This window comes from Leptidea sinapis, chromosome 33 (assembly GCF_905404315.1).
Source record: "Leptidea sinapis chromosome 33, ilLepSina1.1, whole genome shotgun sequence".
NCBI classification, from domain to species: Eukaryota; Metazoa; Arthropoda; class Insecta; order Lepidoptera; family Pieridae; genus Leptidea; species Leptidea sinapis.
The window spans coordinates 14,331-86,419 of NC_066297.1; positions in this window are offsets into that span (position 1 = coordinate 14,331).

Consider the following 72,089-nt stretch of genomic DNA (forward strand, 5'->3'; position numbering starts at 1 on the left):
GATTTGAAAAATGATCACAAAATCGTTCTCTGCACACTCGAGAACCTCAGATACGATACCCATAATGTAGTTATCATAATTTTGAGCGGCGTCCATCTTGGATTTCAAAAATGATCACAAAATTGTTTTCTGCACCCTCGAGAACCTCGGACACGATATCCATATTGCTAAAATCGTAATTTTTTCGCGGCGGCCATCTTGGATTTGAAAAATGATCATTAAATCGTTCTCTGCATCCTCGAGAACCTCGGATACGATACCCATAATGTAGTTATCATAATTTTGAGCTGCGGCCATCTCGGATTTAAAAATGATCCCAAAATTGTTTTCTGCACCCTCGAGAACCTCGGACACGATATCCATATTGCTGAAAACATAATGGTTTGCGGCAGCCCTCTTGGATTTCTAAAATGATCACAGAATTCTTCTCTGCACCCTCGAGAACCTCGGACAAGATATCCATATTGCTAAAAATATAATTTTGTGCGGCGGCCATCTTGGATTAGAAAAATGATCACAAAGTCATTCTCAGCACCCTCGAGAACCTCAGATACGATACCCATAGTTTTGTGATCATAATCTTGCACGGCGGCCATCTTGGATTTGAAAAAGGATCACCAAATCGTTCTCTGCACCCTCGAACACCTTGGACACGATATCCATATTGCTAAAATCATAATTTTGTGCGGCGGCCATCTTGGATTTGAAAAATGATCACCAAATCGTTCTCTGCACCCTCGAGAACCTCGGATACGGTACCCATAATCTAGTTATCATACTTTTGAGCGGCGGCCATCTCGGATTTAAAAATAATCCCAAATTGTTTTCTGCACCCTCGAGAACCTCGGATACGATACCCATATTTTTGTGATCATAATCTTGCACGGCGGCCCTCTTGGATTTGAAAAATGATCATAAAATCGTTCTCAGCACCCTCGAGAACCTCGGATACGATACCCATAGTTTTGTGATCATAATCTTGCACGGCGGCCATCTTGGATTTGAAAAAGGATCACCAAATCGTTCTCTGCACCCTCGAACACCTTGGACACGATATCCATATTGCTAAAATCATAATTTTGTGCGGCGGCCATCTTGGATTTGAAAAATGATCACCAAATCGTTCTCTGCACCCTCGAGAACCTCGGATACGGTACCCATAATCTAGTTATCATACTTTTGAGCGGCGGCCATCTCGGATTTAAAAATAATCCCAAATTGTTTTCTGCACCCTCGAGAACCTCGGATACGATACCCATATTTTTGTGATCATAATCTTGCACGGCGGCCATCTTGGATTTGAAAAAGGATCACATAATCGTTCTCAGCACCCTGGAGAACCTCAGATATGATACTTAAAATGTTTTTATCATACATTTGAGTGGCGGCCATTTTGGATTTGAAAAATGATAACAAAATCGTTCTCTGCACTCTCGGGAACCTCGGATACGATACCCATAATCTAGTTATCATACTTTTGAGCAGCGGCCATCTCGGATTTACAAATGATCCCAAAATTGTTTTCTGCACCCTCGAGAACCTCGGACACGATATCCATATTGCTGAAAACGTTATGGTTTGCGGCAGCCCTCTCGTATTTCTAAAATAATCGCAGAATTCTTCTCTGCACCCTCGAGAATCTCAGACACGATATCCATATTGCTGAAAACATAATTTGTGCGGCGGCCATCTTGGATTAGAAAAATGATCACAAAATCGTTCTCAGCACCCTTGAGAACCTCGGATACGATATCCATAATATAAATATCATACTTTTGAGCGGCGGCCATCTTGGATTTGAAAAATGATAACAAAATCGTTCTCTGCACTCTCGAGAACCTCGGATACGATACCAATAATGTAGTTATCATAATTTTGAGCGGCGGCCATCTTGGATTTCAGAAATGATCACAAAATCGTTCTGTGCACTCTCGAGAGTCTCGGATACGATACTCATATTTTTGTGATCATAAACTTGCACGGCGGCCATCTCGGATTTAAAAATGATCCCAAAATTGTTTTCTGCACCCTCGAGAACCTTGGACACGATATCCATATTGCTAAAATCATAATTTTGTGCGGCAGCCATCTTGGATTTGAAAAATGTTCACCAAATCGTTCTCTGCACCCTCGAGAACCTCGGATACGATACCCATAATGTAGTTATCATACTTTTGAGCGGCGGCCATCTTGGATTTGAAAACTGATCACAAAATCGTTCTCTGCACCCTCGAGAACCTCGGATACGATACATACAATCTAGTTATCATACTTTTGAGCGGCGGCCATCTTGGATGTTAAAATGATCCCAAAATTGTTTTCTGCACCCTCGAGAACCTCGGACACGATATCAGTATTGCTCAAAACATAATTTTGTTCGGCTGCCATCTTGGATTAGAAAAATGGTCACAAAATCATTCTCAGCACCCTCGAGAACCTCGGATACGATACCCATAATGTAGTTATCATACTTTTGAGCGGCGGCCATCTTGGATTTCAAAATCGTTCTCAGCACCCTCGAAAACCTCGGATACGATACCCATATTGAAGTTATCATACTTTAAACGGCGGCAATTTTCGATTTGAAAAATGATCACAAAATCGTTCTCTGCACACTCGAGAACCTCAGATACGATACCCATAATGTAGTTATCATAATTTTGAGCGGCGTCCATCTTGGATTTCAAAAATGATCACAAAATTGTTTTCTGCACCCTCGAGAACCTCGGACACGATATCCATATTGCTAAAATCGTAATTTTTTCGCGGCGGCCATCTTGGATTTGAAAAATGATCATTAAATCGTTCTCTGCATCCTCGAGAACCTCGGATACGATACCCATAATGTAGTTATCATAATTTTGAGCGGCGGCCATCTCGGATTTAAAAATGATCCCAAAATTGTTTTCTGCACCCTCGAGAACCTCGGACACGATATCCATATTGCTGAAAACATAATGGTTTGCGGCAGCCCTCTTGGATTTCTAAAATGATCACAGAATTCTTCTCTGCACCCTCGAGAACCTCGGACAAGATATCCATATTGCTAAAAATATAATTTTGTGCGGCGGCCATCTTGGATTAGAAAAATGATCACAAAGTCATTCTCAGCACCCTCGAGAACCTCAGATACGATACCCATAGTTTTGTGATCATAATCTTGCACGGCGGCCATCTTGGATTTGAAAAAGGATCACCAAATCGTTCTCTGCACCCTCGAACACCTTGGACACGATATCCATATTGCTAAAATCATAATTTTGTGCGGCGGCCATCTTGGATTTGAAAAATGATCACAAAATCGTTCTCTGCACCCTCGAGAACCTCGGATACGATACCCATAATCTAGTTATCATACTTTTGCGCGGCGGCCATCTCGGATTTAAAAATAATCCCAAATTGTTTTCTGCACCCTCGAGAACCTCGGATACGATACCCATATTTTTGTGATCATAATCTTGCACGGCGGCCCTCTTGGATTTGAAAAATGATCATAAAATCGTTCTCAGCACCCTCGAGAACCTCGGATACGATACCCATAATGTAGCTATCATAATTTTGAGCGGCGGCCATCTTGGATTTGAAAAATGATCACAAAATCGTTCTCTGCAACCTCGAAAATCTCTGATACGATACCCATAATGTTGTTATTATTATTTTGAGCGGCGGCCATCTCGGATTTAAAAATGATCCCAAAATTTTTTTTGTTTTCTGCACCCTCGAGATCCTCGGACACGATATCCAAATTCATAAAATCATAATTTTGTGCGGCGGTCATCTTGGATTTGAAAAATAATCACCAAATCGTTCTCTGCACACTTGAGAACCTCGGATACGATACCCATAATGTAGTTTTCACAATTTTGAGCGGCGGCCATCTTGGATTTAAATATTATCCCAAAATTGTTTTCTGCAACCTCAAGAACCTCGGATACGATACCCATATTTTTGTGATAATAATCTTGCACGGCGGCCATCTTGGATTTGAAAAATGATCACAAAATCGTACTCTGCACTCTCAAGAATCTCGGATACGATACCCATATTTTTGTGATCATAATCTTGGATTTGAAAAATGGTCATAAAATCGTTCTGAGCACCCTCGAGAACCTCGGATACGATACCCATAATGTAGTTATCATAATTTTGAGCGGCGGCCATCTTGGATTTAAAAATGATCCCAAGTTGTTTTCTGCAACCTCGAGAACCTCGGATACGATACCCATATTTTTGTGATCATAATCTTGCACGGCGGCCATCTTGGATTTGAAAAATGATCACAAAATCATTCTCAGCACCCTCGAGAACCTCGGATACGATACCCATAATCTAGTTATCATACTTTTGAGCTGCGGCCATCTCGGATTTAAAAATGATCCCAAAATTGTTTTCTGCACCCTCGAGAACCTCGGACACGATATCCATATTGCTGAAAACATAATGGTTTGCGGCAGCCCTCTTGGATTTCTAAAATGATCGCAGAATTCTTCTCTGCACCCTCGAGAACCTCGGACAAGATATCCATATTGCTAAAAATATAATTTTGTGCGGCGGCAATCTTGGATTTGAAAAATGATCACCAAATCGTTCTCTGCACCCTCGAGAACCTCGGATACGATACCCATAATCTAGATATCATACTTTTGAGCGGCGGCCATCTCGGATTTAAAAATGTTCCCAAAATTGTTTTCTGCACCCTCGAGAACCACGGATACGATACCCATAATGTAGTTATCATAATTTTGAGCGGCGGCCATCTTGGATTTCAGAAATAATCACAAAATCGTTCTGTGCACTCTCGAGAACCTCGGATACGATATCCATAATATAGTTATCATACTTTTGAGCGGCGGCCATCTTGCATTTGAAAAATGATCCCAAAATCGTTCTCTGCACATGCAAGAACCTGGGATACGATACCCATAATGTAGTTATCATAATTTTGAGCGGCGGCCATCTTGGATTTCAAAAATGATCACAAAATCGTTCTGTGCACTCTTGAGAACCTCGGATACGATACCCATAATCTAGTTATCAAACCACTAAACGGCGGCCATCTCGGATTTAAAAATGATCCCAAAATTGTTTTCTGCACCCCCGAGAACCTCGGATACGATACCCATAATCTAGTTATCATACTTTTGAGCGGCGGCCATCTTGGATTTACAAATGATCCCAAAATTGTTTTCTGCACCCTCGAGAACCTCGGTCACGATATCCATATTGCTGAAAACGTTATGGTTTGCGGCAGCCCTCTCGTATTTCTAAAATAATCTCATAATTCTTCTCTGCACCCTCGAGAACCTCAGACACGATATCCATATTGCTGAAAACATAGTTTTGTGCGGCGGCCATCTTGGATTAGAAAAATGATCACAAAATCGTTCTCAGCACCCTTGAGTACCTCGGATACGATATCCATAATATAGTTATCATACTTTTGAGCGGCGGCAATCTTGGATTTGAAAAATGATCACAAAATCGTTCTCTGCACACTCAAGAACCTGGGATACGATACCCATAATGTAGTTATCATAATTTTGAGCGGCGGCCATCTTGGATTTCAAAAATGATCACAAAATCGTTCTGTGCACTCTTGAGAACCTCGGATACGATACCCATATTTTTGTGATCATAATCTTGCACGGCAGCCATCTCGGATTTAAAAATGATCCCAAAATTGTTTTCTGCACCCTCGAGAACCTCGGACACGATATCCATATTGCTAAAATCATAATTTTGTGCGGCGGCCATCTTGGATTTGAAAAATGATCACCAAATCATTCTCTGCATCCTCGAGAACCTCGGATACGATACCCATGATGTAGTTATCATACTTTTGAGCGGGGGCCATCTTGGATTTAAAAAATGATCACCAAATCATTCTCTGCACCCTCGAGAACCTCGGATACGATACCCATAATGTAGTTATCATACTTTTAAGCGGCGGCTATTTTCGATTTGAAAACTGAGCACAAAATCGTTCTCTGCACACTCGAGAACCTCGGATACGATACCCATAATGTAATGATCATAATTTTTAGCGGCGGCCATCTTGGATTTCAAAAATGATCACAAAATCGTTCTGTGCACTCTTGAGAACCTCGGATACGATACCCATATTTTTGTGATCATAATCTTGCACGGCAGCCATCTCGGATTTAAAAATGATCCCAAAATTGTTTTCTGCACTCTCGAGAACCTTGGACACGATATCCATATTGCTAAAATCATAATTTTGTGCGGCGGCCATCTTGGATTTGAAAAATGATCACCAAATCGTTCTCTGCACCCTCGAGAACCTCGTATACGGTACCCATAATCTAGTTATCATACTTTTGAGCGGCGGCCATCTCGGATTTAAAAATAATCCCAAATTGTTTTCTGCACCCTCGAGAACCTCGGATACGATACCCATATTTTTGTTATCATAATCTTGCACGGCGGTCCTCTTGGATTTGAAAAATGATCACAAAATCGTTCTCAGCACCCTCGAGAACCTCGGATACGATACCCATAATGTAGCTATCATAATTTGGAGCGGCGGCCATCTTGGATTTGAAAAATGATCACAAAATCGTTTTCTGCACCCTTGAGAACCACGGACACGATATCCATATTGCTGAAAACATAATTTTGTGCGGCGGCCATCTTGGATTTGAAAACTGATCACAAAATCGTTCTCAGCACCCTCGAGAACCTCAGATACGATACCCATATTTTTGTGATCATAATCTTGCACGGCGGCCATCTTGGATTCGAAAAAGGATCACATAATCGTTCTCAGCACCCTGGAGAACCTCGGATATGATACTTAAAATGTTTTTATCATACATTTGAGTGGCGGCCATTTTGGATTTGAAAAATGATAACAAAATCGTTCTCTGCACTCTCGGGAACCTCGGATACGATACCCATAATCTAGTTATCATACTTTTGAGCAGCGGCCATCTCGGATTTACAAATGATCCCAAAATTGTTTTCTGCACCCTCGAGAACCTCGGACACGATATCCATATTGCTGAAAACGTTATGGTTTGCGGCAGCCCTCTCGTATTTCTAAAATAATCGCAGAATTCTTCTCTGCACCCTCGAGAATCTCAGACACGATATCCATATTGCTGAAAACATAATTTGTGCGGCGGCCATCTTGGATTAGAAAAATGATCACAAAATCGTTCTCAGCACCCTTGAGAACCTCGGATACGATATCCATAATATAAATATCATACTTTTGAGCGGCGGCCATCTTGGATTTGAAAAATGATAACAAAATCGTTCTCTGCACTCTCGAGAACCTCGGATACGATACCAATAATGTAGTTATCATAATTTTGAGCGGCGGCCATCTTGGATTTCAGAATTGATCACAAAATCGTTCTGTGCACTCTCGAGAGTCTCGGATACGATACTCATATTTTTGTGATCATAAACTTGCACGGCGGCCATCTCGGATTTAAAAATGATCCCAAAATTGTTTTCTGCACCCTCGAGAACCTTGGACACGATATCCATATTGCTGAAATCATAATTTTGTGCGGCAGCCATCTTGGATTTGAAAAATGTTCACCAAATCGTTCTCTGCACCCTCGAGAACCTCGGATACGATACCCATAATGTAGTTATCATACTTTTGAGCGGCGGCCATCTTGGATTTGAAAACTGATCACCAAATCGTTCTCTGCATCCTCGAGAACCTCGGATACGATACATACAATCTAGTTATCATACTTTTGAGCGGCGGCCATCTTGGATTTTAAAATGATCCCAAAATTGTTTTCTGCACCCTCGAGAACCTCGGACACGATATCAGTATTGCTCAAAACATAATTTTGTTCGGCTGCCATCTTGGATTAGAAAAATGGTCACAAAATCATTCTCAGCACCCTCGAGAACCTCGGATACGAAACCCATAATGTAGTTATCATACTTTTGAGCGGCGGCCATCTTGGATTTCAAAATCGTTCTCAGCACCCTCGAAAACCTCGGATACAATACCCATATTGAAGTTATCATACTTTAAACGGCGGCAATTTTCGATTTGAAAAATGATCACAAAATCGTTCTCTGCACACTCGAGAACCTCAGATACGATACCCATAATGTAGTTATCATAATTTTGAGCGGCGTCCATCTTGGATTTCAAAAATGATCACAAAATTGTTTTCTGCACCCTCGAGAACCTCGGACACGATATCCATATTGCTAAAATCGTAATTTTTTCGCGGCGGCCATCTTGGATTTGAAAAATAATCATTAAATCGTTCTCTGCATCCTCGAGAACCTCGGATACGATACCCATAATGTAGTTATCATAATTTTGAGCTGCGGCCATCTCGGATTTAAAAATGATCCCAAAATTGTTTTCTGCACCCTCGAGAACCTCGGACACGATATCCATATTGCTGAAAACATAATGGTTTGCGGCAGCCCTCTTGGATTTCTAAAATGATCACAGAATTCTTCTCTGCACCCTCGAGAACCTCGGACAAGATATCCATATTGCTAAAAATATAATTTTGTGCGGCGGCCATCTTGGATTAGAAAAATGATCACAAAGTCATTCTCAGCACCCTCGAGAACCTCAGATACGATACCCATAGTTTTGTGATCATAATCTTGCACGGCGGCCATCTTGGATTTGAAAAAGGATCACCAAATCGTTCTCTGCACCCTCGAACACCTTGGACACGATATCCATATTGCTAAAATCATAATTTTGTGCGGCGGCCATCTTGGATTTGAAAAATGATCACCAAATCGTTCTCTGCACCCTCGAGAACCTCGGATACGGTACCCATAATCTAGTTATCATACTTTTGAGCGGCGGCCATCTCGGATTTAAAAATAATCCCAAATTGTTTTCTGCACCCTCGAGAACCTCGGATACGATACCCATATTTTTGTGATCATAATCTTGCACGGCGGCCCCCTTGGATTTGAAAAATGATCATAAAATCGTTCTCAGCACCCTCGAGAACCTCGGATACGATACCCATAATGTAGCTATCATAATTTTGAGCGGCGGCCATCTTGGATTTGAAAAATGATCACAAAATCGTTCTCTGCAACCTCGAAAATCTCTGATACGATACCCATAATGTTGTTATTATTATTTTGAGCGGCGGCCATCTCGGATTTAAAAATGATCCCAAAATTTTTTTTGTTTTCTGCACCCTCGAGATCCTCGGACACGATATCCAAATTCATAAAATCATAATTTTGTGCGGCGGTCATCTTGGATTTGAAAAATAATCACCAAATCGTTCTCTGCACACTTGAGAACCTCGGATACGATACCCATAATGTAGTTTTCACAATTTTGAGCGGCGGCCATCTTGGATTTAAATATTATCCCAAAATTGTTTTCTGCAACCTCAAGAACCTCGGATACGATACCCATATTTTTGTGATAATAATCTTGCACGGCGGCCATCTTGGATTTGAAAAATGATCACAAAATCGTACTCTGCACTCTCAAGAATCTCGGATACGATACCCATATTTTTGTGATCATAATCTTGGATTTGAAAAATGGTCATAAAATCGTTCTGAGCACCCTCGAGAACCTCGGATACGATACCCATAATGTAGTTATCATAATTTTGAGCGGCGGCCATCTTGGATTTAAAAATGATCCCAAGTTGTTTTCTGCAACCTCGAGAACCTCGGATACGATACCCATATTTTTGTGATCATAATCTTGCACGGCGGCCATCTTGGATTTGAAAAATGATCACAAAATCATTCTCAGCACCCTCGAGAACCTCGGATACGATACCCATAATCTAGTTATCATACTTTTGAGCTGCGGCCATCTCGGATTTAAAAATGATCCCAAAATTGTTTTCTGCACCCTCGAGAACCTCGGACACGATATCCATATTGCTGAAAACATAATGGTTTGCGGCAGCCCTCTTGGATTTCTAAAATGATCGCAGAATTCTTCTCTGCACCCTCGAGAACCTCGGACAAGATATCCATATTGCTAAAAATATAATTTTGTGCGGCGGCAATCTTGGATTTGAAAAATGATCACCAAATCGTTCTCTGCACCCTCGAGAACCTCGGATACGATACCCATAATCTATATATCATACTTTTGAGCGGCGGCCATCTCGGATTTAAAAATGTTCCCAAAATTGTTTTCTGCACCCTCGAGAACCACGGATACGATACCCATAATGTAGTTATCATAATTTTGAGCGGCGGCCATCTTGGATTTCAGAAATAATCACAAAATCGTTCTGTGCACTCTCGAGAACCTCGGATACGATATCCATAATATAGTTATCATACTTTTGAGCGGCGGCCATCTTGCATTTGAAAAATGATCGCAAAATTGTTTTCTGCACCCTCGAGAACCTTGGACACGATATCCATATCGCTGAAATCATAATTTTGTGCGGCAGCCATCTTGGATTTGAAAAATGATCACCAAATCGATCTCTGCACCCTCGAGAACCTCGGATACGATACCCATAATCTAGTTATCATACTTTTGAGCTGCGGCCATCTCGGATTTAAAAATGATCCCAAAATTGTTTTCTGCACCCTCGAGAACCTCGGACACGATATCCATATTGCTGACAACGTTATGGTTTGCGGCAGCCCTCTCGTATTTCTAAAATAATCGCAGAATTCTTCTCTGCACCCTCGAGAACCTCAGACACGATATCTAATGTAGTTATCATAATTTTGAGTGGCGGCCATCTTGGATTTAAATATTATCCCAAAATTGTTTTCTGCAACCTCAAGAACCTCGGATACGATACCCATATTTTTGTGATCATAATCTTGCACGGCGGCCATCTTGGATTTGAAAAATTATCACAAAATCTTTCTCAGCACCCTCGAAAAACTCGGATACGATACCCATAATGTAGTTATCATACTTCTGAGCGGCGGCCATCTTGGATTTGAAAACTGATCACAAAATCGTTCTCTGCACCCTCGAGAACCTCGGATACGATACCCATAATCTAGTTATCATACTTTTGAGCGGCGGCCATCTCGGATTTTAAAATGATCCCAAAATTGTTTTCTGCACCCTCGAGAACCTCGGACACGATATCAGTATTGCTCAAAACATAATTTTGTTCGGCTGCCATCTTGGATTAGAAAAATGGTCACAAAATCATTCTCAGCACCCTCGAGAACCTCGGATACGATACCCATAATCTAGTTATCATACTTTTGAGCTGCGGCCATCTCGGATTTAAAAATGATCCCAAAATTGTTTTCTGCACCCTCGAGAACCTCGGACACGATATCCATATTGCTGAAAACATAATGGTTTGCGGCAGCCCTCTTGGATTTCTAAAATGATCACAGAATTCTTCTCTGCACCCTCGAGAACCTCGGACAAGATATCCATATTGCTAAAAATATAATTTTGTGCGGCGGCAATCTTGGATTTGAAAAATGATCACCAAATCGTTCTCTGTACCCTCGAACACCTTGGACACGATATCCATATTGCTAAAATCATAATTTTGTGCGGCGGCCATCTTAGATTTGAAAAATTATCACCAAATCATTCTCTGCACCCTCGAGAACCTCGGGTACGATACCCATAATCTAGTTATCATACTTTTGAGCGGCGGCCATCTCGGATTTACAAATGATCCCAAAATTGTTTTCTGCACCCTCGAGAACCTCGGTCACGATATCCATATTGCTGAAAACGTTATGGTTTGCGGCAGCCCTCTCGTATTTCTAAAATAATCTCATAATTCTTCTCTGCACCCTCGAGAACCTCAGACACGATATCCATATTGCTGAAAACATAATTTTGTGCAGCGGCCATCTTGGATTAGAAAAATGATCACAAAATCGTTCTCAGCAACCTTGAGAACCTCGGATACGATATCCATAATATAGTTATCATACTTTTGAGCGGCGGCCATCTTGCATTTGAAAAATGATCCCAAAATTGTTTTCTGCACCCTCGAGAACCTCGGACACGATATCCATATTGCTAAAATCATAATTTTGTGCGGCGGCCATCTTGGATTAGAAAAATGATCACAAAATCGTTCTCAGCACCCTTGAGAACCTCGGATACGATATCCATAATATAAATATCATACTTTTGAGCGGCGGCCATCTTGGATTCGAAAAATGATCACAAAATCGTTCTCTGCACACTCAAGAATCTCGGATACGATACCCATATTTTTGTGATCATAATCTTGCACGGCAGCCCTCTTGGATTTGAAAAATGATCACAAAATCGATCTCAGCAACCTGGAGAACCTCGGATACGATACCCATAATGTATTTATCATACATTTGAGCGGCGGCCATCTTGGATTTGAAAAATGATAACAAAATCGTTCTCTGCACTCTCGAGAACCTCGGATACGATACCCATAATCTAGTTATCATACTTTTAAGCGACGTCTTTTTTCGATTTGAAAACTGAGCACAAAATCGTTCTCTGCACACTCGAGAACCTCGGATACGATACCCATAATGTAGTGATCATAATTTTGGGCGGCGGCCATCTTGGATTTCAAAAATGATCACAAAATCGTTCTGTGCACTCTTGAGAACCTCGGATACGATACCCATATTTTTGTGATCATAATCTTGCACGGCGGCCATCTCGGATTTAAAAATGATCCCAAAATTGTTTTCTGCACTCTCGAGAACCTTGGACACGATATCCATATTGCTAAAATCATAATTTTGTGCGGCGGCCATCTTGGATTTGAAATAGGATCACCAAATCGTTCTCTGCACCCTCGAGAACCTCGGATACGGTACCGATAATCTAGTTATCATACTTTTGAGCGGCGGCCATCTCGGATTTAAAAATAATCCCAAATTGTTTTCTGCACTCTCGAGAACCTCGGATACTATACCCATATTTTTGTGATCATAATCTTGCACGGCGGTCCTCTTGGATTTGTAAAATGATCACAAAATCGTTCTCAGCACCCTCGAGTATCTCGGATACGTTACCCATAATGTAGCTATCATAATTTTGAGCGGCGGCCATCTTGGATTTGAAAAATGATCACAAAATCGTTCTCTGCAACCTCGAAAATCTCTGATACGATACCCATAATGTTGTTATTATTATTTTGAGCGGCGGCCATCTCGGATTTACAAATGATCCCAAAATTGTTTTCTGCACCCTCGAGAACCTCGGACACGATATCCATATTGCTAAAATCATAATTTTGTGCGGCGGCCATCTTGGATTAGAAAAATGATCACAAAATCGTTCTCAGCACCCTTGAGAACCTCGGATACGATATCCATAATATAAATATCATACTTTTGAGCGGCGGCCATCTTGGATTCGAAAAATGATCACAAAATCGTTCTCTGCACACTCAAGAATCTCGGATACGATACCCATATTTTTGTGATCATAATCTTGCACGGCAGCCCTCTTGGATTTGAAAAATGATCACAAAATCGATCTCAGCAACCTGGAGAACCTCGGATACGATACCCATAATGTATTTATCATACATTTGAGCGGCGGCCATCTTGGATTTGAAAAATGATAACAAAATCGTTCTCTGCACTCTCGAGAACCTCGGATACGATACCCATAATCTAGTTATCATACTTTTGAGCGGCGGCCATCTCGGATTTACAAATGATCCCAAAATTGTTTTCTGCACCCTCGAGAACCTCGGACACGATATCCATATTGCTAAAATCATAATTTTGTGCGGCGGCCATCTTGGATTAGAAAAATGATCACAAAATCGTTCTCAGCACCCTTGAGAACCTCGGATACGATATCCATAATATAAATATCATACTTTTGAGCGGCGGCCATCTTGGATTCGAAAAATGATCACAAAATCGTTCTCTGCACACTCAAGAATCTCGGATACGATACCCATATTTTTGTGATCATAATCTTGCACGGCAGCCCTCTTGGATTTGAAAAATGATCACAAAATCGATCTCAGCAACCTGGAGAACCTCGGATACGATACCCATAATGTATTTATCATACATTTGAGCGGCGGCCATCTTGGATTTGAAAAATGATAACAAAATCGTTCTCTGCACTCTCGAGAACCTCGGATACGATACCCATAATCTAGTTATCATACTTTTAAGCGACGTCTTTTTTCGATTTGAAAACTGAGCACAAAATCGTTCTCTGCACACTCGAGAACCTCGGATACGATACCCATAATGTAGTGATCATAATTATGGGCGGCGGCCATCTTGGATTTCAAAAATGATCACAAAATCGTTCTGTGCACTCTTGAGAACCTCGGATACGATACCCATATTTTTGTGATCATAATCTTGCACGGCGGCCATCTCGGATTTAAAAATGATCCCAAAATTGTTTTCTGCACTCTCGAGAACCTTGGAAACGATATCCATATTGCTAAAATCATAATTTTGTGCGGCGGCCATCTTGGATTTGAAAAATGATCACCAAGTCATTCTCTGCATCCTCGAGAACCTCGGATACGATACCCATAATGTAGTTATCATACTTTTGAGAGGGGGCCATCTTGGATTTCAAAAATGATCACAAAAACCTTCTCAGCGCCCTCGAGAACCTCGGATGCGATACCCATAATGTAGTTATCATACTTTTAAGCGGCGGCTATTTTCGATTTGAAAAATGAGCACAAAATCGTTCTCTGCACACTCCAGAACCTCGGATACGATACCCATAATGTAGTTATCATTATTTTGAGCGGCGGCCATCTTGGATTTCAAAAATGATCACAAAATCGTTCTGTGCACTCTCGAGAACCTCGGATACGATACCCATATTTTTGTGATCATAATCTTGCACGGCAGCCATCTCGGATTTAAAATGATCCCAAAATTGTTTTCTGCACCCTCGAGAATCTCCGACACGATATCCATATTGCTAAAATCATAATTTTGTGCGGCGGCCATCTTGGATTTGAAAAATTATCACCAAATCATTCTCTGCACCCTCGAGAACCTCGGGTACGATACCCATAATCTAGTTATCATACTTTTGAGCGGCGGCCATCTCGGATTTACAAATGATCCCAAAATTGTTTTCTGCACCCTCGAGAACCTCGGTCACGATATCCATATTGCTGAAAACGTTATGGTTTGCGGCAGCCCTCTCGTATTTCTAAAATAATCTCATAATTCTTCTCTGCACCCTCGAGAACCTCAGACACGATATCCATATTGCTGAAAACATAATTTTGTGCAGCGGCCATCTTGGATTAGAAAAATGATCACAAAATCGTTCTCAGCAACCTTGAGAACCTCGGATACGATATCCATAATATAGTTATCATACTTTTGAGCGGCGGCCATCTTGCATTTGAAAAATGATCACAAAATCGTTCTCTGCACACTCAAGAACCTCGGATACGATATCCATAATGTAGTTATCATAATTTTGAGCGGCGGCCATCTTGGATTTCAAAAATGATCACAAAATCGTTCTGTGCACTCTCGAGAACCTCGGATACGATACCCATATTTTTGTGATCATAATCTTGCACGGCAGCCATCTCGGATTTAAAAATGATCCCAAAATTGTTTTCTGCACCCTCGAGAACCTCGGACACGATATCCATATTGCTAAATTCGTAATTTTTTCGCGGCGGCCATCTTGGATTTGAAAAATGATCACTAAATCGTTCTCTGCACCCTCGAGAACCTCGGATACGATACCCATAATGTAGTTATCATTATTTTGAGCGGCGGCCATCTTGGATTTCAAAAATGATCACAAAATCGTTCTGTGCACTCTCGAGAACCTCGGATACGATACCCATATTTTTGTGATCATAATCTTGCACGGCAGCCATCTCGGATTTAAAATGATCCCAAAATTGTTTTCTGCACCCTCGTGAACCTCGGACACGATATCCATATTGCTAAAATCATAATTTTGTGCGGCGGCCATCTTGGATTTGAAAAATTATCACCAAATCATTCTCTGCACCCTCGAGAACCTCGGGTACGATACCCATAATCTAGTTATCATACTTTTGAGCGGCGGCCATCTCGGATTTACAAATGATCCCAAAATTGTTTTCTGCACCCTCGAGAACCTCGGTCACGATATCCATATTGCTGAAAACGTTATGGTTTGCGGCAGCCCTCTCGTATTTCTAAAATAATCTCATAATTCTTCTCTGCACCCTCGAGAACCTCAGACACGATATCCATATTGCTGAAAACATAATTTTGTGCAGCGGCCATCTTGGATTAGAAAAATGATCACAAAATCGTTCTCAGCAACCTTGAGAACCTCGGATACGATATCCATAATATAGTTATCATACTTTTGAGCGGCGGCCATCTTGCATTTGAAAAATGATCACAAAATCGTTCTCTGCACACTCAAGAACCTCGGATACGATATCCATAATGTAGTTATCATAATTTTGAGCGGCGGCCATCTTGGATTTCAAAAATGATCACAAAATCGTTCTGTGCACTCTCGAGAACCTCGGATACGATACCCATATTTTTGTGATCATAATCTTGCACGGCAGCCATCTCGGATTTAAAAATGATCCCAAAATTGTTTTCTGCACTCTCGAGAACCTTGGACACGATATCCATATTGCTAAAAACATAGTTTTGTGCGGCGGCCATCTTGGATTTGAAAAATGATAACCAAATCGTTTTCAGCACCCTCGAGAACCTAGGATACGATACCCATAATCTCGTTATCATACTTTTGAGCGGCGGCCATCTCGGATTTAAAAATGATCCCAAAATTGTTTTCTGCACCCTCGAGAGCCTCGGACACGATATCTATATTGCTCAAAACATAATTTTGTTCGGCTGCCATCTTGGATTAGAAAAATAATCAGAAAATCATTCTCAGCACCCACGAGAACCTCGGATACGATACCCATAATGTAGTTATCATAATTTTGAGCGGCGGCCATCTCGGATTTACAAATGATCCCAAAATTGTTTTCTGCACCCTCGAGAACCTCGGTCACGATATCCATATTGCTGAAAACGTTATGGTTTGCGGCAGCCCTCTCGTATTTCTAAAATAATCTCATAATTCTTCTCTGCACCCTCGAGAACCTCAGACACGATATCCATATTGCTGAAAACATAATTTTGTGCAGCGGCCATCTTGGATTAGAAAAATGATCACAAAATCGTTCTCAGCAACCTTGAGAACCTCGGATACGATATCCATAATATAGTTATCATACTTTTGAGCGGCGGCCATCTTGCATTTGAAAAATGATCACAAAATCGTTCTCTGCACACTCAAGAACCTCGGATACGATATCCATAATGTAGTTATCATAATTTTGAGCGGCGGCCATCTTGGATTTCAAAAATGATCACAAAATCGTTCTGTGCACTCTCGAGAACCTCGGATACGATAACCATATTTTTGTGATCATAATCTTGCACGGCAGCCATCTCGGATTTAAAAATGATGCCAAAATTGTTTTCTGCACCCTCGTGAACCTCGGACACGATATCCATATTGCTAAAATCATAATTTTGTGAGGCGGCCATCTTGGATTTGAAAAATGATCACGAAGTCATTCTCTGCATCCTCGAGAACCTCGGATACGATACCCATGTTGTAGTTATCATACTTTTGAGCGGGGGCCATCTTGGATTTAAAAAATGATCACCAAATCATTCTCTGCACCCTCTAAACCTCGGATACGATTCCCATAATGTAGTTATCATACTTTTAAGCGGCGTCTTTTTTCGATTTGAAAACTGAGCACAAAATCGTTCTCTGCACACTCGAGAACCTCGGATACGATACCCATAATGTAGTGATCATAATTTTGAGCGGCGGCCATCTTGGATTTCAAAAATGATCACAAAATCGTTCTGTGCACTCTTGAGAACCTCGGATACGATACCCATATTTTTGTGATCATAATCTTGCATGGCGGCCATCTCGGATTTAAAAATGATCCCAAAATTGTTTTCTGCACTCTCGAGAACCTTGGACACGATATCCATATTGCTAAAAACATAGTTTTGTGCGGCGGCCATCTTGGATTTGAAAAATGATAACCAAATCGTTCTCTGCACCCTCGAGAACCTCGGATACGGTACCGATAATCTAGTTATCATACTTTTGAGCGGCGGCCATCTCGGATTTAAAAATAATCCCAAATTGTTTTCTGCACTCTCGAGAACCTCGGATACGATACCCATATTTTTGTGATCATAATCTTGCACGGCGGTCCTCTTGGATTTGTAAAATGATCACAAAATCGTTCTCAGCACCCTCGAGAACCTCGGATACGTTACCCATAATGTAGCTATCATAATTTTGAGCGGCGGCCATCTTGGATTTGAAAAATGATCACAAAATCGTTCTCTGCAACCTCGAAAATCTCTGATACGATACCCATAATGTTGTTATTATTATTTTGAGCGGCGGCCATCTCGGATTTAAAAATGATCCCAAAAATTGTTTTCTGCACCCTCGAGAACCTTGGACACGATATCCATATTGCTGAAAACATAATTTTGTGCGGCTGCCATCTTGGATTAGAAAAATGATCACAAAGTCATTCTCAGCACCCTCGAGAACCTCAGATACGATACCCATAGTTTTGTGATCATAATCTTGCACGGCGGCCATCTTGGATTTGAAAAAGTATCACATAATCGTTCTCAGCACCCTGGAGAACCTCGGATATGATACTTAAAATGTTTTTATCATACATTTGAGTGGCGGCCATTTTGGATTTGAAAAATGATAACAAAATCGTTCTCTGCACTCTCGAGAACCTCGGATACGATACCCATAATCTAGTTATCATACTTTTGAGCGGCGGCCATCTCGGATTTACAAATGATCCCAAAATTGTTTTCTGCACCCTCGAGAACCTCGGACACGATATCCATATTGCTAAAATCATAATTTTGTGCGGCGGCCATCTTGGATTAGAAAAATGATCACAAAATCGTTCTCAGCACCCTTGAGAACCTCGGATACGATATCCATAATATAAATATCATACTTTTGAGCGGCGGCCATCTTGGATTCGAAAAATGATCACAAAATCGTTCTCTGCACACTCAAGAATCTCGGATACGATACCCATATTTTTGTGATCATAATCTTGCACGGCAGCCCTCTTGGATTTGAAAAATGATCACAAAATCGATCTCAGCAACCTGGAGAACCTCGGATACGATACCCATAATGTATTTATCATACATTTGAGCGGCGGCCGTCTTGGATTTGAAAAATGATAACAAAATCGTTCTCTGCACTCTCGAGAACCTCGGATACGATACCCATAATCTAGTTATCATAATTTTGGGCGGCGGCCATCTTGGATTTCAAAAATGATCACAAAATCGTTCTGTGCACTCTTGAGAACCTCGGATACGATACCCATATTTTTGTGATCATAATCTTGCACGGCGGCCATCTCGGATTTAAAAATGATCCCAAAATTGTTTTCTGCACTCTCGAGAACCTTGGACACGATATCCATATTGCTAAAATCATAATTTTGTGCGGCGGCCATCTTGGATTTGAAAAATGATCACCAAGTCATTCTCTGCATCCTCGAGAACCTCGGATACGATACCCATGATGTAGTTATCATACTTTTGAGCGGGGGCCATCTTGGATTTAAAAAATGATCACCAAATCATTCTCTGCACCCTCGAGAACCTCGGATACGATACCCATAATGTTGTTATTATTATTTTGAGCGGCGGCCATCTCGGATTTAAAAATGATCCCAAAATTGTTTTCTGCACCCTCGAGAACCTCGGACACGATATCCATATTGCTGAAAACATAATTTTGTGCGGCTGCCATCTTGGATTAGAAAAATAATCACAAAGTCATTCTCAGAACCCTCGAGAACCTCAGATACGATACCCATATTTTTGTGATCATAATCTTGCACGGCGGCCATCTTGGATTTGAAAAAGGATCACATAATCGTTCTCAGCACCCTGGAGAACCTCGGATATGATACTTAAAATGTTTTTATCATACATTTGAGTGGCGGCCATTTTGGATTTGAAAAATGATAACAAAATTGTTTTCTGCACCCTCGAGAACCTCGGTCACGATATTCATATTGCTGAAAACTTTATGGTTTGCGGGAGCCCTCTCGTATTTCTAAAATAATCTCATAATTCTTCTCTGCACCCTCGAGAACCTCAGACACGATATCCATATTGCTGAAAACATAATTTTGTGCGGCGGCCATCTTGGATTTGAAAAATGATCACAAAATCGTTCTCTGCACACTCAAGAACCTCGGATACGATACCCATAATGTAGTTATCATAATTTTGAGCGGCGGCCATCTTGGATTTCAAAAATGATCACAAAATCGTTTTGTGCACTCTCGAGAACCTCGGATACGATACACATATTTTTGTGATCATAATCTTGCACGGCAGCCATCTCGGATTTAAAAATGATCCCAAAATTGTTTTCTGCACCCTCGTGAACCTCGGACACGATATCCATATTGCTAAAATCATAATTTTGTGCGGCGGCCATCTCGGATTTGATAAATGATCACCAAATCATTCTCTGCATCCTCGAGAACCTCGGATACGATACCCATGATGTAGTTATCATACTTTTGAGCGGGGGCCATCTTGGATTTAAAAAATGATCACCAAATCATTCTCTGCACCCTCGAGAACCTCGGATACGATACCCATAATGTAGTTATCATACTTTTAAGCGGCGTCTTTTTTCGATTTGAAAACTGAGCACAAAATCGTTCTCTGCACACTCGAGAACCTCGGATACGATACCCATAATGTAGTGATCATAATTTTGAGCGGCGGCCATCTTGGATTTCAAAAATGATCACAAAATCGTTCTGTGCACTCTTGAGAGCCTCGGATACGATACCCATATTTTTGTGATCATAATCTTGCACGGCGGCCATCTCGGATTTAAAAATGATCCCAATATTGTTTTCTGCACTCTCGTGAACCTTGGACACGATATCCATATTGCTAAAATCATAATTTTGTGCGGCGGCCTTCTTGGATTTGAAAAATGATCACCAAATCGGTTCTCTGCACCCTCGAGAACCTCGGATACGGTACCCATAATCTAGTTATCATACTTTTGAGCGGCGGCCATCTCGGATTTAAAAATAATCCCAAATTGTTTTCTGCACTCTCGAGAACCTCGGATACGATACGTATATTTTTGTGATCATAATCTTGCACGGCGGTCCTCTTGGATTTGTAAAATGATCACAAAATCGTTCTCAGCACCCTCGAGAACCTCGGATACGATACCCATAATGTAGCTATCATAATTTTGAGCGGCGGCCATCTTGGATTTGAAAAATGATCACAAAATCGTTCTCTGCAACCTCGAAAATCTCTGATACGATACCCATAATGTTGTTATTATTATTTTGAGCGGCGGCCATCTCGGATTTAAAAATGATCCCAAAATTGTTTTCTGCACCCTCGAGAACCTCGGACACGATATCCATATTGCTAAAAATATAATTTTGTGCGGCGGCAATCTTGGATTTGAAAAATGATCACCAAATCATTCTCTGCACCCTCGAGAACCTCGGGTACGATACCCATAATCTAGTTATCATACTTTTGAGCGGCGGCCATCTCGGATTTACAAATGATCCCAAAATTATTTTCTGCACCCTCGAGAACCTCGGACACGATATCCATATTGCTGAAAACATAATGGTTTGCGGCAGCCCTCTTGGATTTCTAAAATGATTGCAGAATTCTTCTCTGCACCCTCGAGAACCTCGGACAAGATATCCATATTGCTAAAAATATAATTTTGTGCGGCGGCAATCTTGGATTTGAAAAATGATCACCAAATCGTTCTCAGCACCCTCGAGAACCTAGGATACGATACCCATAATCTCGTTATCATACTTTTGAGCGGCGGCCATCTCGGATTTAAAAATGATCATAAAATTGATTTCTGCACCCTCGAGAGCCTCGGACACGATATCTATATTGCTCAAAACATAATTTTGTTCGGCTGCCATCTTGGATTAGAAAAATAATCAGAAAATCATTCTCAGCACCCACGAGAACCTCGGATACGATACCCATATTTTTGTGATCATAATCTTGCACGGCGGCCATCTCGGATTTAAAAATGATCCCAAAATTGTTTTCTGCACTCTCGAGAACCTTGGACACGATATCCATATTGCTAAAATCATAATTTTGTGCGGCGGCCATCTTGGATTTGAAAAATGATCACCAAGTCATTCTCTGCATCCTCGAGAACTTCGGATACGATACCCATGATGTAGTTATCATACTTTTGAGCGGGGGCCATCTTGGATTTACAAAATGATCACCAAATCATTCTCTGCACCCTCGAGAACCTCGGATACGATACCCATAATGTTGTTATTATTATTTTGAGCGGCGGCCATCTCGGATTTAAAAATGATCCCAAAATTGTTTTCTGCACCCTCGAGAACCTCGGACACGATATCCATATTGCTGAAAACATAATTTTGTGCGGCTGCCATCTTGGATTAGAAAAATGATCACAAAGTCATTCTCAGCACCCTCGAGAACCTCAGATACGATACCCATATTTTTGTGATCATAATCTTGCACGGCGGCCATCTTGGATTTGAAAAAGGATCACATAATCGTTCTCAGCACCCTGGAGAACCTCGGATATGATACTTAAAATGTTTTTATCATACATTTGAGTGGCGGCCATTTTGGATTTGAAAAATGATAACAAAATTGTTTTCTGCACCCTCGAGAACCTCGGTCACGATATTCATATTGCTGAAAACTTTATGGTTTGCGGCAGCCCTCTCGTATTTCTAAAATAATCTCATAATTCTTCTCTGCACCCTCGAGAACCTCAGACACGATATCCCAATTGCTGAAAACATAATTTTGTGCGGCGGCCATCTTGGATTAGAAAAATGATCACAAAATCGTTCTCAGCACCCTTGAGAACCTCGGATACGATATCCATAATATAGTTATCATACTTTTGAGCGGCGGCCATCTTGGATTTGAAAAATGATCAAAAAATCGTTCTCTGCACACTCAAGAACCTCGGATACGATACCCATAATGTAGTTATCATAATTTTGAGCGGCGGCCATCTTGGATTTCAAAAATGATCACAAAATCGTTCTGTGCACTCTCGAGAACCTCGGATACGATACCCATATTTTTGTGATCATAATCTTGCACGGCAGCCATCTCGGATTTAAAAATGATCCCAAAATTGTTTTCTGCACCCTCGTGAACCTCGGACACGATATCCATATTGCTAAAATCATAATTTTGTGCGGCGGCCATCTTGGATTTGAAAAATGATCACCAAATCATTCTCTGCATCCTCGAGAACCTCGGATACGATACCCATGATGTAGTTATCATACTTTTGAGCGGGGGCCATCTTGGATTTAAAAAATGATCACCAAATCATTCTCTGCACCCTCGAGAACCTCGGATACGATACCCATAATGTAGTTATCATACTTTTAAGCGGCGTCTTTTTTCGATTTGAAAACTGAGCACAAAATCGTTCTCTGCACACTCGAGAACCTCGGATACGATACCCATAATGTAGTGATCATAATTATTAGCGGCGGCCATCTTGGATTTCAAAAATGATCACAAAATCGTTCTGTGCACTCTTGAGAACCTCGGATACGATACCCATATTTTTGTGATCATAATCTTGCACGGCGGCCATCTCGGATTTAAAAATGATCCCAAAATTGTTTTCTGCACTCTCGAGAACCTTGGACACGATATCCATATTGCTAAAATCATAATTTTGTGCGGCGGCCTTCTTGGATTTGAAAAATGATCACCAAATCGGTTCTCTGCACCCTCGAGAACCTCGGATACGGTGCCCATAATCTAGTTATCATACTTTTGAGCGGAGGCCATCTCGGATTTAAAAATAATCCCAAATTGTTTTCTGCACTCTCGAGAACCTCGGATACGATACCCATATTTTTGTGATCATAATCTTGCACGGCGGTCCTCTTGGATTTGTAAAATGATCACAAAATCGTTCTCAGCACCCTCGAGAACCTCGGATACGATACCCATAATGTAGCTATCATAATTTTGAGCGGCGGCCATCTTGGATTTGAAAAATGATCACATAATCGTTCTCTGCAACCTCGAAAATCTCTGATACGATACCCATAATGTTGTTATTATTATTTTGAGCGGCGGCCATCTCGGATTTAAAAATGATCCCAAAATTGTTTTCTGCACCCTCGAGAACCTCGGACACGATATCCATATTGCTAAAAATATAATTATGTGCGGCGGCAATCTTGGATTTGAAAAATTATCACCAAATCGTTCTCAGCACCCTCGAGAACCTAGGATACGATACCCATAATCTCGTTATCATACTTTTGAGCGGCGGCCATCTCGGATTTAAAAATGATCCCAAAAATGTTTTCTGCACCCTCGAGAGCCTCGGACACGATATCTATATTGCTCAAAACATAATTTTGTTCGGCTGCCATCTTGGATTAGAAAAATAATCAGAAAATCATTCTCAGCACCCACGAGAACCTCGGATACGATACCCATAATGTAGTTATCATACTTTTGAGCGGGGGCCATCTTGGATTTCAAAAATGATCACAAAAACCTTCTCAGCGCCCTCGAGAACCTCGGATGCGATACCCATAATGTAGTTATCATACTTTTAAGCGGCGGCTATTTTCGATTTGAAAAATGAGCACAAAATCGTTCTCTGCACACTCCAGAACCTCGGATACGATACCCATAATGTAGTTATCATTATTTTGAGCGGCGGCCATCTTGGATTTCAAAAATTATCACAAAATCGTTCTGTGCACTCTCGAGAACCTCGGATACGATACCCATATTTTTGTGATCATAATCTTGCACGGCAGCCATCTCGGATTTAAAATGATCCCAAAATTGTTTTCTGCACCCTCGTGAACCTCGGACACGATATCCATATTGCTAAAATCATAATTTTGTGCGGCGGCCATCTTGGATTTGAAAAATTATCACCAAATCATTCTCTGCACCCTCGAGAACCTCGGGTACGATACCCATAATCTAGTTATCATACTTTTGAGCGGCGGCCATCTCGGATTTACAAATGATCCCAAAATTGTTTTCTGCACCCTCGAGAACCTCGGTCACGATATCCATATTGCTGAAAACGTTATGGTTTGCGGCAGCCCTCTCGTATTTCTAAAATAATCTCATAATTCTTCTCTGCACCCTCGAGAACCTCAGACACGATATCCATATTGCTGAAAACATAATTTTGTGCAGCGGCCATCTTGGATTAGAAAAATGATCACAAAATCGTTCTCAGCAACCTTGAGAACCTCGGATACGATATCCATAATATAGTTATCATACTTTTGAGCGGCGGCCATCTTGCATTTGAAAAATGATCACAAAATCGTTCTCTGCACACTCAAGAACCTCGGATACGATATCCATAATGTAGTTATCATAATTTTGAGCGGCGGCCATCTTGGATTTCAAAAATGATCACAAAATCGTTCTGTGCACTCTCGAGAACCTCGGATACGATACCCATATTTTTGTGATCATTATCTTGCACGGCAGCCATCTCGGATTTAAAAATGATCCCAAAATTGTTTTCTGCACCCTCGAGAACCTCGGACACGATATCCATATTGCTAAATTCGTAATTTTTTCGCGGCGGCCATCTTGGATTTGAAAAATGATCACTAAATCGTTCTCTGCACCCTCGAGAACCTCGGATACGATACCCATAATCTAGTTATCATACTTTTAAACGGCGGCCATCTCGGATTTAAAAATGATCCCAAAATTGTTTTCTGCACCCTCGAGAACCTCGGACACGATATCCATATTGCTGAAATCGTTATGGTTTGCGGCAACCCTCTTGTATTTCTAAAATGAAGGCAGAATTCTTCTCTGCTCCCTCGAGAACCTCGGACACGATATCCATATTGCTGAAAATATAATTTTGTGCGGCGGCAATCTTGGATTTGAAAAATGATCACCAAATCGTTCTCAGCACCCTCGAGAACCTAGGATACGATACCCATAATCTCGTTATCATACTTTTGAGCGGCGGCCATCTTGGATTTAAAAATGATCCCAAAATTATTTTCTGCACCCTCGAGAACCTCGGACACGATATCCATATTGCTGAAAACATAATGGTTTGCGGCAGCCCTCTTGGATTTCTAAAATGATTGCAGAATTCTTCTCTGCACCCTCGAGAACCTCGGACAAGATATCCATATTGCTAAAAATATAATTTTGTGCGGCGGCAATCTTGGATTTGAAAAATGATCACCAAATCGTTCTCAGCACCCTCGAGAACCTAGGATACGATACCCATAATCTCGTTATCATACTTTTGAGCGGCGGCCATCTCGGATTTAAAAATGATCCCAAAATTGTTTTCTGCACCCTCGAGAGCCTCGGACACGATATCTATATTGCTCAAAACATAATTTTGTTCGGCTGCCATTTTGGATTAGAAAAATAATCAGAAAATCATTGACAGCACCCACGAGAACCTCGGATACGATACCCATAATGTAGTTATCATACTTTTGAGCGGGGGCCATCTTGGATTTCAAAAATGATCACAAAAACCTTCTCAGCGCCCTCGAGAACCTCGGATGCGATACCCATAATGTAGTTATCATACTTTTAAGCGGCGGCTATTTTCGATTTGAAAAATGAGCACAAAATCGTTCTCTGCACACTCCAGAACCTCGGATACGATACCCATAATCTAGTTATCATACTTTTGAGCGGCGGCCATCTTGGATTTCAAAAATGATCACAAAATCGTTCTGTGCACTCTCGAGAACCTCGGATACGATACCCATATTTTTGTGATCATAATCTTGCACGGCAGCCATCTCGGATTTAAAATGATCCCAAAATTGTTTTCTGCACCCTCGTGAACCTCGGACACGATATCCATATTGCTAAAATTATAATTTTGTGCGGCGGCCATCTTGAATTTGAAAAATTATCACCAAATCATTCTCTGCACCCTCGAGAACCTCGGGTACGATACCCATAATCTAGTTATCATACTTTTGAGCGGCGGCCATCTCGGATTTACAAATGATCCCAAAATTGTTTTCTGCACCCTCGAGAACCTTGGTCACGATATCCATATTGCTGAAAACGTTATGGTTTGCGGCAGCCCTCTCGTATTTCTAAAATAATCTCATAATTCTTCTCTGCACCCTCGAGAACCTCAGACACGATATCCATATTGCTGAAAACATAATTTTGTGCAGCGGCCATCTTGGATTAGAAAAATGATCACAAAATCGTTCTCAGCAACCTTGAGAACCTCGGATACGATATTCATAATAAAGTTATCATACTTTTGAGCGGCGGCCATCTTGCATTTGAAAAATGATCACAAAATCGTTCTCTGCACACTCAAGAACCTCGGATACGATATCCATAATGTAGTTATCATAATTTTGAGCGGCGGCCATCTTGGATTTCAAAAATGATCACAAAATCGTTCTGTGCACTCTCGAGAACCTCGGATACGATACCCATATTTTTGTGATCATAATCTTGCACGGCAGCCATCTCGGATTTAAAAATGATCCCAAAATTGTTTTCTGCACCCTCGTGAACCTCGGACACGATATCCATATTGCTAAAATCATAATTTTGTGAGGCGGCCATCTTGGATTTGAAAAATGATCACGAAGTCATTCTCTGCATCCTCGAGAACCTCGGATACGATACCCATGTTGTAGTTATCATACTTTTGAGCGGGGGCCATCTTGGATTTAAAAAATGATCACCAAATCATTCTCTGCACCCTCGAGAACCTCGGATACGATTCCCATAATGTAATTATCATACTTTTAAGCGGCGTCTTTTTTCGATTTGAAAACTGAGCTCAAAATCGTTCTCTGCACACTCGAGAACCTCGGATACGATACCCATAATGTAGTGATCATAATTTTGAGCGGCGGCCATCTTGGATTTCAAAAATGATCACAAAATCGTTCTGTGCACTCTTGAGAACCTCGGATACGATACCCATATTTTTGTGATCATAATCTTGCATGGCGGCCATCTCGGATTTAAAAATGATCCCAAAATTGTTTTCTGCACTCTCGAGAACCTTGGACACGATATCCATATTGCTAAAATCATAATTTTGTGCGGCGGCCATCTTGGATTTGAAAAATGATCACCAAATCGTTCTCTGCACCCTCGAGAACCTCGGATACGGTACCGATAATCTAGTTATCATACTTTTGAGCGGCGGCCATCTCGGATTTAAAAATAATCCCAAATTGTTTTCTGCACTCTCGAGAACCTCGGATACGATACCCATATTTTTGTGATCATAATCTTGCACGGCGGTCCTCTTGGATTTGTAAAATGATCACAAAATCGTTCTCAGCGCCCTCGAGAACCTCGGATACGTTACCCATAATGTAGCTATTATAATTTTGAGCGGCGGCCATCTTGGATTTGAAAAATGATCACAAAATCGTTCTCTGCACACTCAAGAACCTCGGATACGATATCCATAATGTAGTTATCATAATTTTGAGCGGCGGCCATCTTGGATTTCAAAAATGATCACAAAATCGTTCTCTGCACCCTCGAGAACCTCGGATACGAAACCCATATTTTTGTGATCATAATCTTGCACGGCGGCCATCTCGGATTTCAAATGATCCCAAAATTGTTCTCTACACCCTCGAGAACCTTCGACACGATATCCATATTGCTAAAGTCATAATTTTGTGCGGCGGCCATCTTGGATTAGAAAAATGATCACAAATTCGTTCTCAGCACCCTTGAGAACCTCGGATACGATATCCATAATATAAATATCATACTTTTGAGCGGCGGCCATCTTGGATTCGAAAAATGATCACAAAATCGTTCTCTGCACACTCAAGAATCTCGGATACGATACCCATATTTTTGTGATCATAATCTTGCACGGCAGCCCTCTTGGATTTGAAAAATGATCACAAAATCGATCTCAGCAACCTGGAGAACCTCGGATACGATACCCATAATGTATTTATCATACATTTGAGCGGCGGCCATCTTGGATTTGAAAAATGATAACAAAATCGTTCTCTGCACTCTCGAGAACCTCGGATACGATACCCATAATCTAGTTATCATACTTTTAAGCGACGTCTTTTTTCGATTTGAAAACTGAGCACAAAATCGTTCTCTGCACACTCGAGAACCTCGGATACGATACCCATAATGTAGTGATCATAATTTTGGGCGGCGGCCATCTTGGATTTCAAAAATGATCACAAAATCGTTCTGTGCACTCTTGAGAACCTCGGATACGATACCCATATTTTTGTGATCATAATCTTGCACGGCGGCCATCTCGGATTTAAAAATGATCCCAAAATTGTTTTCTGCACTCTCGAGAACCTTGGACACGATATCCATATTGCTAAAATCATAATTTTGTGCGGCGGCCATCTTGGATTTGAAATAGGATCACCAAATCGTTCTCTGCACCCTCGAGAACCTCGGATACGGTACCGATAATCTAGTTATCATACTTTTGAGCGGCGGCCATCTCGGATTTAAAAATAATCCCAAATTGTTTTCTGCACTCTCGAGAACCTCGGACACGATATCCATATTGCTGAAAACATAATTTTGTGCGGCTGCCATCTTGGATTAGAAAAATGATCACAAAGTCATTCTCAGCACCCTCGAGAACCTCAGATACGATACCCATATTTTTGTGATCATAATCTTGCACGGCGGCCATCTTGGATTTGAAAAAGGATCACATAATCGTTCTCAGCACCCTGGAGAACCTCGGATATGATACTTAAAATGTTTTTATCATACATTTGAGTGGCGGCCATTTTGGATTTGAAAAATGATAACAAAATTGTTTTCTGCACCCTCGAGAACCTCGGTCACGATATTCATATTGCTGAAAACTTTATGGTTTGCGGCAGCCCTCTCGTATTTCTAAAATAATCTCATAATTCTTCTCTGCACCCTCGAGAACCTCAGACACGATATCCATATTGCTGAAAACATAATTTTGTGCGGCGGCCATCTTGGATTAGAAAAATGATCACAAAATCGTTCTCAGCACCCTTGAGAACCTCGGATACGATATCCATAATATAGTTATCATACTTTTGAGCGGCGGCCATCTTGGATTTGAAAAATGATCACAAAATCGTTCTCTGCACACTCAAGAACCTCGGATACGATACCCATAATGTAGTTATCATAATTTTGAGCGGCGGCCATCTTGGATTTCAAAAATGATCACAAAATCGTTTTGTGCACTCTCGAGAACCTCGGATACGATACCCATATTTTTGTGATCATAATCTTGCACGGCAGCCATCTCGGATTTAAAAATGATCCCAAAATTGTTTTCTGCACCCTCGTGAACCTCGGACACGATATCCATATTGCTAAAATCATAATTTTGTGCGGCGGCCATCTTGGATTTGAAAAATGATCACCAAATCATTCTCTGCATCCTCGAGAACCTCGGATACGATACCCATGATGTAGTTATCATACTTTTGAGCGGGGGCCATCTTGGATTTAAAAAATGATCACCAAATCATTCTCTGCACCCTCGAGAACCTCGGATACGATACCCATAATGTAGTTATCATACTTTTAAGCGGCGTCTTTTTTCGATTTGAAAACTGAGCACAAAATCGTTCTCTGCACACTCGAGAACCTCGGATACGATACCCATAATGTAGTGATCATAATTTTGAGCGGCGGCCATCTTGGATTTCAAAAATGATCACAAAATCGTTCTGTGCACTCTTGAGAACCTCGGATACGATACCCATAATCTAGTTATCATACTTTTGAGCGGCGGCCATCTTGGATTTCAAAAATGATCACAAAATCGTTCTGTGCACTCTCGAGAACCTCGGATACGATACCCATATTTTTGTGATCATAATCTTGCACGGCAGCCATCTCGGATTTAAAATGATCCCAAAATTGTTTTCTGCACCCTCGTGAACCTCGGACACGATATCCATATTGCTAAAATTATAATTTTGTGCGGCGGCCATCTTGAATTTGAAAAATTATCACCAAATCATTCTCTGCACCCTCGAGAACCTCGGGTACGATACCCATAATCTAGTTATCATACTTTTGAGCGGCGGCCATCTCGGATTTACAAATGATCCCAAAATTGTTTTCTGCACCCTCGAGAACCTCGGTCACGATATCCATATTGCTGAAAACGTTATGGTTTGCGGCAGCCCTCTCGTATTTCTAAAATAATCTCATAATTCTTCTCTGCACCCTCGAGAACCTCAGACACGATATCCATATTGCTGAAAACATAATTTTGTGCAGCGGCCATCTTGGATTAGAAAAATGATCACAAAATCGTTCTCAGCAACCTTGAGAACCTCGGATACGATATTCATAATAAAGTTATCATACTTTTGAGCGGCGGCCATCTTGCATTTGAAAAATGATCACAAAATCGTTCTCTGCACACTCAAGAACCTCGGATACGATATCCATAATGTAGTTATCATAATTTTGAGCGGCGGCCATCTTGGATTTCAAAAATGATCACAAAATCGTTCTGTGCACTCTCGAGAACCTCGGATACGATACCCATATTTTTGTGATCATAATCTTGCACGGCAGCCATCTCGGATTTAAAAATGATCCCAAAATTGTTTTCTGCACCCTCGTGAACCTCGGACACGATATCCATATTGCTAAAATCATAATTTTGTGAGGCGGCCATCTTGGATTTGAAAAATGATCACGAAGTCATTCTCTGCATCCTCGAGAACCTCGGATACGATACCCATGTTGTAGTTATCATACTTTTGAGCGGGGGCCATCTTGGATTTAAAAAATGATCACCAAATCATTCTCTGCACCCTCGAGAACCTCGGATACGATTCCCATAATGTAATTATCATACTTTTAAGCGGCGTCTTTTTTCGATTTGAAAACTGAGCTCAAAATCGTTCTCTGCACACTCGAGAACCTCGGATACGATACCCATAATGTAGTGATCATAATTTTGAGCGGCGGCCATCTTGGATTTCAAAAATGATCACAAAATCGTTCTGTGCACTCTTGAGAACCTCGGATACGATACCCATATTTTTGTGATCATAATCTTGCATGGCGGCCATCTCGGATTTAAAAATGATCCCAAAATTGTTTTCTGCACTCTCGAGAACCTTGGACACGATATCCATATTGCTAAAATCATAATTTTGTGCGGCGGCCATCTTGGATTTGAAAAATGATCACCAAATCGTTCTCTGCACCCTCGAGAACCTCGGATACGGTACCGATAATCTAGTTATCATACTTTTGAGCGGCGGCCATCTCGGATTTAAAAATAATCCCAAATTGTTTTCTGCACTCTCGAGAACCTCGGATACGATACCCATATTTTTGTGATCATAATCTTGCACGGCGGTCCTCTTGGATTTGTAAAATGATCACAAAATCGTTCTCAGCGCCCTCGAGAACCTCGGATACGTTACCCATAATGTAGCTATTATAATTTTGAGCGGCGGCCATCTTGGATTTGAAAAATGATCACAAAATCGTTCTCTGCACACTCAAGAACCTCGGATACGATATCCATAATGTAGTTATCATAATTTTGAGCGGCGGCCATCTTGGATTTCAAAAATGATCACAAAATCGTTCTGTGCACTCTCGAGAACCTCGGATACGATACCCATATTTTTGTGATCATAATCTTGCACGGCAGCCATCTCGGATTTACAAATGATCCCAAAATTGTTTTCTGCACCCTCGAGAACCTCGGACACGATATCCATATTGCTAAAGTCATAATTTTGTGCGGCGGCCATCTTGGATTAGAAAAATGATCACAAATTCGTTCTCAGCACCCTTGAGAACCTCGGATACGATATCCATAATATAAATATCATACTTTTGAGCGGCGGCCATCTTGGATTCGAAAAATGATCACAAAATCGTTCTCTGCACACTCAAGAATCTCGGATACGATACCCATATTTTTGTGATCATAATCTTGCACGGCAGCCCTCTTGGATTTGAAAAATGATCACAAAATCGATCTCAGCAACCTGGAGAACCTCGGATACGATACCCATAATGTATTTATCATACATTTGAGCGGCGGCCATCTTGGATTTGAAAAATGATAACAAAATCGTTCTCTGCACTCTCGAGAACCTCGGATACGATACCCATAATCTAGTTATCATACTTTTAAGCGACGTCTTTTTTCGATTTGAAAACTGAGCACAAAATCGTTCTCTGCACACTCGAGAACCTCGGATACGATACCCATAATGTAGTGATCATAATTTTGGGCGGCGGCCATCTTGGATTTCAAAAATGATCACAAAATCGTTCTGTGCACTCTTGAGAACCTCGGATACGATACCCATATTTTTGTGATCATAATCTTGCACGGCGGCCATCTCGGATTTAAAAATGATCCCAAAATTGTTTTCTGCACTCTCGAGAACCTTGGACACGATATCCATATTGCTAAAATCATAATTTTGTGCGGCGGCCATCTTGGATTTGAAATAGGATCACCAAATCGTTCTCTGCACCCTCGAGAACCTCGGATACGGTACCGATAATCTAGTTATCATACTTTTGAGCGGCGGCCATCTCGGATTTAAAAATAATCCCAAATTGTTTTCTGCACTCTCGAGAACCTCGGACACGATATCCATATTGCTGAAAACATAATTTTGTGCGGCTGCCATCTTGGATTAGAAAAATGATCACAAAGTCATTCTCAGCACCCTCGAGAACCTCAGATACGATACCCATATTTTTGTGATCATAATCTTGCACGGCGGCCATCTTGGATTTGAAAAAGGATCACATAATCGTTCTCAGCACCCTGGAGAACCTCGGATATGATACTTAAAATGTTTTTATCATACATTTGAGTGGCGGCCATTTTGGATTTGAAAAATGATAACAAAATTGTTTTCTGCACCCTCGAGAACCTCGGTCACGATATTCATATTGCTGAAAACTTTATGGTTTGCGGCAGCCCTCTCGTATTTCTAAAATAATCTCATAATTCTTCTCTGCACCCTCGAGAACCTCAGACACGATATCCATATTGCTGAAAACATAATTTTGTGCGGCGGCCATCTTGGATTAGAAAAATGATCACAAAATCGTTCTCAGCACCCTTGAGAACCTCGGATACGATATCCATAATATAGTTATCATACTTTTGAGCGGCGGCCATCTTGGATTTGAAAAATGATCACAAAATCGTTCTCTGCACACTCAAGAACCTCGGATACGATACCCATAATGTAGTTATCATAATTTTGAGCGGCGGCCATCTTGGATTTTAAAAATGATCACAAAATCGTTTTGTGCACTCTCGAGAACCTCGGATACGATACCCATATTTTTGTGATCATAATCTTGCACGGCAGCCATCTCGGATTTAAAAATGATCCCAAAATTGTTTTCTGCACCCTCGTGAACCTCGGACACGATATCCATATTGCTAAAATCATAATTTTGTGCGGCGGCCATCTTGGATTTGAAAAATGATCACCAAATCATTCTCTGCATCCTCGAGAACCTCGGATACGATACCCATGATGTAGTTATCATACTTTTGAGCGGGGGCCATCTTGGATTTAAAAAATGATCACCAAATCATTCTCTGCACCCTCGAGAACCTCGGATACGATACCCATAATGTAGTTATCATACTTTTAAGCGGCGTCTTTTTTCGATTTGAAAACTGAGCACAAAATCGTTCTCTGCACACTCGAGAACCTCGGATACGATACCCATAATGTAGTGATCATAATTTTGAGCGGCGGCCATCTTGGATTTCAAAAATGATCACAAAATCGTTCTGTGCACTCTTGAGAACCTCGGATACGATACCCATATTTTTGTGATCATAATCTTGCACGGCGGCCATCTCGGATTTAAAAATGATCCCAAAATTGTTTTCTGCACTCTCGAGAACCTTGGACACGATATCCATATTGCTAAAATCATAATTTTGTGCGGCGGCCTTCTTGGATTTGAAAAATGATCACCAAATCGGTTCTCTGCACCCTCGAGAACCTCGGATACGGTACCCATAATCTAGTTATCATACTTTTGAGCGGCGGCCATCTCGGATTTAAAAATAATCCCAAATTGTTTTCTGCACTCTCGAGAACCTCGGATACGATACCCATATTTTTGTGATCATAATCTTGCACGGCGGTCCTCTTGGATTTGTAATATGATCACAAAATCGTTCTCAGCACCCTCGAGAACCTCGGATACGATACCCATAATGTAGCTATCATAATTTTGAGCGGCGGCCATCTTGGATTTGAAAAATGATCACAAAATCGTTCTCTGCAACCTCGAAAATCTCTGATACGATACCCATAATGTTGTTATTATTATTTTGAGCGGCGACCATCTCGGATTTAAAAATGATCCCAAAATTGTTTTCTGCACCCTCGAGAACCTCGGACACGATATCCATATTGCTGAAAACATAATTTTGTGCGGCTGCCATCTTGGATTAGAAAAATTATCACAAAGTCATTCTCAGCACCCTCGAGAACCTCAGATACGATACCCATATTTTTGTGATCATGATCTTGCACGGCGGCCATCTTGGATTTGAAAAAGGATCACATTATCGTTCTCAGCACCCTGGAGAACCTCGGATATGATACTTAAAATGTTTTTATCATACATTTGAGTGGCGGCCATTTTGGATTTGAAAAATGATAACAAAATCGTTCTCTGCACACTCGAGAACCTCGGATACGACACCCATAATCTAGTTATCATACTTTTGAGCGGCGGCCATCTCGGATTTACAAATGATCCCAAAATTGTTTTCTGCACCCTCGAGAACCTCGGACACGATATCCATATTGCTAAAATCATAATTTTGTGCGGCGGCCATCTTGGATTTGAAAAATGATCACCAAATCATTCTCTGCACCCTCGAGAACCTTGGATACGATACCCATAATCTAGTTATCATACTTTTGTGCGGCTGCCATCTTGGATTTGAAAAAGGATCACATAATCGTTCTCAGCACCCTGGAGAACCTCGGATATGATACTTAAAATATTTTTATCATACATTTGAGTGGCGGCCATTTTGGATTTGAAAAATGATAACAAAATCGTTCTCTGCACTCTCGAGAACCTCGGATACGATACCCATAATCTAGTTATCATACTTTTGAGCGGCGGCCATCTCGGATTTACAAATGATCCCAAAATTGTTTTCTACACCCTCGAGAACCTCGGACACGATATCCATTTTGCTAAAATCATAATTTTGTGCGGCGGCCATCTTGGATTTGAAAAATGATCACCAAATCATTCTCTGCACCCTCGAGAACCTCGGATACGATACCCATAATCTAGTTATCATACTTTTGTGCGGCTGCCATCTTGGATTTGAAAAAGGATCACATAATCGTTCTCAGCACCCTGGAGAACCTCGGATATGATACTTAAAATGTTTTTATCATACATTTGAGTGGCGGCCATTTTGGATTTGAAAAATGATAACAAAATCGTTCTCTGCACACTCGAGAACCTCGGATACGACACCCATAATCTTGTTATCATACTTTTGAGCGGCGGCCATCTCGGATTTAAAAATGATCCCAAAATTGTTTTCTGCACCCTCGAGAACCTCGGACACGATATCCATATTGCTAAAATCATAATTTTGTGCGGCGGCCATCTTGGATTTGAAAAATGATCACAAAATCGTTCTCTGCAACCTCGAAAATCTCTGATACGATACCCATAATCTAGTTATCATACTTTTGTGCGGCTGCCATCTTGGATTTGAAAAAGGATCACATAATCGTTCTCAGCACCCTGGAGAACCTCGGATATGATACTTAAAATGTTTTTATCATACATTTGAGTGGCGGCCATTTTGGATTTGAAAAATGATAACAAAATCGTTCTCTGCACTCTCGAGAACCTCGGATACGATACCCATAATCTAGTTATCATACTTTTGAGCGGCGGCCATCTCGGATTTACAAATGATCCCAAAATTGTTTTCTACACCCTCGAGAACCTCGGACACGATATCCATATTGCTAAAATCAAAATTTTGTGCGGCGGCCATCTTGGATTTGAAAAATGATCACCAAATCAATCTCTGCACCCTCGAAAACCTCGGATACGATACCCATAATCTAGTTATCATACTTTTGAGCGGCGGCCATCTCGGATTTACAAATGATCCCAAAATTGTTTTCTGCACCCTCGAGAACCTCGGACACGATATCCATATTGCTAAAATCATAATTTTGTGCGGCGGCCATCTTGGATTTGAAAAATGATCACCAAATCATTCTCTGCACCCCCGAGAACCTCGGATACGATACCCATAATCTAGTTATCATACTTTTGTGCGGCTGCCATCTTGGATTTGAAAAAGGATCACATAATCGTTCTCAGCACCCTGGAGAACCTCGAATATGATACTTAAAATGTTTTTATCATACATTTGAGTGGCATCCATTTTGGATTTGAAAAATGATAACAAAATCGTTCTCTGCACTCTCGAGAACCTCGGATACGATACCCATAATCTAGTTATCATACTTTTGAGCGGCGGCCATCTCGGATTTACAAATGATCCCAAAATTGTTTTCTGCACCCTCGAGAACCTCGGACACGATATCCATATTGCTAAAATCATAATTTTGTGCGGCGGCCATCTTGGATTTGAAAAATGATCACCAAATCATTCTCTGCACCGTCGAGAACCTCGGATACGATACCCATGATGTAGTTATCATACTTTTGAGTTGGGACCATCTTGGATTTCAAAAATGATCACACAATCGTTCTTAGCGCCCGCGAGAACCTCGGATACGATACCCATAATGTAGTTATCATACTTTTAAGCGGCGGCTATTTTCGATTTGAAAACTGAGCACAAAATCGTTCTCTGCACACTCGAGAACCTCGGATACGATACCCATAATGTAGTGATCATAATTTTGAGCGGCGGCCATCTTGGATTTCAAAAATGATCACAAAATCGTTCTGTGCACTCTTGAGAACCTCGGATACGATACCCATATTTTTGTGATCATAATCTTGCACGGCGGCCATCTCGGATTTAAAAATGATCCCAAAATTGTTTTCTGCACTCTCGAGAACCTTGGACACGATATCCATATTGCTAAAATCATAATTTTGTGCGGCGGCCATCTTGGATTTGAAAAATGATCACCAAATCGTTCTCTGCACCCTCGAGAACCTCGGATACGGTACCCATAATCTAGTTATCATACTTTTGAGCGGCGGCCATCTCGGATTTAAAAATGATCCCAAATTGTTTTCTGCACCCTCGAGAACCTAGGATACGATACCCATATTTTTGTGATCATAATCTTGCACGGCGGCCCTCTTGGATTTGAAAAATGATCACAAAATCGTTCTCTGCAACCTCGAAAATCTCTGATACGATACCCATAATGTTTTATTTTTATTTATTTTTATTTATATATTTAGAAACAAACAGTCACATACATATTCAGGTTTACAAAGAAATGTTAGTACTGAATTAGACCTACAGTTTCCTTAAAATTAATATTTTATGACAATTAAGACTAAAGTACAGCAGAGAACAATAAGTTATACAAAATAAAAATAAAAAGAGGCACTAGTAAAAAAAAATGTTAATAATAAACTAAGATTTACTAAATTACTTACTTACTTATTTACTAAATTATAAAAAAAAAAAATGTTGTGGTTAAACAGTTATAATCGTTCAAATCTCACTTTTTCTTAGCACAGTTAGTATATTCTTTTTAAAACTGGACAAGGTTTCTTTAAAAATATCTAAGTCAGCAAGTTTTCCATTAAGAAGTCGACAGGTCCGCCTTATATAACTATTTCCAGCATAGCATGTCCTACTTTTTTTAACTACGAACAAGGGTTTACTTCGACAAGTACGTATATTTCTTTTGGGGACTTGAAAACTAAAGGCCTGTAGTAATAAAGGAGCATCAATGTGGTTATTTACGATTTTATAAAGTAGCATTGCATCAAAAGAGTTTCGGCGATCACTTAATTTGACAACATTGTGAATATAACATGATTCAGCGTAGCTGGAGTACCTAGAATTACTATTATAATCGAGTGACTTTACAAATTTTTTTTGGAGTCTTTCGATTCGGTTGGTATGGATAGTATGGAAAGGATTCCAAACACTACAGGCATACTCGACGTGACTCCGAACGAAACTATTATATAAGATTTTATACGTGGAAGGCCTTTTAAATGGCTTTCCAACTCGTAAAATAAAACCTAACTGTTTATATGCTTTGCTTAACATTTTATCTATGTGAGGCAAAAAACTTAGCTTTGAATCCATGATAACTCCTAAATCACGAATTTGAGTAACTCTAGTCAATTTTTTACTACACAATTTGTAATTGAATATAACTGGTAATCGCTTTCTACTAAAAGTGATGACAAAACACTTATCGGAGTTCAAAAAAAGATGGTTGCTATAACAAAAAGATTCAAAGCTACTCAAATCTACTTGAAGAGAATTACAGTCTTCTAAATTTCTGATAACTCTAAAGATTTTTGTATCGTCAGCATATAAAAGTAAGTTAGAATTTTTTATATAGTCACTAATATCGTTAATATATAATATAAATAGTAATGGTCCCAAATGGGACCCTTGTGGAACTCCAGAAGGAATAGATTTGTAACGCGACGTATAACCACCTAAGACAACAGCTTGATAACGATTCTCTATGTAGGATTGTATCCAACGAAAAAGATCGCCGTGTATACCAAGTCGATAAAGCTTATGTAATAAGGTCTTATGGCATATTTTGTCAAAAGCTTTAGCAAAATCAGTGTACACAGCGTCTACCTGTGCGTTATCATCCAAAGCATCGAGAATGAGTTCACTAAAACTAATTAAATTTGTGTCAACACTTCGACCTTTATAGAAACCATGTTGATGTGGAGTTATATGACGCCTTACAGCCCATGATAGTTGGTCTGTAACAATTTTTTCTAGTATTTTTCCAAATTGGCATAATTTTGATATAGGCCGATACTTGTCAATAAATTGGCTAATATCTCCTTTTGGTATCGGAGTGACCAGTGCCATTTTCCAAATGGCAGGGACACGGCCTTCCCTAAATGATTTCATAAATAAAATGGTAATTGGTAACGCTAAGTTTGTAGCACAGTTTCTTATCAATACTGGATGAATACCATCCGGGCCAGCACCCTTGGCTACATTTACAGATTTAAGATATTTGTAAACAATTTCTTTGGATATATGAATAGAATTTATATTAAAAATTGTATTGTTAGCCAAAGGAATTTCAGACAAGTTAAATGAATTTATGGTTGAGTTTTCGAAGACCGAATAAAAATGTTCGTTAAAGAAGTCGCATATTTGCTCACCATTTGAACTCGATCTGCCTTTATAGTACATAAGGTGGGGTAAAGCAGTTTTTGATATTGTTGATTTAATATAGGACCAAAAGCACTTAGGTTGTTTGTGAATTTTTTCTTCAATATTATTAATGTAAGAATCATAACACTTTTTTTCTAGTTGTATTGCTCTTTTACGCAGTGACTTAAAGCATTCAAAATCTAATGGATTTTTATACGTTTTCCACAGTTTATGATACTTTTGCTTAGTATTTAGCAATCGTCTGAGAGGTTTAGTATACCACGGAGGCTTATGGTGCGATGAACGTAGTGGACGTTGTGGAACAAATTTATTTATTAAATTATTTAAAATTTTATAAAATTCAAGAATACACTCTTCTAAACTCAGAGGACTAAAAATATTACACCAATCTATAGCACAAAGCTCATTATTTATTTCCTGGTAGTTTGCATTATAAAAACAGTATACCTTACAAGGGGCTGGTTTCAGTGTGTGCATGTGTGTCAGCCGTAACTCGAATTGAAGAGCTTTGTGGTGAGGGTCTTCACTTGTTAAGGGAAAATCACTGGATGATACTATGCAACGTTCACTGCACAGGATTAAATCTAGTATACGTTTATTAGCATTAAAAATATTGTTACACTGATACATACCGGAGAAAGACATAAATTCGCGTAATATTTGAACTAAATAGCTGTTGTTAGCATTAGTTGGTAGGAACATATTATGACAGTCAGATACAGGCCACTGCGCTTCTGAAATATTAAAATCTCCAGTAATTAAAAATTTATCATTCGGATTGTTTACAGCTAACTGTCCACAAATATCAAAAAAGTTCGTTAAAGTGTCCTTATGTAAGGGACCATGCGGAATATAAATGCAACATATATTTAAATATTTTGAATGTTCTCTCTATCTCTTGATAACGGCACAGAAACCCAAACACATTCTGACGAGGCTCGAGAGGAGCAAGGCCAGACTCGCTGCATAGGCAAGTATTTACGGCGCACAGCTACAATAACTCCGCCTCCCCGTTCAAAGCCACTCTCTTCTACCGATCTATCGCAGCGAAAAACAATATAATCATTATTGAAAAATTCACCATCATAGTAACTTGAGGTCAACCAGCTCTCTGATAAACAAATAATGTCATAGTCTGACTGTGATACTTGGGAATGGAAACTATGCGACTTTGTGCGGAGACCGCGTACATTCTGATAATAACAGCTAAATGTTGTGTCCGTCATGACTTATGCATATATACCTACATATACATTTTATAAATTCAAAAGCAACCGGCATGGTTTGGTAAGTTAATTTTAATTCATAAGGTAAGACACATATGGTTGAATGTGCAATAATATATTTGCTAAGATAATAAAAATAGACAAAATTCAATCTTACATGCACATACTTACGGAATTTTATTCGACTTAGCGGTGCATTGCTCGACCTGATTGACTGCCGAGAACAATAGGCGCCCAATAACTCGTTAGTTAATGACTTGTTTTTTCTAAAGGCGAATTCTTTGCAATAAGCTGGAAATTTTTTAGGTATCAATTGATTATTGTCTGTAATGTAGAACGAAAGTAAGAAACGACTATAGAATATAAAAATACATGCACGTGTTTCTTTGTTACGGTGACATTGAGTTCTTAATATTTTAATATAGTTAATGGATTTATAATTTAGAAATGAGATTTGAAGGATTAGAACATCGATAAAAGTGAATAACTTGATTTTAATTGACAAAATTGAAAAGGGCAATATAAAACATGAAAGTCAATTGATTCTACTAAAGTCGAAATTGTTATTAATAATCATCACTTTCGACGAGTCAGTTTTTCGTGCTAGTATTTTGCAGTCTCGCACCCAGAGATGAGCAATCTTTCTGTCGGCCTTGAGTTGTCGTGCCCGCTTCAATAGCAGCTTATTTGCCGGGGTAAGGTGATCGGTCAAGAACAGGTTTAGGGCTGGACCTGTGAGACCTATGTTAGCTGTTGTAAGACCCCTACGGACTCGCACTGCTGATAAGAGTTCATCTTTATATATTCGGCGGGTAAACTTAACTATGATAGCGGGAGGTCGTGGGCTTAAAGTAGCTTCAATGTTTTTATCAATGCCACCGGTGTTCGAGTCGCTTTCAATGTACCGACGTACGCGATGTATGCTGTCTATTATTGTCGGTTCAAAGTTCAAACCCACAGCATTGTGAATATCACAGACGATGTTGGTTAAGTTTTCTCCTTTCTTAAAAGGTATGCCGGATATCTCTAGATTGTTCATTCTGCTGTATTGGTCACTTGCTTCAATTATGTATTTTAAAGTTGAAATAGAGAGCTTCGCCACCTCGAGGTCAGATTGCACTTTGGTTATTGTCTTTGATTTATTTTCGACTTGAACTAACCTGTCCTCTAAAGCCGAGAACCTTGTTTCTAATTCATCCCAACGGGTATTGAGATTTGAAATACCCGTTGAGCATACTTGTAACTCATTTTTTAAGCTGCTTAATTCTGATTTTATTTCTTGTAGCACCTTTGCGATGCCCTGTTGGCTAGTAGTCTCATCGGAAGTATTTCCGGAGCGTGAGGCATTACGACATCGGGCACACCGCCACACTGCTTTCTTTTCAGTGCCCATGTGCCGATAGGTACCCTCTGTGACTCCAGAGCATCCAAAATGTAGGGAACCATGACAGGCACTACACACAACGGCATCTGTTACCGCCTCATTACACTCGAAACATTTCATGTTTATAATTTATTTTAAGCTACTGCACACAAAATATGAGCCTTAAGGTCAAAAACTTTGGGTTCAATATTCTTCGAAGCACGAGATGTTAACGCGATTAGGTAAATTGAATAGTACCGACGTACTGTACACTACCGGCCGCGAGGAATACGACAAGCGAACTGCGAATGTTGTTATTATTATTTTGAGCGGCGGCCATCTCGGATTTAAAAATGATCCCAAAATTGTTTTCTGCACCCTCGAGAACCTCGGACACGATATCCATATTGCTGAAAACATAATTTTGTGCGGCTGCCATCTTGGATTAGAAAAATTATCACAAAGTCATTCTCAGCACCCTCGAGAACCTCAGATACGATACCCATATTTTTGTGATCATGATCTTGCACGGCGGCCATCTTGGATTTGAAAAAGGATCACATTATCGTTCTCAGCACCCTGGAGAACCTCGGATATGATACTTAAAATGTTTTTATCATACATTTGAGTGGCGGCCATTTTGGATTTGAAAAATGATAACAAAATCGTTCTCTGCACACTCGAGAACCTCGGATACTACACCCATAATCTAGTTATCATACTTTTGAGCGGCGGCCATCTCGGATTTACAAATGATCCCAAAATTGTTTTCTGCACCCTCGAGAACCTCGGACACGATATCCATATTGCTAAAATCATAATTTTGTGCGGCGGCCATCTTGGATTTGAAAAATGATCACCAAATCATTCTCTGCACCCTCGAGAACCTTGGATACGATACCCATAATCTAGTTATCATACTTTTGTGCGGCTGCCATCTTGGATTTGAAAAAGGATCACATAATCGTTCTCAGCACCCTGGAGAACCTCGGATATGATACTTAAAATGTTTTTATCATACATTTGAGTGGCGGCCATTTTGGATTTGAAAAATGATAACAAAATCGTTCTCTGCACTCTCGAGAACCTCGGATACGATACCCATAATCTAGTTATCATACTTTTGAGCGGCGGCCATCTCGGATTTACAAATGATCCCAAAATTGTTTTCTACACCCTCGAGAACCTCGGACACGATATCCATATTGCTAAAATCATAATTTTGTGCGGCGGCCATCTTGGATTTGAAAAATGATCACCAAATCATTCTCTGCACCCTCGAGAACCTCGGATACGATACCCATAATCTAGTTATCATACTTTTGTGCGGCTGCCATCTTGGATTTGAAAAAGGATCACATAATCGTTCTCAGCACCCTGGAGAACCTCGGATATGATACTTAAAATGTTTTTATCATACATTTGAGTGGCGGCCATTTTGGATTTGAAAAATGATAACAAAATCGTTCTCTGCACACTCGAGAACCTCGGATACGACACCCATAATCTTGTTATCATACTTTTGAGCGGCGGCCATCTCGGATTTACAAATGATCCCAAAATTGTTTTCTGCACCCTCGAGAACCTCGGACACGATATCCATATTGCTAAAATCATAATTTTGTGCGGCGGCCATCTTGTATTTGAAAAATGATCACAAAATCGTTCTCTGCAACCTCGAAAATCTCTGATACGATACCCATAATCTAGTTATCATACTTTTGTGCGGCTGCCATCTTGGATTTGAAAAAGGATCACATAATCGTTCTCAGCACCCTGGAGAACCTCGGATATGATACTTAAAATGTTTTTATCATACATTTGAGTGGCGGCCATTTTGGATTTGAAAAATGATAACAAAATCGTTCTCTGCACTCTCGAGAACCTCGGATACGATACCCATAATCTAGTTATCATACTTTTGAGCGGCGGCCATCTCGGATTTACAAATGATCCCAAAATTGTTTTCTACACCCTCGAGAACCTCGGACACGATATCCATATTGCTAAAATCAAAATTTTGTGCGGCGGCCATCTTGGATTTGAAAAATGATCACCAAATCAATCTCTGCACCCTCGAAAACCTCGGATACGATACCCATAATCTAGTTATCATACTTTTGAGCGGCGGCCATCTCGGATTTACAAATGATCCCAAAATTGTTTTCTGCACCCTCGAGAACCTCGGACACGATATCCATATTGCTAAAATCATAATTTTGTGCGGCGGCCATCTTGGATTTGAAAAATGATCACCAAATCATTCTCTGCACCCTCGAGAACCTCGGATACGATACCCATAATCTAGTTATCATACTTTTGTGCGGCTGCCATCTTGGATTTGAAAAAGGATCACATAATCGTTCTCAGCACCCTGGAGAACCTCGGATATGATACTTAAAATGTTTTTATCATACATTTGAGTGGCGGCCATTTTGGATTTGAAAAATGATAACAAAATCGTTCTCTGCACACTCGAGAACCTCGGATACGACACCCATAATCTTGTTATCATACTTTTGAGCGGCGGCCATCTCGGATTTACAAATGATCCCAAAATTGTTTTCTGCACCCTCGAGAACCTCGGACACGATATCCATATTGCTAAAATCATAATTTTGTGCGGCGGCCATCTTGGATTTGAAAAATGATCACAAAATCGTTCTCTGCAACCTCGAAAATCTCTGATACGATACCCATAATCTAGTTATCATACTTTTGTGCGGCTGCCATCTTGGATTTGAAAAAGGATCACATAATCGTTCTCAGCACCCTGGAGAACCTCGGATATGATACTTAAAATGTTTTTATCATACATTTGAGTGGCGGCCATTTTGGATTTGAAAAATGATAACAAAATCGTTCTCTGCACTCTCGAGAACCTCGGATACGATACCCATAATCTAGTTATCATACTTTTGAGCGGCGGCCATCTCGGATTTACAAATGATCCCAAAATTGTTTTCTACACCCTCGAGAACCTCGGACACGATATCCATATTGCTAAAATCAAAATTTTGTGCGGCGGCCATCTTGGATTTGAAAAATGATCACCAAATCAATCTCTGCACCCTCGAAAACCTCGGATACGATACCCATAATCTAGTTATCATACTTTTGAGCGGCGGCCATCTCGGATTTACAAATGATCCCAAAATTGTTTTCTGCACCCTCGAGAACCTCGGACACGATATCCATATTGCTAAAATCATAATTTTGTGCGGCGGCCATCTTGGATTTGAAAAATGATCACCAAATCATTCTCTGCACCCTCGAGAACCTCGGATACGATACCCATAATCTAGTTATCATACTTTTGTGCGGCTGCCATCTTGGATTTGAAAAAGGATCACATAATCGTTCTCAGCACCCTGGAGAACCTCGAATATGATACTTAAAATGTTTTTATCATACATTTGAGTGGCGGCCATTTTGGATTTGAAAAATGATAACAAAATCGTTCTCTGCACTCTCGAGAACCTCGGATACGATACCCATAATCTAGTTATCATACTTTTGAGCGGCGGCCATCTCGGATTTACAAATGATCCCAAAATTGTTTTCTGCACCCTCGAGAACCTCGGACACGATATCTATATTGCTAAAATCATAATTTTGTGCGGCGGCCATCTTGGATTTGAAAAATGATCACCAAATCATTCTCTGCACCGTCGAGAACCTCGGATACGATACCCATGATGTAGTTATCATACTTTTGAGTTGGGACCATCTTGGATTTCAAAAATGATCACACAATCGTTCTTAGCGCCCGCGAGAACCTCGGATACGATACCCATAATGTAGTTATCATACTTTTAAGCGGCGGCTATTTTCGATTTGAAAACTGAGCACAAAATCGTTCTCTGCACACTCGAGAACCTCGGATACGATACCCATAATGTAGTGATCATAATTTTGAGCGGCGGCCATCTTGGATTTCAAAAATGATCACAAAATCGTTCTGTGCACTCTTGAGAACCTCGGATACGATACCCATATTTTTGTGATCATAATCTTGCACGGCGGCCATCTCGGATTTAAAAATGATCCCAAAATTGTTTTCTGCACTCTCGAGAACCTTGGACACGATATCCATATTGCTAAAATCATAATTTTGTGCGGCGGCCATCTTGGATTTGAAAAATGATCACCAAATCGTTCTCTGCACCCTCGAGAACCTCGGATACGGTACCCATAATCTAGTTATCATACTTTTGAGCGGCGGCCATCTCGGATTTAAAAATAATCCCAAATTGTTTTCTGCACCCTCGAGAACCTAGGATACGATACCCATATTTTTGTGATCATAATCTTGCACGGCGGCCCTCTTGGATTTGAAAAATGATCACAAAATCGTTCTCTGCAACCTCGAAAATCTCTGATACGATACCCATAATGTTTTATTTTTATTTATTTTTATTTATATATTTAGAAACAAACAGTCACATACATATTCAGGTTTACAAAGAAATGTTAGTACTGAATTAGACCTACAGTTTCCTTAAAATTAATATTTTATGACAATTAAGACTAAAGTACAGCAGAGAACAATAAGTTATACAAAATAAAAATAAAAAGAGGCACTAGTAAAAAAAAATGTTAATAATAAACTAAGATTTACTAAATTACTTACTTACTTATTTACTAAATTATAAAAAAAAAAATGTTGTGGTTAAACAGTTATAATCGTTCAAATCTCACTTTTTCTTAGCACAGTTAGTATATTCTTTTTAAAACTGGACAAGGTTTCTTTAAAAATATCTAAGTCAGCAAGTTTTCCATTAAGAAGTCGACAGGTCCGCCTTATATAACTATTTCCAGCATAGCATGTCCTACTTTTTTTAACTACGAACAAGGGTTTACTTCGACAAGTACGTATATTTCTTTTGGGGACTTGAAAACTAAAGGCCTGTAGTAATAAAGGAGCATCAATGTGGTTATTTACGATTTTATAAAGTAGCATTGCATCAAAAGAGTTTCGGCGATCACTTAATTTGACAACATTGTGAATATAACATGATTCAGCGTAGCTGGAGTACCTAGAATTACTATTATAATCGAGTGACTTTACAAATTTTTTTTGGAGTCTTTCGATTCGGTTGGTATGGATAGTATGGAAAGGATTCCAAACACTACAGGCATACTCGACGTGACTCCGAACGAAACTATTATATAAGATTTTATACGTGGAAGGCCTTTTAAATGGCTTTCCAACTCGTAAAATAAAACCTAACTGTTTATATGCTTTGCTTAACATTTTATCTATGTGAGGCAAAAAACTTAGCTTTGAATCCATGATAACTCCTAAATCACGAATTTGAGTAACTCTAGTCAATTTTTTACTACACAATTTGTAATTGAATATAACTGGTAATCGCTTTCTACTAAAAGTGATGACAAAACACTTATCGGAGTTCAAAAAAAGATGGTTGCTATAACAAAAAGATTCAAAGCTACTCAAATCTACTTGAAGAGAATTACAGTCTTCTAAATTTCTGATAACTCTAAAGATTTTTGTATCGTCAGCATATAAAAGTAAGTTAGAATTTTTTATATAGTCACTAATATCGTTAATATATAATATAAATAGTAATGGTCCCAAATGGGACCCTTGTGGAACTCCAGAAGGAATAGATTTGTAACGCGACGTATAACCACCTAAGACAACAGCTTGATAACGATTCTCTATGTAGGATTGTATCCAACGAAAAAGATCGCCGTGTATACCAAGTCGATAAAGCTTATGTAATAAGGTCTTATGGCATATTTTGTCAAAAGCTTTAGCAAAATCAGTGTACACAGCGTCTACCTGTGCGTTATCATCCAAAGCATCGAGAATGAGTTCACTAAAACTAATTAAATTTGTGTCAACACTTCGACCTTTATAGAAACCATGTTGATGTGGAGTTATATGACGCCTTACAGCCCATGATAGTTGGTCTGTAACAATTTTTTCTAGTATTTTTCCAAATTGGCATAATTTTGATATAGGCCGATACTTGTCAATAAATTGGCTAATATCTCCTTTTGGTATCGGAGTGACCAGTGCCATTTTCCAAATGGCAGGGACACGGCCTTCCCTAAATGATTTCATAAATAAAATGGTAATTGGTAACGCTAAGTTTGTAGCACAGTTTCTTATCAATACTGGATGAATACCATCCGGGCCAGCACCCTTGGCTACATTTACAGATTTAAGATATTTGTAAACAATTTCTTTGGATATATGAATAGAATTTATATTAAAAATTGTATTGTTAGCCAAAGGAATTTCAGACAAGTTAAATGAATTTATGGTTGAGTTTTCGAAGACCGAATAAAAATGTTCGTTAAAGAAGTCGCATATTTGCTCACCATTTGAACTCGATCTGCCTTTATAGTACATAAGGTGGGGTAAAGCAGTTTTTGATATTGTTGATTTAATATAGGACCAAAAGCACTTAGGTTGTTTGTGAATTTTTTCTTCAATATTATTAATGTAAGAATCATAACACTTTTTTTCTAGTTGTATTGCTCTTTTACGCAGTGACTTAAAGCATTCAAAATCTAATGGATTTTTATACGTTTTCCACAGTTTATGATACTTTTGCTTAGTATTTAGCAATCGTCTGAGAGGTTTAGTATACCACGGAGGCTTATGGTGCGATGAACGTAGTGGACGTTGTGGAACAAATTTATTTATTAAATTATTTAAAATTTTATAAAATTCAAGAATACACTCTTCTAAACTCAGAGGACTAAAAATATTACACCAATCTATAGCACAAAGCTCATTATTTATTTCCTGGTAGTTTGCATTATAAAAACAGTATACCTTACAAGGGGCTGGTTTCAGTGTGTGCATGTGTGTCAGCCGTAACTCGAATTGAAGAGCTTTGTGGTGAGGGTCTTCACTTGTTAAGGGAAAATCACTGGATGATACTATGCAACGTTCACTGCACAGGATTAAATCTAGTATACGTTTATTAGCATTAAAAATATTGTTACACTGATACATACCGGAGAAAGACATAAATTCGCGTAATATTTGAACTAAATAGCTGTTGTTAGCATTAGTTGGTAGGAACATATTATGACAGTCAGATACAGGCCACTGCGCTTCTGAAATATTAAAATCTCCAGTAATTAAAAATTTATCATTCGGATTGTTTACAGCTAACTGTCCACAAATATCAAAAAAGTTCGTTAAAGTGTCCTTATGTAAGGGACCATGCGGAATATAAATGCAACATATATTTAAATATTTTTGAATGTTCTCTCTATCTCTTGATAACGGCACAGAAACCCAAACACATTCTGACGAGGCTCGAGAGGAGCAAGGCCAGACTCGCTGCATAGGCAAGTATTTACAATGCACAGCTACAATAACTCCGCCTCCCCGTTCAAAGCCACTCTCTTCTACCGATCTATCGCAGCGAAAAACAATATAATCATTATTGAAAAATTCACCATCATAGTAACTTGAGGTCAACCAGCTCTCTGATAAACAAATAATGTCATAGTCTGACTGTGATACTTGGGAATGGAAACTATGCGACTTTGTGCGGAGACCGCGTACATTCTGATAATAACAGCTAAATGTTGTGTCCGTCATGACTTATGCATATATACCTACATATACATTTTATAAATTCAAAAGCAACCGGCATGGTTTGGTAAGTTAATTTTAATTCATAAGGTAAGACACATATGGTTGAATGTGCAATAATATATTTGCTAAGATAATAAAAATAGACAAAATTCAATCTTACATGCACATACTTACGGAATTTTATTCGACTTAGCGGTGCATTGCTCGACCTGATTGACTGCCGAGAACAATAGGCGCCCAATAACTCGTTAGTTAATGACTTGTTTTTTCTAAAGGCGAATTCTTTGCAATAAGCTGGAAATTTTTTAGGTATCAATTGATTATTGTCTGTAATGTAGAACGAAAGTAAGAAACGACTATAGAATATAAAAATACATGCACGTGTTTCTTTGTTACGGTGACATTGAGTTCTTAATATTTTAATATAGTTAATGGATTTATAATTTAGAAATGAGATTTGAAGGATTAGAACATCGATAAAAGTGAATAACTTGATTTTAATTGACAAAATTGAAAAGGGCAATATAAAACATGAAAGTCAATTGATTCTACTAAAGTCGAAATTGTTATTAATAATCATCACTTTCGACGAGTCAGTTTTTCGTGCTAGTATTTTGCAGTCTCGCACCCAGAGATGAGCAATCTTTCTGTCGGCCTTGAGTTGTCGTGCCCGCTTCAATAGCAGCTTATTTGCCGGGGTAAGGTGATCGGTCAAGAACAGGTTTAGGGCTGGACCTGTGAGACCTATGTTAGCTGTTGTAAGACCCCTACGGACTCGCACTGCTGATAAGAGTTCATCTTTATATATTCGGCGGGTAAACTTAACTATGATAGCGGGAGGTCGTGGGCTTAAAGTAGCTTCAATGTTTTTATCAATGCCACCGGTGTTCGAGTCGCTTTCAATGTACCGACGTACGCGATGTATGCTGTCTATTATTGTCGGTTCAAAGTTCAAACCCACAGCATTGTGAATATCACAGACGATGTTGGTTAAGTTTTCTCCTTTCTTAAAAGGTATGCCGGATATCTCTAGATTGTTCATTCTGCTGTATTGGTCACTTGCTTCAATTATGTTTTTTAAAGTTGAAATAGAGAGCTTCGCCACCTCGAGGTCAGATTGCACTTTGGTTATTGTCTTTGATTTATTTTCGACTTGAACTAACCTGTCCTCTAAAGCCGAGAACCTTGTTTCTAATTCATCCCAACGGGTATTGAGATTTGAAATACCCGTTGAGCATACTTGTAACTCATTTTTTAAGCTGCTTAAGTCTGATTGCACTGCACCAAAATCGATTCGAAGGGATTTTATTTCTTGTAGCACCTTTGCGATGCCCTGTTGGCTAGTAGTCTCATCGGAAGTATTTCCGGAGCGTGAGGCATTACGACATCGGGCACACCGCCACACTGCTTTCTTTTCAGTGCCCATGCGCCGATAGGTACCCTCTGTGACTCCAGAGCATCCAAAATGTAGGGAACCATGACAGGCACTACACACAACGGCATCTGTTACCGCCTCATTACACTCGAAACATTTCATGTTTATAATTTATTTTAAGCTACTGCACACAAAATATGAGCCTTAAGGTCAAAAACTTTGGGTTCAATATTCTTCGAAGCACGAGATGTTAACGCGATTAGGTAAATTGAATAGTACCGACGTACTGTACACTACCGGCCGCGAGGAATACGACAAGCGAACTGCGAATGTTGTTATTATTATTTTGAGCGGCGGCCATCTCGGATTTAAAAATGATCCCAAAATTGTTTTCTGCACCCTCGAGAACCTCGGACACGATATCCATATTGCTGAAAACATAATTTTGTGCGGCTGCCATCTTGGATTAGAAAAATGATCACAAAGTCATTCTCAGCACCCTCGAGAACCTCAGATACGATACCCATATTTTTGTGATCATAATCTTGCACGGCGGCCATCTTGGATTTGAAAAAGGATCACATAATCGTTCTCAGCACCCTGGAGAACCTCGGATATGATACTTAAAATGTTTTTATCATACATTTGAGTGGCGGCAATTTTGGATTTGAAAAATGATAACAAAATCGTTCTCTGCACTCTCGAGAACCTCGGATACGATACCCATAATCTAGTTATCATACTTTTGAGCGGCGGCCATCTCGGATTTACAAATGATCCCAAAATTGTTTTCTGCACCCTCGAGAACCTCGGACACGATATCCATATTGCTGAAAACGTTATGGTTTGCGGCAGCCCTCTCGTATTTCTAAAATAATCGCAGAATTCTTCTCTGCACCCTCGAGAACCTAAGACACGATATCTAATGTAGTTATCATAATTTTGAGTGGCGGCCATCTTGGATTTAAATACTATCCCAAAATTGTTTTCTGCAACCTCAAGAACCTCGGATGCGATACCCATATTTTTGTGATCATAATCTTGCACGGCGGCCATCTTGGATTTGAAAAATTATCACAAAATCTTTCTCAGCACCCTCGAAAAACTCGGATACGATACCCATAATGTAGTTATCATACTTCTGAGCGGCGGCCATCTTGGATTTGAAAACTGATCACAAAATCGTTCTCTACACCCTCGAGAACCTCGGATACGATACCCATAATCTAGTTATCATACTTTTGAGCGGCGGCCATCTCGGATTTTAAAATGAAACCCAAAATAGTTTTCTGCACCCTCGAGAACCTCGGACACGATATCAGTATTGCTCAAAACATAATTTTTTTCGGCTGCCATTTTGGATTAGAAAAATGGTCACAAAATCATTCACAGCACCCTCGAGAACCTCGGATACGAAACCCATAATGTAGTTATCATTCTTTAGAGCGGCGGCCATCTTGGATTTCAAAATCGTTCTAAGCAGCCTCGAGAACCTCGGATACGATACCCATATTGAAGTTATCATACTTTTAAGCAGCGGCTATTTTCGATTTGAAAAATGATCACAAAATCGATCTCTGCACACTCGAGAACCTCAGATACGATACCCATAATGTAGTTATCATAATTTTGAGCGGCGTCCATCTTGGATTTCAAAAATGATCACAAAATCGTTCTGTGCACTCTCGAGAAGCTCGGATACGATACCCATATTTTTGTGATCGTAAACTTGCACGGCGGCCATCTCGGATTTAAAAATGATCCCAAAATGGTTTTCTGCACCCTCGAGAACCTCGGACACGATATCCATATTGCTAAATTCGAAATTTTTTCGCGGCGGCCATCTTGGATTTGAAAAATGATCACTAAATCGTTCTCTGCACCCTCGAGAACCTCGGATACGATACCCATAATCTAGTTATCATACTTTTAAACGGCGGCCATCTCGGATTTAAAAATGATCCCAAAATTGTTTTCTGCACCCTCGAGAACCTCGGACACGATATCCATTATGCTGAAATCGTAATGGTTTGCGGCAACCCTCTTGTATTTCTAAAATGAAGGCAGAATTCTTCTCTGCTCCCTCGAGAACCTCGGACACGATATCCATATTGCTGAAAATATAATTTTGTGCGGCGGCAATCTTGGTTTTGAAAAATGATCACCAAATCGTTCTCAGCACCCTCGAGAACCTAGGATACGATACCCATAATCTCGTTATCATACTTTTGAGCGGCGGCCATCTCGGATTTACAAATGATCCCAAAATTGTTTTCTGCACCCTCGAGAACCTCGGACACGATATCCATATTGCTGAAAACGTTATGGTTTGCGGCAGCCCTCTCGTATTTCTAAAATAATCGCAGAATTCTTCTCTGCACCCTCGAGAACCTAAGACACGATATCTAATGTAGTTATCATAATTTTGAGTGGCGGCCATCTTGGATTTAAATACTATCCCAAAATTGTTTTCTGCAACCTCAAGAACCTCGGATGCGATACCCATATTTTTGTGATCATAATCTTGCACGGCGGCCATCTTGGATTTGAAAAATTATCACAAAATCTTTCTCAGCACCCTCGAAAAACTCGGATACGATACCCATAATGTAGTTATCATACTTCTGAGCGGCGGCCATCTTGGATTTGAAAACTGATCACAAAATCGTTCTCTACACCCTCGAGAACCTCGGATACGATACCCATAATCTAGTTATCATACTTTTGAGCGGCGGCCATCTCGGATTTTAAAATGAAACCCAAAATAGTTTTCTGCACCCTCGAGAACCTCGGACACGATATCAGTATTGCTCAAAACATAATTTTTTTCGGCTGCCATCTTGGATTAGAAAAATGGTCACAAAATCATTCACAGCACCCTCGAGAACCTCGGATACGAAACCCATAATGTAGTTATCATTCTTTAGAGCGGCGGCCATCTTGGATTTCAAAATCGTTCTAAGCAGCCTCGAGAACCTCGGATACGATACCCATATTGAAGTTATCATACTTTTAAGCAGCGGCTATTTTCGATTTGAAAAATGATCACAAAATCGATCTCTGCACACTCGAGAACCTCAGATACGATACCCATAATGTAGTTATCATAATTTTGAGCGGCGTCCATCTTGGATTTCAAAAATGATCACAAAATCGTTCTGTGCACTCTCGAGAAGCTCGGATACGATACCCATATTTTTGTGATCGTAAACTTGCACGGCGGCCATCTCGGATTTAAAAATGATCCCAAAATTGTTTTCTGCACCCTCGAGAACCTCGGACACGATATCCATATTGCTAAATTCGAAATTTTTTCGCGGCGGCCATCTTGGATTTGAAAAATGATCACTAAATCGTTCTCTGCACCCTCGAGAACCTCGGATACGATACCCATAATCTAGTTATCATACTTTTAAACGGCGGCCATCTCGGATTTAAAAATGATCCCAAAATTGTTTTCTGCACCCTCGAGAACCTCGGACACGATATCCATTATGCTGAAATCGTAATGGTTTGCGGCAACCCTCTTGTATTTCTAAAATGAAGGCAGAATTCTTCTCTGCTCCCTCGAGAACCTCGGACACGATATCCATATTGCTGAAAATATAATTTTGTGCGGCGGCAATCTTGGATTTGAAAAATGATCACCAAATCGTTCTCAGCACCCTAGAGAACCTAGGATACGATACCCATAATCTCGTTATCATACTTTTGAGCGGCGGACATCTCGGATTTAAAAATGATCCCAAAATTGTTTTCTGCACCCTCGAGAACCTCGGACACGATATCTATATTGCTCAAAACATAATTTTGTTCGGCTGCCATCTTGGATTAGAAAAATGATCAGAAAATCATTCTCAGCACCCACGAGAACCTCGGATACGATACCCATAATGTAGTTATCATACTTTTGAGCGGGGGCCATCTTGGATTTCAAAAATGATCACAAAAACCTTCTCAGCGCCCTCGAGAACCTCGGATACGATACCCATAATGTAGTTATCATACTTTTAAGCGGCGGCTATTTTCGATTTGAAAAATGAGCACAAAATCGTTCTCTGCACACTCCAGAACCTCGGATACGATACCCATAATGTAGTTATCATTATTTTGAGCGGCGGCCTTCTTGGATTTCAAGAATGATCACAAAATCGTTCTGTGCACTCTCGAGAACCTCGGATACGATACCCATATTTTTGTGATCATAATCTTGCACGGCAGCCATCTCGGATTTAAAATGATCCCAAAATTGTTTTCTGCACCCTCGAGAACCTCGGATACGATACCCATAATCTAGTTATCATACTTTTGAGCGGCGGCCATCTCGGATTTACAAATGATCCCAAAATTATTTTCTGCACCCTCGAGAACCTCGGTCACGATATCCATATTGCTGAAAACGTTATGGTTTGCGGCAGCCCTCTCGTATTTCTAAAATAATCTCATAATTCTTTTTTGCACCCTCGAGAACCTCAGACACGATATCCATATTGCTAAAATCATAATTTTGTGCGGCGGCCATCTTGGATTTGAAAAATGATCACGAAGTCATTCTCTGCATCCTCGAGAACCTCGGATACGATACCCATGATGTAGTTATCATACTTTTGAGCGGGGGCCATCTTGGATTTAAAAAATGATCATCAAATCATTCTCTGCACCCTCGAGAACCTCGGATACGATTCCCATAATGTAGTTATCATACTTTTAAGCGGCGTCTTTTTTCGATTTGAAAACTGAGCACAAAATCGTTCTCTGCACACTCGAGAACCTCGGATACGGTACCCATAATCTAGTTATCATACTTTTGAGCGGCGGCCATCTCGGATTTAAAAATAATCCCAAATTGTTTTCTGCACTCTCGAGAACCTCGGATACGATACCCATATTTTTGTGATCATAATCTTGCACGGCGGTCCTTTTGGATTTGTAAAATGATCACAAAATCGTTCTCAGCACCCTCGAGAACCTCGGATACGATACCCATAATGTAGCTATCATAATTTTGAGCGGCGGCCATCTTGGATTTGAAAAATGATCACAAAATCGTTCTCTGCAACCTCGAAAATCTCTGATACGATACCCATAATGTTGTTATTATTATTTTGAGCGGCGGCCATCTCGGATTTAAAAATGATCCCAAAATTGTTTTCTGCACCCTCGAGAACCTCGGACACGATATCCATATTGCTGAAAACATAATTTTGTGCGGCTGCCATCTTGGATTAGAAAAATGATCACAAAGTCATTCTCAGCACCCTCGAGAACCTCAGATACGATACCCATATTTTTGTTATCATAATCTTGCACGGCGGCCATCTTGGATTTGAAAAAGGGTCACATAATCGTTCTCAGCACCCTGGAGAAACTCGGATATGATACTTAAAATGTTTTTATCATACATTTGAGTGGCGGCCATTTTGGATTTGAAAAATGATAACAAAATTGTTTTCTGCACCCTCGAGATTCTCGGTCACGATATTCATATTGCTGAAAACGTTATGGTTTGCGGCAGCCCTCTCGTATTTCTAAAATAAACTCATAATTCTTCTCTGCACCCTCGAGAACCTCAGACACGATATCCATATTGCTGAAAACATAATTTTGTGCGGCGGCCATCTTGGATTAAAAAAATGATCACAAAATCGTTCTCAGCACCCTTGAGAACCTCGGATACGATATACATAATATAGTTATCATACTTTTGAGCGGCGGCCATCTTGGATTTGAAAAATGATCACAAAATCGTTCTCTGCACACTCAAGAACCTCGGATACGATATCCATAATGTAGTTATCATAATTTTGAGCGGCGGCCATCTTGGATTTCAAAAATGATCACAAAATCGTTCTGTGCACTCTCGAGAACCTCGGATACGATACCCATATTTTTGTGATCATAATCTTGCACGGCAGCCATCTCGGATTTAAAAATGATCCCAAAATTGTTTTCTGCACCCTCGTGAACCTCGGACACGATATCCATATTGCTAAAATCATAATTTTGTGCGGCGGCCATCTTGGATTTGAAAAATGATCACCAAGTCATTCTCTGCATCCTCGAGAACCTCGGATACGATACCCATGATGTAGTTATCATACTTTTGAGCGGGGGCCATCTTGGATTTAAAAAATGATCACCAAATCATTCTCTGCACCCTCGAGAACCTCGGATACGATACCCATAATGTAGTTACCATACTTTTAAGCGGCGTCTTTTTTCGATTTGAAAACTGAGCACAAAATCGTTCTCTGCACACTCGAGAACCTCGGATACGATACCCATAATGTAGTGATCATAATTTTGAGCGGCGGCCATCTTGGATTACAAAAATGATCACAAAATCGTTCTGTGCACTCTTGAGAACCTCGGATACGATACCCATATTTTTGTGATCATAATCTTGCACGGCGGCCATCTCGGATTTAAATATGATCCCAAAATTGTTTTCTGCACTCTCGAGAACCTTGGACACGATATCCATATTGCTAAAATCATAATTTTGTGCGGCGGCCTTCTTGGATTTGAAAAATGATCACCAAATCGGTTCTGTACTGCACCCTCGAGAACCTCGGATACGGTACCCATAATCTAGTTATCATACTTTTGAGCGGCGGCCATCTCGGATTTAAAAATAATCCCAAATTGTTTTCTGCACTCTCGATAACCTCGGATACGATACCCATATTTTTGTGAACATAATCTTGCACGGCGGTCCTCTTGGATTTGTAAAATGATCACAAAATCGTTCTCAGCACCCTCGAGAACCTCGGATACGATACCCATAATGTAGCTATCATAATTTTGAGCGGCGGCCATCTTGGATTTGAAAAATGATCACAAAATCGTTCTCTGCAACCTCGAAAATCTCTGATACGATACCCATAATGTTGTTATTATTATTTTGAGCGGCGGCCATCTCGGATTTAAAAATGATCCCAAAATTGTTTTCTGCACCCTCGAGAACCTCGGACACGATATCCATATTGCTGAAAACATAATTTTGTGCGGCTGCCATCTTGGATTTGAAAAAGGATCACATAATCGTTCTCAGCACCCTAGAGAACCTCGGATATGATACTTAAAATATTTTTATCATACATTTGAGTGGCGGCCATTTTGGATTTGAAAAATGATAACAAAATCGTTCTCTGGACTCTCGAGAACCTCGGATACGATACCCATAATCTAGTTATCATACTTTTGAGCGGCGGCCATCCCGGATTTACAAATGATCCCAAAATTGTTTTCTGCACCCTCGAGAACCTCGGACACGATATCCATATTGCTAAAATCATAATTTTGAGCGGCGGCCATCTTGGATTTGAAAAATTATCACCAAATCATTCTCTGCACCCTCGAGAACCTCGGATACGATACCCATATTTTTGTGATCATAATCTTGCACGGCGGCCATCTTGGATTTGAAAAAGGATCACATAATCGTTCTCAGCACCCTGGAGAACCTCGGATATGATACTTAAAATGTTTTTATCATACATTTGAGTGGCGGCCATTTTGGATTTGAAAAATGATAACAAAATCGTTCTCTGCACTCTCGAGAACCTCGGATACGATACCCATAATCTAGTTATCATACTTTTGAGCGGCGGCCATCTCGGATTTACAAATGATCCCAAAATTGTTTTCTGCACCCTCGAGAACCTCGGACACGATATCCATATTGCTGAAAACGTTATGGTTTGCGGCAGCCCTCTCGTATTTCTAAAATAATCGCAGAATTCTTCTCTGCACCCTCGAGAACCTAAGACACGATATCTAATGTAGTTATCATAATTTTGAGTGGCGGCCATCTTGGATTTAAATATTATCCCAAAATTGTTTTCTGCAACCTCAAGAACCTCGGATACGATACCCATATTTTTGTGATCATAATCTTGCACGGCGGCCATCTTGGATTTGAAAAATTATCACAAAATCTTTCTCAGCACCCTCGAAAAACTCGGATACGATACCCATAATGTAGTTATCATACTTCTGAGCGGCGGCCATCTTGGATTTGAAAACTGATCACAAAATCGTTCTCTGCACCCTCGAGAACCTCGGATACGATACCCATAATCTAGTTATCATTCTTTTGAGCGGCGGCCATCTCGGATTTTAAAATGAAACCCAAAATAGTTTTCTGCACCCTCGAGAACCTCGGACACGATATCAGTATTGCTCAAAACATAATTTTTTTCGGCTGCCATCTTGGATTAGAAAAATGGTCACAAAATCATTCTCAGCACCCTCGAGAACCTCGGATACGAAACCCATAATGTAGTTATCATTCTTTTGAGCGGCGGCCATCTTGGATTTCAAAATCGTTCTCAGCAGCCTCGAGAACCTCGAATACGATACCCATATTGAAGTTATCATACTTTTAAGCGGCGGCTATTTTCGATTTGAAAAATGATCACAAAATCGATCTCTGCACACTCGAGAACCTCAGATACGATACCCATAATGTAGTTATCATAATTTTGAGCGGCGTCCATCTTGGATTTCAAAAATGATCACAAAATCGTTCTGTGCACTCTCGAGAAGCTCGGATACGATACCCATATTTTTGTGATCGTAAACTTGCACGGCGGCCATCTCGGATTTAAAAATCATCCCAAAATTGTTTTCTGCACCCTCGAGAACCTCGGACACGATATCCATATTGCTAAATTCGAAATTTTTTCGCGGCGGCCATCTTGGATTTGAAAAATGATCACTAAATCGTTCTCTGCACCCTCGAGAACCTCGGATACGATACCCATAATCTAGTTATCATACTTTTAAACGGCGGCCATCTCGGATTTAAAAATGATCCCAAAATTGTTTTCTGCACCCTCGAGAACCTCGGACACGATATCCATTATGCTGAAATCGTAATGGTTTGCGGCAACCCTCTTGTATTTCTAAAATGAAAGCAGAATTCTTCTCTGCTCCCTCGAGAACCTCGGACACGATATCCATATTGCTGAAAATATAATTTTGTGCGGCGGCAATCTTGGTTTTGAAAAATGATCACCAAATCGTTCTCAGCACCCTCGAGAACCTAGGATACGATACCCATAATCTCGTTATCATACTTTTGAGCGGCGGCCATCTCGGATTTAAAAATGATCCCAAAATTATTTTCTGCACCCTCGAGAACCTCGGACACGATATCCATATTGCTGAAAAAAAAATTGTTTGCGGCAGCCCTCTTGGATTTCTAAAATGATCGCAGAATTCTTCTCTGCACCCTCGAGAACCTCGGACAAGATATCCATATTGCTAAAAATATAATTTTGTGCGGCGGCAATCTTGGATTTGAAAAATGATCACCAAATCGTTCTCAGCACCCTAGAGAACCTAGGATACGATACCCATAATCTCGTCATCATACTTTTGAGCGGCGGCCATCTCGGATTTAAAAATGATCCCAAAATTGTTTTCTGCACCCTCGAGAACCTCGGGCACGATATCTATATTGCTCAAAACATAATTTTGTTCGGCTGCCATCTTGGATTAGAAAAATGATCAGAAAATCATTCTCAGCACCCACGAGAACCTCGGATACGATACCCATAATGTAGTTATCATACTTTTGAGCGGGGGCCATCTTGGATTGCAAAAATGATCACAAAAACCTTCTCAGCGCCCTCGAGAACCTCGGATACGATACCCATAATGTAGTTATCATACTTTTAAGCGGCGGCTATTTTCGATTTGAAAAATGAGCACAAAATCGTTCTCTGCACACTCCAGAACCTCGGATACGATACCCATAATGTAGTTATCATTATTTTGAGCGGCGGCCATCTTGGATTTCAAGAATGATCACAAAATCGTTCTGTGAACTCTCGAGAACCTCGGATACGATACCCATATTTTTGTGATCATAATCTTGCACGGCAGCCATCTCGGATTTAAAATGATCCCAAAATTGTTTTCTGCACCCTCGAGAACCTCGGATACGATACCCATAATCTAGTTATCATACTTTTGAGCGGCGGCCATCTCGGATTTACAAATGATCCCAAAATTGTTTTCTGCACCCTCGAGAACCTCGGTCACGATATCCATATTGCTGAAAATGTTATGGTTTGCGGCAGCCCTCTCGTATTTCTAAAATAATCTCATAATTCTTCTCTGCACCCTCGAGAACCTCAGACACGATATCCATATTGCTAAAATCATAATTTTGTGCGGCGGCCATCTTGGATTTGAAAAATGATCACGAAATCATTCTCTGCATCCTCGAGAACCTCGGATACGATACCCATGATGTAGTTATCATACTTTTGAGCGGGGGCCATCTTGGATTTAAAAAATGATCATCAAATCATTCTCTGCACCCTCGAGAACCTCGGATACGATACCCATAATGTAGTTATCATACTTTTAAGCGGCGTCTTTTTTCGATTTGAAAACTGAGCACAAAATCGTTCTCTGCACACTCGAGAACCTCGGATACGGTACCCATAATCTAGTTATCATACTTTTGAGCGGCGGCCATCTCGGATTTAAAAATAATCCCAAATTGTTTTCTGCACTCTCGAGAACCTCGGATACGATACCCATATTTTTGTGATCATAATCTTGCACGGCGGTCCTTTTGGATTTGTAAAATGATCACAAAATCGTTCTCAGCACCCTCGAGAACCTCGGATACGATACCCATAATGTAGCTATCATAATTTTGAGCGGCGGCCATCTTGGATTTGAAAAATGATCACAAAATCGTTCTCTGCAACCTCGAAAATCTCTGATACGATACCCATAATGTTGTTATTATTATTTTGAGCGGCGGCCATCTCGGATTTAAAAATGATCCCAAAATTGTTTTCTGCACCCTCGAGAACCTCGGACACGATATCCATATTGCTGAAAACATAATTTTGTGCGGCTGCCATCTTGGATTAGAAAAATGATCACAAAGTCATTCTCAGCACCCTCGAGAACCTCAGATACGATACCCATATTTTTGTGATCATAATCTTGCACGGCGGCCATCTTGGATTTGAAAAATGATCACCAAATCATTCTCTGCACCCTCGAGAACCTCGGATACGATACCCATAATCTAGTTATCATACTTTTGTTAGGCGGCCATCTCGGATTTACAAATGATCCCAAAATTGTTTTCTGCACCCTCGAGAACCTCGGTCACGATATACATATTGCTGAAAACGTTATTGTTTGCGGCAGCCCTCTCGTATTTCTAAAATAATCTCATAATTCTTCTCTGCACCCTCGAGAACCTCAGACACGATATCCATATTGCTGAATACATAATTTTGTGCGGCGGCCATCTTGGATTAGAAAAATGATCACAAAATCGTTCTCAGCACCCTTGAGAACCTCGGATGCGATATCCATAATATAGTTATCATACTTTTGAGCGGCGGCCATCTTGGATTTGAAAAATGATCACAAAATCGTTCTCTGCACACTCAAGAACCTCGGATACGATACCCATAATGTAGTTATCATAATTTTGAGCGGCGGCCATCTTGGATTTCAAAAATGATCACAAAATCGTTCTGTGCACTCTCGAGAACCTCGGATACGATACCCATATTTTTGTGATCATAATCTTGCACGGCAGCCATCTCGGATTTAAAAATGATCCCAAAATTGTTTTCTGCACCCTCGTGAAACTCGGACACGATATCCATATTGCTAAAATCATAATTTTGTGCGGCGGCCAACTTGGATTTGAAAAATGATCACCAAATCATTCTCTGCATCCTCGAGAACCTCGGATACGATACCCATGATGTAGTTATCATACTTTTGAGCGGGGGCCATCTTGGATTTAAAAAATGATCACCAAATCATTCTTTGCACCCTCGAGAACCTCGGATACGATACCCATAATGTAGTTAACATACTTTTAAGCGGCGGCTATTTTCGATTTGAAATTTGAGCACAAAATCGTTCTCTGCACACTAGAGAACCTCGGATACGATACCCATAATGTAAAGATCATAATTTTTAGCGGCGGCCATCTTGGATTTCAAAAATGATCACAAAATTGTTTTCTGCACTCTCGAGAACCTTGGACACGATATCCATATTGCTTAAATCATAATTTTTTGCGGCGGCCATCTTGGATTTGAAAAATGATCACCAAATCGTTCTCTGCACCCTCGAGAACCTCGGATACGGTACCCATAATCTAGTTATCATACTTTTGAGCGGCGGCCATCTCGGATTTAAAAATAATCCCAAATTGTTTTCTGCACCCTCGAGAACCTCGGATACGATACCCATATTTTTGTGATCATAATCTTGCACGGCGGTCCTCTTGGATTTGAAAAATGATCACAAAATCGTTCTCAGCACCCTCGAGAACCTCGGATACGATACCCATAATGTAGCTATCATAATTTTGAGCAACGGCCATCTCGGATTTAAAAATGATCCCAAAATTGTTTTCTGCACCCTCGAGAACCTCGGACACGATATCCATATTGCTGAAAACATAATTTTGTGCGGCTGCCATCTTGGATTAGAAAAATGATCACAAAATCATTCTCAGCACCCTCGAGAACCTCGGATACGAAACCCATAATGTAGTTATCATACTTTTGAGCGGCGGCCTTCTTGGATTTCAAAATCGTTCTCAGCACCCTCGAGAACCTCGGATACGATACCCATATTGAAGTTATCATACTTTAAAGCGGCGGCTATTTTTGATTTGAAAAATGATCACAAAATCGTTCTCTGCACACTTGAGAACCTCAGATACGATACCCATAATGTAGTTATCATAATTTTGAGCGGCGTCCATCTTGTATTTCAAAAATGATCACAAAATTGTTTTCTGCACCCTCGAGAACCTCGGACACGATATCCATATTGCTAAAATCGTAATTTTTTCGCGGCGGCCATCTTGGATTTGAAAAATGATCATTAAATCGTTCTCTGCATCCTCGAGAACCTCGGATACGATACCCATAATCTAGTTATCAAACTTTTAAACGGCGGCCATCTCGGATTTAAAAATGATCCCAAAATTGTTTTCTGCACCCTCGAGAACCTCGGATACGATACCCATAATCTAGTTATCATACTCTTGAGCGGCGGCCATCTCGGATTTACAAATGATCCCAAAATTGTTTTCTGCACCCTCGAGAACCTCGGTCACGATATCCATATTGCTAAAATCATAATTTTGTGCGGCGGCCATCTTGGATTTGAAAAATGATAACAAAATCGTTCTCTGCACTCTCGAGAACCTCGGATACGATACCCATAATGTAGTTATCATAATTTTGAGCGGCGGCCATCTTGGATTTCAGAAATGATCACAAAATCGTTCTGTGCACTCTCGAGAACCTCGGATACGATACCCATATTTTTTTGATCACGTGCGACACGATATCCATATTGCTAAAATCATAATTTTGTGCGGCGGCCATCTTGGATTTGAAAAATGATCACCAAATCGTTCTCTGCACCCTCGAGAACCTCGGATACGGTACCCATAATCTAGTTATCATACTTTTGAGCGGCGGCCATCTCGGATTTAAAAATAATCCCAAATTGTTTTCTGCACCCTCGAGAACCTCGGATACGATACCCATATTTTTGTGATCATAATCTTGCACGGCGGTCCTCTTGGATTTGAAAAATGATCACAAAATCGTTCTCAGCACCCTCGAGAACCTCGGATACGATACCCATGATGTAGCTATCATAATTTTGAGCGGCGGCCATCTTGGATTTGAAAAATGATCACAAAATCGTTCTCTGCAACCTCGAAAATCTCTGATACGATACCCATAATGTTGTTATTATTATTTTGAGCGGCGGCCATCTCGGATTTAAAAATGATCCCAAAATTGTTTTCTGCGCCCTCGAGAACCTCGGACACGATATCCATATTGCTGAAAACATAATTTTGTGCGGCTGCCATCTTGGATTAGAAAAATGATCACAAAATCATTCTCAGCACCCTCGAGAACCTCGGATACGAAACCCATAATGTAGTTATCATACTTTTGAGCGGCGGCCTTCTTGGATTTCAAAATCGTTCTCAGCACCCTCGAGAACCTCGGATACGATACCCATATTGAAGTTATCATACTTTAAAGCGGCGGCTATTTTCGATTTGAAAAATGATCACAAAATCGTTCTCTGCACACTTGAGAACCTCAGATACGATACCCATAATGTAGTTATCATAATTTTGAGCGGCGTCCATCTTGTATTTCAAAAATGATCACAAAATTGTTTTCTGCACCCTCGAGAACCTCGGACACGATATCCATATTGCTAAAATCGTAATTTTTTCGCGGCGGCCATCTTGGATTTGAAAAATGATCATTAAATCGTTCTCTGCATCCTCGAGAACCTCGGATACGATACCCATAATCTAGTTATCAAACTTTTAAACGGCGGCCATCTCTGATTTAAAAATGATCCCAAAATTGTTTTCTGCACCCTCGAGAACCTCGGATACGATACCCATAATCTAGTTATCATACTCTTGAGCGGCGGCCATCTCGGATTTACAAATGATCCCAAAATTGTTTTCTGCACCCTCGAGAACCTCGGTCACGATATCCATATTGCTGAAAACGTTATGGTTTGTGGCAGCCCTCTCGTATTTCTAAAATAATCTCATAATTCTTCTCTGCACCCTCGAGAACCTCAGACACGATATCCATATTGCTGAAAACATAATTTTGTGCGGCGGCCATCTTGGATTAGAAAAATGATCACAAAACCGTTCTCAGCACCCTTGAGAACCTCGGATACGATATCCATAATATAGTTATCATACTTTTGAGCGGCGGCCATCTTGGATTTGAAAAATGATCACAAAATCGTTCTCTGCACACTCAAGAACCTCGGATACGATACCCATAATGTAGTTATCATAATTTTGAGCGGCGGCCATCTTGGATTTCAAAAATGATCACAAAATCGTTCTGTGCACTCTCGAGAACCTCGGATACGATACCCATATTTTTGTGATCATAATCTTGCACGGCAGCCATCTCGGATTTAAAAATGATCCCAAAATTGTTTTCTGCACCCTCGTGAACCTCGGACACGATATCCATATTGCTAAAATCATAATTTTGTGCGGCGGCCATCTTGGATTTGAAAAATGATAACAAAATCGTTCTCTGCACTCTCGAGAACCTCGGATACGATACCCATAATGTAGTTATCATAATTTTGAGCGGCGGACATCTTGGATTTCAGAAATGATCACAAAATCGTTCTGTGCACTCTCGAGAACCTCGGATACGATACCCATATTTTTGTGATCACGTGCGACACGATATCCATATTGCTAAAATCATAATTTTGTGCAGCGGCCATCTTGGATTTGAAAAATGATCACCAAATCGTTCTCTGCACCCTCGAGAACCTCGGATACGGTACCCATAATCTAGTTATCATACTTTTGAGCGGCGGCCATCTTGGATTTGAAAAATGATCACAAAATCGTTCTCTGCAACCTCGAAAATCTCTGATACGATACCCATAATGTTGTTATTATTATTTTGAGCGGCGGCCATCTCGGATTTACAAATGATCCCAAAATTGTTTTCTGCACCCTCGAGAACCTCGGACACGATATCCATATTGCTGAAAACATAATTTTGTGCGGCTGCCATCTTGGATTAGAAAAATGATCACAAAGTCATTCTCAGCACCCTCGAGAACCTCAGATACGATACCCATATTTTTGTGATCATAATCTTGCACGGCGGGCATCTTGGATTTGAAAAAGGATCACATAATCGTTCTCAGCACCCTGGAGAACCTCGGATATGATACTTAAAATGTTTTTATCATACATTTGAGTGGCGGCCCTTTTGGATTTGAAAAATGATAACAAAATCGTTCTCTGCACTCTCGAGAACCTAGGATACGATACCCATAATCTAGTTATCATACTTTTGAGCGGCGGCCATCTTGGATTTGAAAAATGATCACAAAATCGTTCTCTGCAACCTCGAAAATCTCTGATACGATACCCATAATGTTGTTATTATTATTTTGAGCGGCGGCCATCTCGGATTTAAAAATGATCCCAAAATTGTTTTCTGCACCCTCGAGAACCTCGGACACGATATCCATATTGCTGAAAACATAATTTTGTGCGGCTGCCATCTTGGATTAGAAAAATGATCACAAAGTCATTCTCAGCACCCTCGAGAACCTCAGATACGATACCCATATTTTTGTGATCATAATCTTGCACGGCGGGCATCTTGGATTTGAAAAAGGATCACATAATCGTTCTCAGCACCCTGGAGAACCTCGGATATGATACTTAAAATGTTTTTATCATACATTTGAGTGGCGGCCCTTTTGGATTTGAAAAATGATAACAAAATCGTTCTCTGCACTCTCGAGAACCTAGGATACGATACCCATAATCTAGTTATCATACTTTTGAGCGGCGGCCATCTTGGATTTGAAAAATGATCACAAAATCGTTCTCTGCAACCTCGAAAATCTCTGATACGATACCCATAATGTTGTTATTATTATTTTGAGCGGCGGCCATCTCGGATTTAAAAATGATCCCAAAATTGTTTTCTGCACCCTCGAGAACCTCGGACACGATATCCATATTGCTGAAAACATAATTTTGTGCGGCTGCCATCTTGGATTAGAAAAATGATCACAAAGTCATTCTCAGCACCCTCGAGAACCTCGGATACGGTACCCATAATCTAGTTATCATACTTTTGAGCGGCGGCCATCTCGGATTTAAAAATAATCCCAAATTGTTTTCTGCACCCTCGAGAACCTCGGATACGATACCCATATTTTTGTGATCATAATCTTGCACGGCGGGCATCTTGGATTTGAAAAAGGATCACATAATCGTTCTCAGCACCCTGGAGAACCTCGGATATGATACTTAAAATGTTTTTATCATACATTTGAGTGGCGGCCCTTTTGGATTTGAAAAATGATAACAAAATCGTTCTCTGCACTCTCGAGAACCTAGGATACGATACCCATAATCTAGTTATCATGCTTTTGAGCGGCGGCCATCTCGGATTTACAAATGATCCCAAAATTGTTTTCTGCACCCTCGAGAACCTCGGACACGATATCCATATTGCTGAAAACGTTATGGTTTGCGGCAGCCCTCTCGTATTTCTAAAATAATCGCAGAATTCTTCTCTGCACCCTCGAGAATCTCAGACACGATATCCATATTTCTGAAAACATAATTTTGTGCGGCGGCCATCTTGGATTTGAAAAATGATCACAAAATCGTTCTCTGCAACCTCGAAAATCTCTGATACGATACCCATAATGTTGTTATTATTATTTTGAGCGGCGGCCATCTCGGATTTAAAAATGATCCCAAAATTGTTTTCTGCGCCCTCGAGAACCTCGGACACGATATCCATATTGCTGAAAACATAATTTTGTGCGGCTGCCATCTTGGATTAGAAAAATGATCACAAAATCATTCTCAGCACCCTCGAGAACCTCGGATACGGTACCCATAATCTAGTTATCATACTTTTGAGCGGCGGCCATCTCGGATTTAAAAATAATCCCAAATTGTTTTCTGCACCCTCGAGAACCTCGGATACGATACCCATATTTTTGTGATCATAATCTTGCACGGCGGTCCTCTTGGATTTGAAAAATGATCACAAAATCGTTCTCAGCACCCTCGAGAACCTCGGATACGATACCCATAATGTAGCTATCATAATTTTGAGCAACGGCCATCTCGGATTTAAAAATGATCCCAAAATTGTTTTCTGCACCCTCGAGAACCTCGGACACGATATCCATATTGCTGAAAACATAATTTTGTGCGGCTGCCATCTTGGATTAGAAAAATGATCACAAAATCATTCTCAGCACCCTCGAGAACCTCGGATACGAAACCCATAATGTAGTTATCATACTTTTGAGCGGCGGCCTTCTTGGATTTCAAAATCGTTCTCAGCACCCTCGAGAACCTCGGATACGATACCCATATTGAAGTTATCATACTTTAAAGCGGCGGCTATTTTTGATTTGAAAAATGATCACAAAATCGTTCTCTGCACACTTGAGAACCTCAGATACGATACCCATAATGTAGTTATCATAATTTTGAGCGGCGTCCATCTTGTATTTCAAAAATGATCACAAAATTGTTTTCTGCACCCTCGAGAACCTCGGACACGATATCCATATTGCTAAAATCGTAATTTTTTCGCGGCGGCCATCTTGGATTTGAAAAATGATCATTAAATCGTTCTCTGCATCCTCGAGAACCTCGGATACGATACCCATAATCTAGTTATCAAACTTTTAAACGGCGGCCATCTCGGATTTAAAAATGATCCCAAAATTGTTTTCTGCACCCTCGAGAACCTCGGATACGATACCCATAATCTAGTTATCATACTCTTGAGCGGCGGCCATCTCGGATTTACAAATGATCCCAAAATTGTTTTCTGCACCCTCGAGAACCTCGGACACGATATCCATATTGCTAAAATCGTAATTTTTTCGCGGCGGCCATCTTGGATTTGAAAAATGATCATTAAATCGTTCTCTGCATCCTCGAGAACCTCGGATACGATACCCATAATCTAGTTATCAAACTTTTAAACGGCGGCCATCTCGGATTTAAAAATGATCCCAAAATTGTTTTCTGCACCCTCGAGAACCTCGGATACGATACCCATAATCTAGTTATCATACTCTTGAGCGGCGGCCATCTCGGATTTACAAATGATCCCAAAATTGTTTTCTGCACCCTCGAGAACCTCGGTCACGATATCCATATTGCTAAAATCATAATTTTGTGCGGCGGCCATCTTGGATTTGAAAAATGATAACAAAATCGTTCTCTGCACTCTCGAGAACCTCGGATACGATACCCATAATGTAGTTATCATAATTTTGAGCGGCGGCCATCTTGGATTTCAAAAATGATCACAAAATTGTTTTCTGCACCCTCGAGAACCTCGGACACGATATCCATATTGCTAAAATCGTAATTTTTTCGCGGCGGCCATCTTGGATTTGAAAAATGATCATTAAATCGTTCTCTGCATCCTCGAGAACCTCGGATACGATATCCATAATCTAGTTATCAAACTTTTAAACGGCGGCCATCTCGGATTTAAAAATGATCCCAAAATTGTTTTCTGCACCCTCGAGAACCTCGGATACGATACCCATAATCTAGTTATCATACTCTTGAGCGGCGGCCATCTCGGATTTACAAATGATCCCAAAATTGTTTTCTGCACCCTCGAGAACCTCGGTCACGATATCCATATTGCTGAAAACGTTATGGTTTGTGGCAGCCCTCTCGTATTTCTAAAATAATCTCATAATTCTTCTCTGCACCCTCGAGAACCTCAGACACGATATCCATATTGCTGAAAACATAATTTTGTGCGGCGGCCATCTTGGATTAGAAAAATGATCACAAAATCGTTCTCAGCACCCTTGAGAACCTCGGATACGATATCCATAATATAGTTATCATACTTTTGAGCGGCGGCCATCTTGGATTTGAAAAATGATCACAAAATCGTTCTCTGCACACTCAAGAACCTCGGATACGATACCCATAATGTAGTTATCATAATTTTGAGCGGCGGCCATCTTGGATTTCAAAAATGATCACAAAATCGTTCTGTGCACTCTCGAGAACCTCGGATACGATACCCATATTTTTGTGATCATAATCTTGCACGGCAGCCATCTCGGATTTAAAAATGATCCCAAAATTGTTTTCTGCACCCTCGTGAACCTCGGACACGATATCCATATTGCTAAAATCATAATTTTGTGCGGCGGCCATCTTGGATTTGAAAAATGATAACAAAATCGTTCTCTGCACTCTCGAGCACCTCGGATACGATACCCATAATGTAGTTATCATAATTTTGAGCGGCGGCCATCTTGGATTTCAGAAATGATCACAAAATCGTTCTGTGCACACTCGAGAACCTCGGATACGATACCCATATTTTTGTGATCACGTGCGACACGATATCCATATTGCTAAAATCATAATTTTGTGCGGCGGCCATCTTGGATTTGAAAAATGATCACCAAATCGTTCTCTG